Source organism: Gouania willdenowi, chromosome 17 (genome assembly GCF_900634775.1).
Source record: "Gouania willdenowi chromosome 17, fGouWil2.1, whole genome shotgun sequence".
NCBI classification, from domain to species: Eukaryota; Metazoa; Chordata; class Actinopteri; order Blenniiformes; family Gobiesocidae; genus Gouania; species Gouania willdenowi.
This window is the reverse complement of record NC_041060.1, coordinates 14,328,860-14,400,948: the sequence shown is the minus strand read 5'-3', so window position 1 is coordinate 14,400,948 and position 72,089 is coordinate 14,328,860. Positions and strand designations below refer to the sequence as shown.

Sequence of the window (72,089 nt, the reverse complement as noted above, 5' to 3'; positions counted from 1 at the left end):
CACTGAACAAAGCCACATAAATCCAAGCTATTTTTTCACCTGTAAAGATGTAGTGAGATTGCTGTATACAGCCAGTAGCTTATAGAACTAAAAATAAATAGTTTAAAATTTTATCACAGCGACTCAACGCAAAAAACAAAAACAAAAAAAAATTCAACTCAATTCAATTCAAAAGGTTTTGTTGGAGACAGACTCCGAAGGACATTATTTTTTGTTAAAGACTAACATTAAAGTTGAATTACTTCAAAGTTTTGCCTGGTACATTGTAATCTTTCATCCAATCTATGTTCAAAATAATGCAAATGTGATTTGACAGACAGGTACTGTATATAACGTTTTATTATTTAGCTACGACACCTAGACGTGAAACTGAGAAAAATCACTAAATGCTCAACCCTAACAATTTAGATTTAACATTTAGATTTACATTTAACATTTTACTTTTATTATTTATTTTTAACGATGATATAGAACATTCTGTTTGAAATAAATGGGTCTCAAATGAAAGAAAACTTTGCTAAATGTGAGAAAAGTGAGCTAAATGTTCAAAATGTGTCAGCTATGACACAGTGACCGAGTTTTTACATTTGGCACCCTCTACACAGCTGGTTCAGTATAGTTAATATGGGGTGGCGTGATGCATTGTGTTCACAATAGGATACAATCGCCGATTATAAGCTCAATATGATACAATATTTTTGGAAAGGAAAATAGTACAAAAATAACTGCAGTAAAAAATAAAAACAGTATAAAAATAACTATATATTTACATACACTTTGGATAAATCAATAAGAATATATATTAAATAAATAATAAAAAATAAATAAATATCTGGTCTGTAATGGCGATCTCATGATACCCTCAATGATCCATCTTGTGATGTTTTAATATCACAATATTTTATCCCACCTTTAATAGTTCAAACTGAGAAAATAACTGAATGATCAACAATAATGGTGACAATAAATAGTTTTTGTTATTTTGCTTTATTTAGGGTATACTGTGACTACAGAAGTAATAATTGGGCCATTTAAGTGGGTGATGAAACACAAACCCCAAGAAATCTACCCTACTAAAGTTCTATGAAGACAAAAACAAACGAGGCACAAAAAGACATTCATCAATGACACATCAAACACTCAGTTTCTAAATACTGCTTTAAATAGTGAGGGATGGTAATAAGGAGATGGAAAACACCTGAGTCTATATACACACACTGACAAGACAGAGTGGCAAAAAACATGCAGGAGTAAAGCCTAAACACATGTCACAAAAACACTGATAATAAGAACAAAACAAAACCAAAACAACTGAAAGAGTACCCCATCATGCGTGAAGTCATACTTTCACTGATAAAACAAAAGAAAAAAACTACCCAAACCAGTGAAGGCTTTGCCACAGATATAATTGGTCTGGTGCTGATCATTTCACACTGTAATGCAGATAAAAACATAACATCTAGTACATAAATTTTTTATTTCTTTGTTTACATATTGTTTGTACCTGCCCTGTCTCTGTGTTTTAGCTTCACTTTTACTGTTGTTTTTATACTGTTTTAGCTTAAGTTTTATTGTGATTTTATACTATGCACTGTTGTGGTTTTCTTATGCACTGTAAAGTGACCTTGGGTGACCTGAAAGGTGCTGATTTTCAAATAAAATGTATTATTATTATTATTATTATTATTATCATTACAACAGCTTGGTATGTTTTGAGCGTTGACCTTATCTTTCTCATGAGTTTTCTTCAATAACTTTTTAGTCTATCCTTAAATTGGTTTCCTGCCAGTCAAACCACTACAATATGTTACTGTCCTGTCTCTGAGAAATGATTTATCTTTTCTCCATTCAACATAAGTGCATCGTCAGCACTTCCTAGGTATGGGTACGGTGGTGTGAAATATAAGGGACAGGATCATTGGGTTTATAAAGACTTCTATGTTGAACCCCGTTTAGATGTTTCGTCTTCAAAACAATAGCTTTTTCACAGAATGAAGTGAAGACTACGGCAGAAGACGCATCACAGTCTGAGACGATGTTTTTCCGTGAAAAGCAAAACGTAGAGTTCCCCTCTCAGGAGTTGCTAAGCAGACTGCACTCAGTGATGTGACTGCTCAGATACTTTCAACAGGTCTGTCGCAGAATCTCATTCTTCTGACCTCCAAAGTGTGCGGCACAGCTGAAAAGTGGACAAATATTTGCCAACTGTAGTAATGGAAGCAATGGAAAAGTTAATGTTGGTTTTACCCTCCATACTGATGTTATTGATAAATCTTATACAGTATCATAATCATACTGTATTTTTCACAGTCCACTATATATATCATTATAATCTTAAAGCCACGTTTCTACAGTATGTGGGTCCCACTGAATATATATCTTATGGTTAGATCTCATTATTTGCGTGTGCAGCTGTCATTAAACGTCATTTGCTAAATGATGAGACCTTTCGCTAAATTATGACACCTTTAGAGCTATGTTGGCATTTTTTTGGGTTAGGTGGAGGGATCTACCCTTAGCAAAAAGTAGTTTATTCAAGTGTACTACAAGTATACTTATTTTCTATTAAAACTGAGGCAGTATACTTGAAGTGTACTTTTTTATATACTATGTTTTATATACTGAAGAAAAGTATAGTGAAGTATACTTAGCTTATACTGATAGTATAAAGAATAGTCTAAGACAAAGTGCATTAATACTTAGACTTACACTTGTACTTTAATACTAAAGCTTATACTTGTACATTAGTATACCTTTTTACTTCTTTCTGCCACAAAGTACTAATATTTAGTATATCTTTATCCAAATACAGAATGAGGTCAAGTCATTGACTTGTGCTTACATTACATTTAGCAGAATAAAAAAGTTTTTCACTACACACATTTGCTTTGAGGTGTTACCCCTGTTATAAACATACATGTTCAAGATCATGGGCGACCGTGGCTCAGGTGGTAGAGGGTCGTCTTCTGATCGAGAGGTTGGGGGTTCGATCCCAGTACCTGACTATGTGTCGAAGTGTCCTTGGGCAAGACACTGAACCCAAAGTTGCTCCCAGTGGTCGACTAGCGCCTTGCATGGCAGTCCTGTCCCACTGGTGTGTGAATGTGACAGTGATTGGGTGAATGCGCTGATATGTAAAGCGCTTTGAGACTGCTTCAGTGTGGTGATAAAGCGCTATATAAATCAAGTCCATTTACCATATAGTGCTGGCGTTTAATATTTTACAGTAAATAGTTTGTGTGCTCAACTGCATTAACTTGGTTAAGGACAGCGGGCTTGTAATGGAAGGGTCACCGGTTCAAGTGACGTCTCACCCGGGCCAACACTGTTCAACCCCCAACTGCTCCCTGGGCACCATGGGTTAAATGCAGAGAATATATACTTTCTAGTACGCTACAAGTACATACTTATACTCAAGCATACTTAATAAAATGAACTTCAAGTATACTACTTTTTGCTAAGGGTAGTGGGGTTAGGAAGGGTTAGGGGTTAAGGTTAAGGGTTAGGGTAACGTAGAGTTAGGGGTTAGGGTTACAAAAGACATTTAATGACAGCCTTCATGACACCTTGTTCATGCTAATGACAGGTGTCATGTTATAATAATGACAGCGTAATGTCAGTCTTATGTATAAAACTTCAAGTAAATTGTGACTAAAACGTCAATAGGAAACCAGGCAAATTGCGATCTGGTAAATTTGGAAACACTTTTACTTATATCATCATATTGTGAACCAACCTGCTGATATATTAAAGAAAAGTTACATAAAATCAAGATCAAAGTCTTTATTGATATTTAATGATTATTTACTGTTCTGTAAACCTTGAGTTTCTGTTATTGTTTTAATTTCTAGGAGGCAATGTTCCTCATCATTTCAATGATTAAGAGATTTCAAGAAGGCATGTATGAGATTTTTGAAGGTCAGATTGTAAAAATGCATAATAAAGGTGATTGACTCATATTTATATTGTATTTTGCAAGGTACAATGAAGAAAACTTCGAGTACCTTGAGTATGTCGAGGTCGGCCGAAATGTCTTATTTTTTGGAAATCAAAATATTGTCAAATTACACTAAAATCTTAAAGTGATTTAGTAGGTTAAAACTAGACAAAAACTGAAATAGTCCTGATGACAAAATTTGTATTAAAATTAAGTTTTATAGTCAAACAAAACTGAATTATATTTTGCTAAATATTTATACAAAAAGTACACAAAACGACAACAGAAATGCACAAAAAAATACAAAAAGGCTAAAAAAAAAACACAAAATGACTCCAAAAAACTATATATTACAAAAAAATACACCAAACGACAACATAACAATGAAAATGACTCAAAATACACAAAACTAAATATTTATACAAAAAATACACAAAATTACAACATAAATGCACAAAACTACACCTACAAAAAAACAAACAAACACATTTATCATGTGCATGTCCCATAGAATTAAACCAGGGAAATTGCACACAATATTTGATTTCGCACCCACAAATAAACCCCTTTATAACACTAAAATACAGAGCATGTAGACCACTTTGTACATCCAACCTTAAAAACACACACATTTGGCCATAATTGGCAACTCTACTTAAACCCCGACTATATGAATGTATACTTCCGAGGGGCACTGTACTAGTTTTTATTAAAATTAAGTTTTAAAACTCAGTTGCATTATAGTCGAACAAAACTGAATCAAATTTTGCTGTCAAAATGAATACTACATTTCTGTCTTGCTTCCAAGCATCCCATTAACCTCCTGTTCCCAGACAGAACATCAGCTTTCCTAATAGAAGTCGGAACATCAGTGGGGTATAATGTTGCCGACCATTTCCTATAAAACTAATTTTAAATGCCTGCCGCTGAATATCTGCAATGTACCCAATTAGCTGAGTGTCTGCCAAAGGCCTGCTGGTGGACCGTTAGCGCTGCTGCTGCTGTGCTGTTTGTTTTAGTGACAGTGAGGGCAAACTTATTAGCCTCCTGTGGAGAATTATTCAGAAAACCCAAACTGTTAGTACTTCTTTATTCTCTCAGCTTGTTCTCTTTGATTATTCACAGAAAAGAGAAAGAAAGAGAGAGTACAACATTTAAATAACGTGGCTTTTTATAAGTAGTGTACCACCTTGAAAAAGGACATATACCCTAAACTGATTTAAGCATGAAACAACAAGCTACGTAATTTGATAAGTAGTGTGTTTACTCTCTGATTAAAAATATGCTGTTTTGATTGCAGGAGGCTGAAAAACTCTCCATGCATGTGTTAATACCTGGCAGTGTGTTAGAATTAAACATACATTCAGCTTTTTTATCTGCCAGGTACAGAAACCTAATGAGACAGATGGATGTATCCTGGAGGACTGCATATACTGTGGATCTGTTCCATGTGCTGTCGATATTAATATTCCGTCAAGGCTCAGGCTACTTAACATTGATTTGTCACTGCTGCTGCTTCTCCAGATGTTCGATGGCCAGCTGACATTTGATATTGCACAGATACGGCCATGTGCTTCACCGGTGGCCAGTAGCCATCGTAGTTGGGATGCATTAAATGAGTCTCCACCTGCTCTGTCCGATAGAAACCCATGCTGAATATGCAGATGATGGATTCTCTGTCCACTGCCAGATGGTGCCACTCGAACTTACCTTCAGTCTGCATAGACGTGATCCAATGAATAAAACTTTCTCTGGCGCTCTATTTTGACTATCATTTATGTGGCCTGCAAGATCAAAACATAACCACCAAACATGCGAGTTTTAGTGGAGGGAGAACAGGAAGACGATAAACGGAGGGAAAAAAACGATTTTTTTGGGAATTTGCCAGATAACGGCTCACATCGGCTGGGAAAAGTATGACTCTGGGAATTCCACTGTGTCGGCCTCCTTCCTGCATGTAAAAGATGAAGACGCTTGAAACCAGACTTTAGCATTGGTTAGACGTCATTATCCTCTGTGTCATAATTACAGAGAGTAAACTCACATTGGTAATACCATAGATCTTTATATAAAGCATATTATAGTATAACCTGCAATCATTTTTTAAAGTAAATGTTTTTTTATCAAAAAATATATAATTTTTAAAAAACCTGTATTTGTTGTTGATGTAAAATAGTATAAATTCCATCAACAAGTAAAAACTCAATTAAAATATACTTATATACGATAGTTTTAATTTACTACATTCCCTTAAGTGACAATAACAAAACTGTGAGTAATTTTTAAAAAATCATGTGAACAAAAACTAAAACTATATCAAAATATGTTGATATTTTTGTTCACAAAGGTAACCAACAGAAAATGGTGTAAACCAGCTTCAAAGAGCTGAACATAGAGAATCGTTGATTTTGGAAATTGATCCAGAAATAATATTTTGAATAAATGGATAAACAAACGTATGTAAAAAAATAAAATAAACGAAAAAAGATGATTCTCTATGTTCAGATTTGTGAGCTGGTTCTACAGCACCTCCTGCTGGTGACTGGTACCATGATCAGGAACACTGATTCAGATAACTGAATATCTGACAAAGGGAATGTTTGACATGTTTTGCTTTTGTTTTCCTTTATGTTATTCTGTAAGTGCCTCCTATGGGTACATAAGGCTGCAGTTTATAAAAAAGAAGTTCATGGGCTCTTCAAAAATATTGTGCCTTTTCTAGGTAAAGTTTCCTTCCCTTATTCGAAGACAAGTCTTCAAATTAACTGCAACCTTTTTAATGAATGCATTGCAAACTGTGGAGCCATGTGGTTCTTTCTAGTGCTTGGTAGCCGAAAATCATATTGTTTTAATTAAACAGGGACAAAATGATCCATTCATTTGTACATAAAGAAAGAGCAAAAAGGCTTTGATTATGCACTTGATTATTTTTCCTCATTATTTTTATGATTCACAAACACGTGACGACTTTTGAAAAGCAAGGCAGTGTTTGACACAATTTTGTTTCATTTAGGACCCAGTTATCCATTCATGGCAAGGCAAGGCCATTTTTTTTGTATAGTGCATTTCATACACAAGGCAACTCAATGTGCTTTACAGGATCAAAAAGTGCAACGGAAAACATTCAACAGCTTAAAATCAATAAAAACATTAAAATCAGCAGCAAAAAACATTTAAAATCATCAGTAACAAATTCTGATGAACTACGGCCTGGCTCGCAAAACATCTATGCACCAAATAGCACGTACCAAGTTCCCGAGAATTCAGTCAAATTACTCGGTTCCACCGGGTAAAACAAATCAAATTTTGCGACTTAAAATCATAATCTACGTTGAATTGCCTTTGAAACGATATATCACACGACTACGTACTGTATGTTCCGATAAATTTTGAAATTTTCAAAAAGGTCTCTGAGAGGCTCCTGACATCCGCTCATAGAATATCCATGTAAAATTACAGCCCGATTCAACGAGCATTAACGGAGGAGAAGTCATTTGAAATTGGGGCCCCCGTAGCACATACGAAATAATGGGCCCCATTCATATATTGGATTGTGTCAATGATTCAGCACCAACTGTCACAATATTTGACTCACATATAAATGATAAAACGACTTTCATGGAAATTGGCGAAAAAAGGGGGTGGGTCCACGGGCCACTAATCAAATTGTGTGAGGTATAATCATTATCTACGTTGAATTACCTTTGAAATTATAAATCACAAGACTATGTTCCCATAAATTTGGAAATTACCAGAAATGGATGGTGGGCCCCCGGGCCCCATTTTAAAAAACGGGTGTCTCATCATTCATAGAGTATTCACACCAAACTGCCTTCCGATCTAACGAGAATCAACGGAGGAGTATTCATTGGAAAAATTAGGCCAACAGGGGCCCCCATGACACGTACCCGGTAATGGGCCCCATTTATATATTGGTATGTGCCAATGAATCGGTACCACCAACCGTCATAATATTTGACTTGCAAATAAATGAGGCCTCTCGTGGGCCCCAAATCAAAAATCGGGCTCGAGTGTCACATCCATAGATTATACCTATCAAATTTCAGCCCGATCCGTTCATGAATAACAGAGGAATTAGTGATTTTAACTAATGTACACAACAACAAGAAAAAAAAGAAGAACAAAGTGAGTGGCGTTTTGTGTGCGGTAGGCCGACCTAGAAACATTTAAAATCATCAACAAACACATTACATCAAAAACAACACGAACAAAAAGTGCCTTTAACTTTGATTTAAAAATGTTCACATTGGATGCTGTCTTCAGCTCTGCTGGCAGTTTGTTCCACTTCTTTTGCAGCATAACAACTAAAAGCAGCATCCACGTGTTACTCAGACCTTGGCCTGATTTTCAGAACAATATTGTACCACAAAGACCTCTTATATCACATCTTTGCTCATTTTTGTATTAATTATGTGTTTGCAGAGACAGCCTTCATCCATTTGGACTATTGTCCCTAACCCAGATAGTTAATAATAACCTACACTGTGGCCTTACAGAGGTTGCACTAAAGAACTATTACTTAAAGTAGAGCTGATTTTGTTGCTCTACTCCCTTTCATTTCCTATGTAACACTGATCATTATTACAGTTTAAATGGGCGACAGTGGCACTTTTTAATCAGAGGGTCACCGGTTCAAATCCTGAGCTGTCATCAGCCAGACGGGGCTTTTTGAAGAGGACCAAGCATTGTTTGAGTCTGACTGCAGAGGAAGTCGCCTCAGATTACGTTCAATGAACTTTTAGCTTTTCCTTAAAGCTGGCTGACTTTCCTTTTCCTGCACAAGTCATTGAGACATTCCACATTAGTGGGGTTTACAGTTAGCCATTTGTCTCTGTGGTCTAAATATAGATTGTAACAAACAATTGAATTTTTAATGCTGAAGCTATAAATAGGGTTGACTGTTTAATTTCAGCACCTGCCCTGTAGTTGACCCTGCATGGACCACCTATGAGAAAACAACAAATCAACAATAGATGACAACGACTGGGGTTTATTATTATCTATATTATTTAGAAAAGAGAAAACTAAACTAAAAGCAATTAGATATTATTATTATACATAATGTTTGAGTGGCATTTCCAAGATTGAAAAATATTGTCTCTAATTTCTGATAAGTAGGGGGGTGTGGGGGGGTTTGGATATGATAACAGTAATGTATTCTATACATTTAATCAGGATGTTTCATAATATCACACACACACACGCACACGCGCACACACACACACACACACACACACACACACACACACACACACGCACTGCTGCAGCCAATTAAACAAATATGAATAATTACAGGACTTAAATAATCAAGGATATTATGTTGTCATTTATCTTCATCAGTAAATAGACGTACAGAAGAAAATTTCATACTGGATCCCCTGTTAAGCCCTTATATACAGTAAATATTAATAATATAATAAATAAAATATACCACGTCCCTGAAAACAGGAACAAGTAGGTCAGAGAATAGATGGATGGATACAATTATTTTAAATAATTCTAATGAATGTAAAAACCGAACAATAAAAATACCAACATAAAGCCAAGTAGGAGTAAATCTGTGTTTTGTTTTAGAGACTCCAATTAGCCCAACAGCGTGGGATGAATAAACAATTCGGTGAGTGGAGAGTATTCAGATCCTTTTAATATCACATAGACAATACCTTAAAAACATTTTTTTTTAAAAAGCGGTACTGCTGTTGAAATTATGTAAGCTTTGCTAATGTAAAAATCGGAATGATTTAGAAGAACTACAAAGTTTGAATACTACTGAATACAAAGATTTTGTATTGCATTATCTTTGTAGTCTCTGATACACTGACTACATGTTGTGTGTTAAACTCTGAGTTTGAGAGTGACTATCTTGGTTACAAGTTTTTACTCAAACTCTACGGATGATGATTTACAGTTCTCCAATTTAGGTTTTTTACGTATTTTTGTTTTAATGTGTTAAAGTTGTTTCAGGTTTTGACACAAAAATGAGTTCCTTCAAAATGGGGATTTTCTTTGTTCAGTTGAAGCCCACAGGGATTCAATACAACAACTGTAACCACATTGACTCACACTGTACGTGTCACTAATGCTGGTCAGCACTGAGGAAGTAGTCTGGAGGAAAATCAGTGTAGAGGAGTCTCCTCATCCTCCCACACGTCTCCTCTCATTGGCTCGTGGGTGTGATGTCATGGTGGACCACGCTATAAAAAAAACTCATGCTTCCACAGAGAAGGCAGACAGAGCTTACGTCTCATACATGCTCCATCACTGCAAGAATTGGAGTTCTGTAAGAAACTTGTCTACAAACTTGTAGACAGTTGTCAAACCCCTTTGGATTGGATTTATTAAGCAGAAGAAGAGAAAGGTCTCACCATGTGCAGAGCACTGGAATCTCTGCCTATCACCTGCCTGGAAAGGTGAGCCTTCTTGCGTTTCTCTAACATCTTGTTTGGTGCTTGTACTTGTTGAATCTGCAGAGATAGCTGCTTTTATTTGAATTCTTTTAAAAGAATGTATTTTATGTTTTGCACAGGGCAAAGGAGCTGAAGGCTTTGTTTGGAAGCCTCCTACAGAAGTCTGATCACAACATCGCGGCTCATTCAAAAAAAAGTGATGGACTGAGGTAAGACATTCATTCAAAAACCTCTTCGGTGACATATAAAGTCAAAATCTGAGAAGTGCTGTTGATTCGCCCAAAGTTTTACTCATTGGCATCTTTCTTTAAAGGGTGAATGTCAACGAGCCTCTGCAATGGAAGGAGTCGTTTGAGAAACTTTTGTCCAGCCAAAGTAAGAAATGTCTTTCAGTGTCTCGTAGTCCACTTTGAAAGATGACGTGCAGGTAGTAACCGTCTTCTCTCTCTTTCCTTCAGATGGGCTTTGCCTGTTCCGAGCATTCCTGGTGTCAGAGTTCAGTGAGGAAAACATTGCTTTCTACTTGGCATGTGAAGACTACAGAACCACAAAGACTTCAAAAATGCCTGCCAAAGCGAAGAAAATCTACAACGAGTTCATTGGCGCCGACGCTCCGCGTGAGGTAGATATTTACTATAATGGTTCTCATTACTTAACTTGTTTCTACTGTGTAGCTGATGAGATTTAAACAACGTTTGTTTCCTCAGGTCAATCTGGACCATCTGACGAAAGCCATCACCAAAGACAACATGGAACAACTTGACGGGACCTGTTTCGACCTGGCCCAAGCCAAAATCTACACCCTGATGGAAAAAGACTGCTATCCTCGCTTCCTTAAATCCACAACGTACCTGGAAATGACAAGAAAGGCAAAGAGAGGCTAAGAGCACTTAACAGGCATATAGTCGGATCTTCAAGAAAAGCGATACTGTTGCACAACAGAGACTGGAGAAGTTCAGATGGAAAAAAATGCCTCAAGCAGAGGAGATTCACGCCAAGGTTTTGGAGTTACCACCAAAGACTGTGAATCCCAGCTGAAGTGAAAGGACATGTTGATTACAGCACATACCTGACAGACTTATAGCTAAAGGCAGAGTCTTGGCTTGAAACATGCACTGTGTGTACAAGACTGTACAAACGACAACCACAGAGCTGTGAGCTTTAAAAAAAGCAAAGAGGCACGGATGAGTTGATATCAAACAATGAGAAATGCTTCTGCAAAGCATTATTTTTTAATTTATTCATTATTTATCTTTGTTTTAAAAAAAAAATTGCCAGTGATAACTGTTTTATATGTTTGTCTGAATCTGAAGTACTGTATTTAAATAAACCCATGATCTAAATAAATGTTTTGCAAAAGTTTGTTGTTTGTTAAGTGAAAAATGAGTTTTTGATGAAGGTGGATTTTGCAATTTATGAAAGAAAAAATAAGTTACAATTTCTGTCTACTTATTTAAAGGCATTAGAACGTATCCACCATATTCCTGGGGTCGTGACTTCTTGATGATGGGTGCAACCTTTTGTGTGATGGATTGATTAAACACGGCACTAACACAAATAAAGAAATTATTAAAGTCAACAGATGGCTCAAGTGTCTTAATCACAGTACTCATCATAAAGTGCTTCACACACAGAACGCCAACCTCAAATTTCAGCCTTTCACAATAACTATACACTGGTATACAACAGACAACCTTGACATCTTTCAAAACCTAAAATAGCTTACGTTTGTGTAAGAGTGTAACCACTAAACAAATTATTTCAGGAAGAACTAGAAGTGTTATTGATTTGCTGCTCTCTGACTGCTCTATCTCACAGAGGGTTATGTCCACAAATACATCTATAGTAGGCAGAAATTTAAATATTATTGCTTTTGTGTGTATATTCCTTGCAAATCTGTTAGAATGAAAGCGTGTATTTAAAAAAAAAAAAAAAAAAAAAAAGGTCTTTGTTTAAAACGTACAGAAAATACTTGTTGTTGTGATACATGAGCACATTATGAACTGAAGAGGTATTTATATTGTTTTTATAAAGCTGCCTCTTAAACCCGACATTTTTTCCAATATAAGAATTAAAGATTATCATCATATCATTTTTGGCGTGAGCTCCAAACTCACTGAAAAAGGCCAATCTTAGGTACACAACACAATCGCCAGTGTTGTAATAACTGATGAGGGGCAAAATGTTCTTTATATATACTAAATGAAGTGTGTGTATGTGACCACTCATTTACATGTAGCCAGGGACATAAAAAAGCTCCTAATATGTATGATACAGTACTAACTATAGTAAATTAAATTGATTTATATAGCGCTTAATCCCTACTGAGGTAGTCTAAAAGCGCTTTACAATATCAGCTCATCCACTTATTCACACCCCAATGGGAAACAGTGCTTTACAACAAGTGTACGCTGAGGGGCGGATTCGCTAAGAGCTAGAAATAAAGGGCGGTAAACCATGTGTGTCCCTATATACTTTGGTGGTGCCGTTTCCTCACCTGCTGTGGGGAATTCACTAACATTGCGACACTAATAGCTGCGCGTATAGACGTGGTTGAGACCGCCCTATTTAATTGAACATTTTGCTCGTTCATGGTGGAGAGGTGAGTGCACAGAAGCACAAAATGACATTTAAAGAAGTTCAATTGGTGGCAGGTGGACTTTTCTGTCTGCTGCACAAACATTTAATAATGTAGAAAACAAAATAAACAAAGAAAAAAGTTTATTTTCATTTTTTTTTCAAACAACAACTTTAAAACCTAATGATATTTCTTCCCCCTAATTTCATGTGGCTATTCTGTCAGGTCCTGTAAGTTTGCTCTGATCAGTCCATGAAAAACAGACAGATTTGGACAAAAACATATTGATCTGTTGATGCCATTGATCTGAGTTAATGCAGCAACACAGTCTGTCAATCACTTGATCAGCACCATTTGAAGATGATCTACTGAGCATCATACAGCAGGTGTGAGCAGCGCTATGTGACGCAAACTCTCATACTGTATGTGACCATTGCCCCATGCGTAAATTACGCATCTGATCAGCTGATTCTGGCCTTCCATCAAAGCGACGCAAGAGTTTATTGACGGTCAAAACATGGAGAGAAAGACTCACATGCTCATTGGAGCTGTGCGTCCAAAGCCACATCCTCTGGCACAACATCCTCTGGCTATGCACCGCAGCGGACACACACGTACTAAAATCAACACGTGTCGTACTATTTTCCTGTGCTATAATAATCACCGCAAACAGTTCCAGATTTGATGAATCCCATTACACTTACTGCATTACTTCATTTATATGTCCTCCTCCCATTTTTTTGCTCGCCTTGTGAGCTCCTCCTACTATACATATTCATCAGAGGAAAATACGCTAAATGGATTGAGGGCACGCCCTGATGCACAGTCCTGATTCCTTAGGGTTTGTAGGGATTATTAGTGTGGAGTGACATTTGCACACGTTTTGGACACCTTTAGTGAGTCCACCCCTCAGTGTCTAATAGAGTTGAGGAGATTCCTCATCAAAAGCAGGAAGTCCAAACCTCTGGACGTGGATTTTATTCTGTGTGTGTGTGTGTGTGAGGCTGAAAGTTGGTCACTGTGTGGACTGAGCAGCAGCCGCCCACTGAGCACCTCCACAGCTTTGTTTATGAACACACACTTCATGTGGCTGCTTGAGTCACCTCTCCTTGGGTTAATATGCTCCTTTATTCCTTTCATTCTGAGAATGATTCATCTTCACTGCTACACTTCTCACTGCTGGCATCAGCCTAAAGCTCTCCTGTTTCAACAAACATGATCTGTGCAAACACTGAGCCATTAAGGATTCAAAGGTAAAGTCATTAGCACCGCTCTGACACTGGTGGAAAAAAGGTAGAGTCTTTGCCCTCCATTCCTCTTTGTTACTGTCATTTTAACCTGGGGTGATGAAAAGCACACAGTCAAGTTCGATCAGTGTTTCCCAATATTTTCTGTTGTGTGCACCCCAGAGACTCTCTTCAACTGACAAGTATCCCCCATAACTCAATTATTACCACCTTGTTTTCATTACATGTTGGCTTCTGAACTCTTTTCTGTAGCTCGAGCAACAGATGTCCACAGTTTAGTCTGATTTAGAACAGATATTTGGCCCTTAAGTCCCGTCGTGCTTTCCCCCTGACTGACATTCCACAACTAAATACCATCTTCAGAAATGCAACTATAGTAAAGTTAAAAGTAACATTCACCAAGTGAACATTTACACATATTTTGGATTTTGTATTATAATCACTTAAATATTTGGTAGCAGGGGTGGACTAGGACCAAAATTAAGCTTTTATCACATTTTTGTCCATTGCCACTTTTCATAAGCTAACTTTGGCCCAATAATAGCACTTGTTTCCTTTTTCCCCACAATTTGTCTGTTTTTGTTCCACATTTTCTCCCTTTGCCATTATATACTACCTATTTCCTCTTTATTTGCCCATTTTTTGGCAACTCTTGACTGCTTTTGGCCCATTTTAGTCACTTTTCACTCTTTTTTTTGCCACTTTTTAGCCATTTTTCGACCATTTTTGGCCACCTGTTAACATGTCTTCCTGCATTCGCTCGTCAAAAAAAACCAAAAAAAACGTAGGAGACCGGACCAGCCCGCCTTGGGTCGACGGCCCACTTTGGAAATAAATTCATAAATGTTTCCACGTACCCCTGGTTGGAAAGCACTTAGATTATCAACATGTTTTTTGTATTTCTCAGCAAGCTGAAGCAAACCCAGACTACATAAATGAGCAATTACAGAATCACTTTGAATTCATTGCTCAGTTGAGGCAAATTCTCATAAATCATCTCTAAATTAAGCCAGCATCTTGTATTTATACTCAAAGCATGTGAAGACCTGATAAGGTGTGGCTCCATGTGGGTGGGCAAAACATGCTTGGACGTTTTTAGTGTGTTTGATGATTGCAAAGTGCTTTACAGGAAGTCTGCTGATTTTGATTTCACATGCTTTTAATGTTCTGAGTCAACAGGATGGTGGACAAAGTCCCAGGGGTGGAAAGACTGGATATGACCAACACACAAACAAACACACATATTTACCTATTTTATAAAAGAGCAGAGATGCTAATTTTTCTGACATCACAAATTTGAAAACAAATCAGTGCCAAATTATCAAGTGATTCTTAGCCCAAAGGTCAGAGACTCCTACTTAACCCATGATCACCAAACATGCATATATTTGATTCCTACACTGAGTCCCTAAGGATGGCCCAAACCATACAGTGGATTCTCCCCCATGAGCCTTTCCTTTGGCGCCGTGTAGGTCCTCTTTTATTTACTTTCCACTTTTTCCAGTATCTGGGAGACCAAAATAGATTAAATAGAACTTCCAACTAATTCAATTTAAAAGTCAAGGCTGTCATGTTTTTATCTGCTCTATGTGCTTTCTCCTCTCTCTTTCATTTTCAGATTTCCTGGCGTTGGAGCGACTGTTAATCTGTTGTTCTCTGCATTATGTTCTGTTCTCTTTCTGTCCACTAACTCCAGCCAACCATTGTTGCTGATATTAGCAAATGCAGAAAAGTGGGGCTTATTTGGAGCCTGGTCAATGGTGCAATAGTAACAATCCTGCCATACACCAAAGCCATCCTTCTGACTTTGTTGATATATTCAGCAACTTTTCAGACCCCCAACAACTTTTTTTCTTTTTCTTTTCAAAAAAAACCCCCGGGACAATTCTAGCGAAGTTCGGGCCCGTGCACCTCACCCTGAGGTTTTAGCTGACACGTATCTATGTTGGAAAATTATCAGTTCAATTCACTTCAGAAACTTCATGATTTTACCAATTTTTGTGTAATTTAGAGGGATTTTGTGAAATTGTTTGTGAGAAATTACAAGAAAAGTTCTTTTCACAATTTGCAATTAAAAATGACTGCATTCATGTGATATAAGCCTCTAAAAATATGGTAGAGTTTCATCAAATTGGTGAATTTGAGATATCTACAACTGGATTATTTGGTCATTTACACAATAAATAATGTTTTCTCTGTCATTTTTATTTTCTCCTGCGGGCCAAATCGGATGCTCTAAAGGGCCGGATTTGGCCCCTGCGCTTTGAGTTTGACACGTGTGCTATAAAGAATCAGAATCAGCATCAGCTATATTTGTCATTGCACACGTTACAGAACAACACAATTTCAGTTTCAGTTGTAAAGTCGCCTAAGAACAATCTATGCTTTGCTAACTACCTAATCAGTTCTCTCTATACCTCACTATTCACAATTCTCTCAATCCAATTTAATTATGTCGGACTGGTTCCTCGATTACCCCACCGAGTTTCATCCGGATCGGATCCAGATTGCGTATTTCACCGCGACTTTATTGAAAAAAATGTGGGTGCCCATACATTTGGACCTACAGTATCGTTATCATTGAGGATATAGCGGTTAAAGTGTAAATGATCAAGGTACCTAAACTGCCAATACCTGGCAAAGAGGACATTTGGTACTTGGCGGAGCTCTGTTGTCTCTCATTGATCGTAAATACAATTTCGAGACACTCATCTTTCAATTTACGTAATATCATTGTTGATTCAATCTCAACCTTCAAATCCAAATAGTCTCGCCATATTTGTAATAACTAATAACTGCACATACAGGAATAGAAGATGAGAAATACAACAAGATGAATAGGTCTTAATAGAGTTGGTAAATTTTTGTATTCTTAAGAAATCAAACAGACAGTGCACACCTGGATGAGCCAACACTTTGGCGGCTCCAGCAGTAGTAGTCTGAGCGTCTGAGAGCCCAATAGGTGGGGCTCAGTCCACCTCTTCAGGACACCCACTCTAATGGTGTAACTGAGTCAGCAAACTCATTTTAAAAACATATTTCTAATGCGAGTGGGTGATTAATAGCTTCGCCAGAGGAGCTTTAACCAAGTGGTGTAGTGCACAAACAAAGAGCTGTAGTCAAGGCAATGGAGTTACCAAGGCAACCAACCCAGCAAATTCTACACAGCCTCAACTGGGTGGCGTGTGCTTGATAAACAATAATTCCAGTGGGAGAGATGAGTCTTTTTTATTTAGTTTGGTTGGATGTCACATTTACTGCACTGCAGGTGCAATTATCATTAACTCAAACATGTGTGACATTGAGAGGTTAAAATGTTTTAGAAATAGTTAATCCACAAGTTATACGCCTCATAATACATTCTAATTCTTCAGAAAATACTGAAAAGACGAGGCTATTAGAAGCAACGTAATTCTAAAAATTGGTTGGATGAACCAAAATCCTTGAAACTATCATTTAGATCAAGTACAAAACCAGACGTTTTAAACAGAAGCGGGTGTCCAACAAAATTCCTTCTCCTGTGACCTGCACAGTAATCACACAGTAGACTTTACTGTAAAACAACAAGAATCTCAGATGTTCTCACATATATTGTGGTACTTTCACAACAAATGATTCAATAACTTCACAATTTAAACATTCCCATGGAAGTGGTCCAGTAATCTGCTTGTCCTATTATGTTCGGTAGACTAGAAACTCTGGACTTTTAACTCATAAACACATGATGACAGAAATGGCCTGAACGTGATTTAACTACGACTTCAAAGATGAGTAAATCTTCCCTAAAAGTAAACTACAGCTCTGCGTTGTCTGTTTTAGTGTATTCAGGATGAGTTAAAGGCATTTATCTCTTCTTAGTTTACTTACTGCTGCTTTAATGTGATATATATATATATATATATATATATATATATATATATATGTGTATAACGTTTAGAATGAGCTCTACGCTCACATATTACTTTGCTGAACCGGTCCAGACTGGAGCCAAGCTGAGAGATACAACATGGGTCAAAGTGCTTCTATGAGGCTGATATTTTACAGCGACTACCAGCCTCTGAGTAAATATGTTCAAAACAATCAAACTGAGACACAATATGGTCAGCAAAGGTTACTTTTATCCATCTATCCAGGGATGGAGCAGTGATTTTAAAAGTGAGGGTGTTCTAAGGGTAGGGCAACCGTCGACTCCCAATTTAGTTTATTAAATTAATTTACTAAAACCATGATAAAGCTTTTATTAAGTCAGTGATACTCGACATGTGGCTCTTTATGTCTTAATTTAAATTATTATTACCCTAGAAATCCTCAAAAGGGGGAAACTTTAATCTGTGCACTTTTTAATCCTTTTTTACCTTTTTCTTTGGCCATTTTGCAACTTTTTTGTTACATTTTTGCCCCTTTTCCAAAAGATTTAACACTTTTGTTTTCTTCAGATTTTAGCTTCCTTTTGCCAAAAAATATCCTTTTTTCCTCATTTTTCCATTTTTGCAAGTAGTTTTTGACATTCATCGAATTCTTGTCCATTTTTGAAACAGTTTTTGCCACTTTTCATCCCAAAAAGCTTCCTTTTGCCCAATAATAACACTCGTTTCATTTCTTCCCTACATTTTGCCTCTTTTTGTTCCACATTTTAGCCATTTTTCACAATTGTTTGCCACATTTTGCTCATTCAAGCTACCATATGCCATTACATACCAGTTTCCTCTTTGTTGTCAATTATTTTGCCACTCTTAACTGCTTTTGGCCCATTTTATCATAGACACTCAAAGCGCTTTACAGAATTCAGGCATTATTCTTTCACTCCACACTTATAAGGTGGTAAGCTACTATTGTAGCCACAGCTGCCCTGGGGCAGACTCCTCACTCTTTCTTGCAACGTGTTGGCCACTTTTGGACCATTTTTTGCCAACTGTTACATATTTTTGTCACTTTAGTTGTCATTGTTAACTCTTTGTTTATCATGTCAGAAAGGGGGCTTTGTCAAATGGCCGGCTGTGATTGGCTTGATCACAATTCAATCAATCTAACTGGACCAATATGTTTTCAACAACGAATCCTCCACAGGTGAGATGCACCTGCATCCATCCATTTTCTGATCTGCTTGTGGCTTTTTTCAGTTTCACAGGGGTCTGCTGGTGCCTTGGTTACTTTTATTGATACCATTAAATATGAACCACCAACAGTTTGTTAGCCTCGCTCAATGCTGCCGAATAAAACCATGCACTTGATAGTGAGGTGTTGATCTTGGGGAGTGATAAGAACAGTGATAAGGTAACCTATAACACCTGATGTGAGTGTCTGTTTTACTGAGTAAACTAAGCTAATGAATGTATGTATATACATCTTTTGAATATATTTGGGATTTTGGATTTATAGACCAAATGTAAATTGTAAATGTGTTTGAAAAGAAGTTCAATTTTAAATGTGTTTTAAAGGAAATAAGGAGAAGGATGTGAGTGTTTGTGTGTTTCTTCCTCTGAGACTCTGCCTTTATTTTACAGATTTCATCTTTTTGTTATTGTGGTCGCCACGCCTGGGACCGGTAACTACAACAAACTTCATCTTTAAAGTGATCGACCAATGTCCGGGGCAAAAATTAAGTTCACCAGCGATCAGAAAGCGGGTTATTGGAACAGCTGGATACAGCTGTTGGACAATGGCTAAAAGGGCTAAACATTTATCTTTGAGCAACTTTTTCAAAAAAAACCCTCATCAGACTGTAAAATTTAACAGTACAGAGGTCCAGTTGTGGAGTAGCGGCCTCTGCTGTATATCCACTCATAGGTACAGTATATTATTCGTACCATAGGCTAATTTACAGTGGCCAAGCTGATTTTATTATAGCGTATCATAAATCGTTAACAAACATCTCATATCATCTTTAAAAATAATCAGGCTTATTCTGATTTTTCCAGGCTCACCCATTAGCTACAATCTGGCTCCACCACAGAGAGCACAAGCCTCCGCTGTCCTAATAAATGAATAAATTAAATTCAATGAACATTTTGATCCGATCTGCATGAAACTCAGTGGGATAATTGAAGATCCAACCAGGCATATTTGGGTCAAATTTCATATGAACCCATATATTAATTTTTTAGTATATATAGTTCTGGATCCCCTCCAATTACTTTCATGGAATCTTCCATGACTTAAGGTTTCTCTTTGGTTAAAAAATAAATAAAAATGTTGAAATCTGTTAAGTACTTATGATGTAATCCTGCTAACAGTGAAACAAATAAACAAATAAATGCTACTGTTCATGACTTCATAGAATATATGCACCAAAGTAGTATATAAGGATTATGGTTTCTAACTTTTTTAGGTATCTGTGCTGTGGTAGTTTCATAAACTTCTCCTGAGCCACGGTTCTGTTTTGAATGACTTCCTGCTTCAGAAAATATGATTGGACTATTATCAGGCTCCCTCGTCCTAAAACGCTGTGTTGGAGCACAGGATGCAGGATGAGGTTTAAGGAGAATTGCACCCCAGCAGTTTTCATCTAACCTTGTCTATTTGTCGAGGCAAAGGGAAAACATGCAATTTCCACACTAACAGGTTCCATAAATGGTAGAGATTTTTGTTATTTTTATGCACCATATTAATCTTGTTAAGATCAACTCAGGTGGCTTTAGAGTCAGTCCAGGCGTTCTTAAATTTGGGAATATATGCAATCATTTGTGAGTCATCACGTTCCTGTTCTGATGAAAGCGTGGCAGCAGACAAAAGACAGTGTGAAATGTGTGAAATATTATTAGTTTTTGTTTGTTTGTTTTTTCTATTAATTGGCATTAAGGCAACAATACGGTTTTAAGCCATTGGGTGTGAAAATTCAAAAGCCTTGTCTGTTTTAATTAAAAGGCATGTTACGTGGGAATGTGATTGTTTCTTCTTCATTTGAGACTGAAGTTTTAAACAAAACCCTGTAAAGCGCTTTAAATGTCTATGATAAAGAGCTATATAAAATCCAGTGCATTATTATTATTATTATTATTATTATTATTATTATTAATAAGATAAGAGAGATATTGATATATTTATACTGAATGGTATTTGTGTATTCATATTTTTTTCTCATGTCTTCTGAAAACCTGAAAGATGGGCTTTTTTGAAGAAGAAGAAGAAAGAAGAAAAAAAAGAGGCTGCTTTAAATTAATCTTTGATGTGCTTAGAGTGCATCTCTGCTGCCCCCTTGTGGTAAAATATTCTCTGTAAAAAATGCACCCTAAACTGCCCATTGTTATCCTTCACTGACCATCACTGCTGCTTTTTTAGCTTTTGCAACTTAATAACAATCTGGTGTATTTTGTGTGTAACATCAAGCTTCTGTCTTATTTGGTTTTTTTTATTTCATTTTTATGCTTTTCTCTAATTCTAATGCACCATCTTATTATTTTTAATTATTTGTTTCCCGACTGTTTTCTAAATTGAGGTCACAGCTTACATTTAAGGAGTAGGGATGTCACACCAGTTGAGAAACAGACTTTCATACTAATAATTCCTCTGATGAGTCAGATTTATTCATTCAACTATATATACATTTTTCCTTTGACATTTTTGGGTTCTAAACGACTTACTTTGGGAGTATCTTTGCAAATCACTATAAAGCTAAATAGAGTAACACAAATAAAGGGAACAAGTGCCATTCTATAGCACAATTCCTCCGCAATCTCACACACTCTGAAACAGCAACTAATGAAACCCTGGGTCGTGTCACAGCAGCAGGAATGGAGACAAAAGCAGGGTGAACAAAGAACAAAGAAGCATATCAGGAGAACAGAGGCTGCTTCTTAATGTTTAATTATAATTTCCTGTGTGACAAAATGTTGTGAAAATGTAAAAAATGGTCCAAGAGCCAACTCCACAATTTCACAACAAGAACCTAATGTTTACTATGCAATGTTTGTCAGTTTCAACTCCAGCTACAGTTATAGCATTATACTGTATTTTAGCCTACTCCTGCTATCCCACAGGAATAACTATATATCTGTATCATCTGAAATAAGTTGGTTGTAATGAACTAATATAGTGTATTCTTAATAATGTATTATTATCATCATCATTTATTAATATTATTTGTATTTCTACTACCACTACTATACTTAGCTAAATAGTTTGATCGCGTTTCTCAAAACAAATCACGGGAAACGATTTTGCAGAGGTCTGTATACATATATCTGTATCTTTTTTATTCAGTTATTATTATTATTATTATTATGTTTCTAGTTTGTTTTTGTCCTTTTTTTGCACCATGCACCAAATGAAATTCTTTGTGTGGTTTAAAAACTACTTGGGAATAAAACTGATTCTGATTGTGGATATTTATTTACATTTATAGTTGGTTAGACAAGGCAAGGCAAATGTATTTGTATAGTGCATTTCATACACAAGGCAACAGAAAACATTCAACAGCTTAAAATCTATAAGAACATTAAAGTCAGCAAAAAATAAATAAATAAATAAATCATCAGTGAAATCATTTAAAATTATCAACATGCCATGTCCAATGCACTATAGCACTTTATTTATTTATTTAATTTTAAAGAGAGAAAAGCATCATAGGGCCATGTGCAATGCACTATGGCATTTTAAGTGATTTTCTTTTCTTTTCTTTTTTTTTTAAGGCAACTTAGGGCTATTTGCAATACACAGCAGCACTTTAAATAAGTTGGTTTATTTATTTATTTTTAAGATAATGAAACTCAATAATGTACATCTATAATAACATAATAATATAAACAATGAATTCCATTCATGTCCATTCAATATATATATATATATATATATATATATATATATTTTGTTTTTGATTGGTCAGTAGAAATAATTGAAAACATAGTAAATATAGTGAGATTTTACTTTATCAATATGAAATCATTTTAGCTCAAAATAGATTTTTAAAAAATGCAATGATATAGTACAATGAAGTATCTGTAAGAATTTCTATAAAATCAATAACAAAGTATTATGAAGAAGGATTGTTGTAGAAGACACTCGCTCCTATTACTGTGATGATTGTCATGAAAGTTTACGTTGCAATTTGAAATAATAAAAAATACATCGATACCGGCTGTAAATGGAACTATATTCAAAAATATATTTAAAATAATAACATAAAAAGTGTGGGTTATATACTGCATATATATATAAATAAATAAATAAATAAGTGTTCTGAGGACCCAGGCACTAACACATGTGTTGTAGTGGACCCTCTCTATCCCTGTGGTAATATCATGAAATATCACTGAGCAAATACAAACATTCTCAGAAGAAAAAGATAAAAAAATTAAATGTCAGAGTTAAATGGCATATTTTCAAAAATGTATATAAAAATATTTTAATGACATGTTTTGAGGAACCACTAAAACAGTGTTGTAGAGCAGTGGTTCCTAACTAGTGGTACATGTACCCGTACTTTGACACATTTCAGGGGGTACACAAAAAAAAAAAAAAGTCAATCAAATTTCTAACAAATGGGACAGTTTTTTCCATGTACACCGATTTTCCACATCAATTTATAAAAAAAAAAACTCATTAAACTACTTCAAAAGGTGAAGTTCAAAATCTAAACTGGCTAAAACATCAGAAATAAATGAATAAATGGCTAAAATCAAAGATTAATGTTGGAACAGACACAGCAAGCCTGCTGACACAAATAGTCAATGCACAACATACGCGATATGACAATAAGGAGAAGATTTATATGCAAGAAAATTAAATAATAAATAACTAAGGTTAAAATACCATATGATAGTCTACTGACATGATGTATAAGTTATTATTATTATTATGCTATAACCTGTTTTGGGGAAAAGACCCCTTGAAATGACATGAGCTGTTGTTTTTTAGCTCTTAATATACTGTAAGTTTGACAGCGTGGCATTTAGAAGTTCTGCTGCACAGTCACAGCTTTTCATCACATTTCAATTTGTCGTTGACGACACTGAGTCCTGAGGCCTTTCAAGTAACATGAAAGCTCATTTTTAATATGTCTTTTTTTCTAACATCAATTATGTTTATTTTGGAGGATTTTTGTCAAATAGGTTTTGTCTTTTTACTCTGTTGTTTTTTTTCCTTCTTAGACTAGAGGAGATAAACAGCTCTTATAAGTGATATGATAGTGTTTGTGATTGTTATCGTAGAACAAAACTGATCAGTGAAAACAAGGTGCAGTTAAACACCAGCAACAGGAACGGAAGAAACAGATGGTATTTAACAAACACTGTACAGACACTGAGACAGACAGGGATAGAAATTAACAAATGAAAGCATTAAAAATATGGGTATTTATAGTATTTTTTTAGTTAAAATATATAATCATACTAAATATTACCAGCAACTCACAAATGGCAACAAAAACACAAAAAATAAAAACAAAATATACTGAATAATCAAAAGAGACAAACAACAACAAAAAAAAACACAAAATGACCCCAAAAACACACACACTAAAAGAGAAATATGCTTACTATTACCAGCAACACACAAAACGACAATAAAGACACAATAAATGAGAGAAACTTGCACAAGATCATTACAAAGTACACAAAGATAACAGAGAAACATACAAAACGACATAAGAAACAACCAAATGACACAAAAAACACACAGTGAGAGAGAATAATTTAAATAATACCAACAAAACACCAATTTGAGAACAAAAATAGACAAAATAAGAAAAAAAAAATACTGAATAATAAAAAGAACAAACAACAAAATACACGAAATGACACACAAAATGATGATCGTGATGATCTTGATTAGAACATGAACTGAAAATATAAGGGTCAGTCTTGGTCCCACATCAGGAGGGAGATGACTATAAATGCTAAAAATAAAAAACTACAGAAATAAATCTTTATTCAGGAGGCACTAAATACTGTTTCATTCACTTATTTACAAAATGAGATTAATAAAAAATGTATGCTATCACTCATTCATTCCATCATTATGCTCTTTAGTTGTTTTTTCACAGAACTTTGAGTAAAATATTGTAGTCCGACAATGGGGGTACTAGGATTCAGAAATAAGAGAAACGGGGTGCTTGAGCCAAAAAAGTTTGAGAACCACTGATCTAAAGCATGCTAAAGTAATCAAAACTTCCCTCTGCTTATACATCCACACATGTCAACACATGCACATATAGTAGCTTCTCCCTGTGTTTTTCTCTCATGAATGGGAGGGAGTGTTTCCACTGATCTTGGTTGATTCCTTTAACTCTGTAAGCCGACAACAAAAGCAAAGCCTGTTGGGAAGCAGGTCAGACAAGCTCCTGATTAGAAAACTGTGCTGTGGAAACAACTGGCCCAGGCAGGGAGGGAGCTGTTATCTGAAGGAAGGCGACCCTTTAGGACCAGCAAAGGGGAAAAGCTGAGGGAGAAACAGGAAGCACAGCCAGGGCACAGTGGCACTATGGAAAGTCCTCACACAGGTGTTCAATGAAAAAGGCTTTGAGGCTGATTCTTTATTGGAATATAAGAGGGAAAAATAAGACAGAAGAACTGTTTAAGATCCACAGAGACAATCTGACATCACAAAAAGTGTTGACCCCTGCGTCACTGGTGTTCATAAGCTGTCTGTGGCTGTTAACTTATTTATAGTTGACTTTAGGAAAGCATGTTAAATAATACAGTGACTGATTGTATGTGGTGCCGAATGTAAAAACACTTTCATAGCTGACATATTTTGAACATTTGGCTAATTTTTTTCTCATTTGAGACAGAAATTCATGTATTCATGCATGTTCTATATCGCTGTTAAAAATGTGCACACAAGAAACATAAATCTAAATGTAAATGTTCAATCTAAATGTTAAATTGGTTACCAAGTGTAAAGCTCAATATAGAAATGATGCAAAGTGGGCATTTCGATATAACATTTAGATTTAGATTTATTTTCCATGTTTACACATTTTAAACAACGATACAGCCCATGTGTTAAAGCGGAACGTTTGCGGCCAGATACACGATGGATTCCTGGAATAAGTGGAAGGTTGTGTGTCTGTCCATGCTTTCCGTGGAGGACGTCTACACGATTGGATTATGGTAGCAGGGATGTTGCTGATTGGAGCTGGCTGCTTTCTAATCTATCGCAAAGGCTGGATTACGTCGGCAGCTGTTTTGGGAAGGCTGCCAGTCATTTTTGAAGGATGGGGCAGAGTGCTCAACACTCAGACTAATGTGATGAACGAACTCAAAAGTAAGCAAAGGCTATTTTGGAGCGTTTACGTGAGATTGAAACCAGCTTGGAGCAGCCGAGTGCTCGGCTTGCAGTTTGACGCCACATTATTGGATTTACTGCTGGAGACCAAAGACTCAAGGTTACCGAAACTATGCTCGCCTGAATCAAAAACAAATCATTTATCATCACCATTGGCCTCCCCCACAAGCCGGTTCAAGGTTGTGTCTCCCATTTCACCACTGATGTGTGCAGATTTGAAGCTCCGTCCCCCTCCTCGCCCCCCATCGCCAGCTGGACTTTCTGTCTTCTGAACCAGATCTACCAAGGTCGTCACACATTATCTGACTGTATCAGAGGAAAAGAAAAGGGTTTATTTTGTCAACCCCCCCCTCTCAGTCCTACCTCTACAGTGATGATGTCATCAGTTAGAACATTAGAACATTGATCCTACCTAGCCAATCACATCCAAGCCAATCACTGCACACCGTAGCCATGTGTGCGCCAAAGCCAATGACTGGAGAACCCACCCCCATGCCCCACCCATTTTAGAACATTGCTCCTACCTCTACAGTGATGATGTCATCAGTCCTACCTCAACAGTGACTGTTGCTTGCGGAACGTGCGTATGGCTGCTGCTCGGTTCAAGAGTGTGCAATGTTGGATTTGTTTGGTCTGCAATGATACCGTTGATAAATTATCTCTCTATAAAAGCAAGGAATTTCAAAAATGCTCTACAAATTTTGTGTGCATCTCAACTGACTGTTGTGGATTATTGACACTAAATGAGTCCGGACCCAGTCTGTTTCGGTGTGAGGAGATCTGAATCCGCGAGGACAACAAACTGGAATCGGTATCGGTTTAACTCCCTACAGTGTTCTTGCTAAAAGCCAAAAAATATGAAAACACAATCGTCATCACTCCACACATTTTACAACAAACCTAAATATCCCTGACGTCCCACCTTCAAACACAACCTCATTTGACCATCCATGAAAAAGCTACTTACCCTCCCACTTTTCTATAATACATACTTCCTACGGGCACCGCACTAGTACTATATAGAAAATATAGAAATATTGTGAAATGTTAAGTTTGAAACTCATCTTTGCTTTTGATTAAATGTAATCAGAGTTTAGCAAAATAAAGTCAGTGCTACAGCATTTCATTTCAAAATAAATCTAAAAACAAGGTAAAAACCATGACACTGACTGTTATTTATGGCTGCTTCACAATGTAATCAAGCAGCAGGTACCAAACCTTTATCAGGAGGTTCCCTGACAACTAGGCAGTTATGTTGCAAAAAGACAATGTAAACAATAACAATGCAATGACACCCCCGGGGGGGAAAATTGGTGTGCATTCAAGAACTAATCAATTGGTTTGCTCCGTCTGTCTTTACATGCTATCAGAGCTCCATAAATACATTGCTAAAATGGTTTAATTTAGGTATTGAATTGATTGGGTGTAAATATGCAACATCAGCCGTTCGATAGTGACTAATCCCCCAATATATTCACATTTTCTGATAAAGCAGTCAATCAATAATACAAATATAGCAGGGGAATAGTTTAGGCTAAAAATTGAAACTCTTTCTCATTCAGAGGCCACAAAATGTGCAACTAGAACCCATGTGAAAACAATAATATTAATATTACTAACATTACTATAAATAAAATAAAAGAAAATATTACTATTAAACATGGAAAACACATTTTTGTGGATTTTTTTTTTTTTTTTTAATTTTGAATTAAAAAAAAATATGTTAACCTGATCTGATCAACAATAACAAAAGAGTCACTCAGTCCTGCACCTCAGTGGGAAAATCAACTGGCTAAAACCATCCTTGGCTCATTGTGGAGATGGTGAGAAAAATTGTCTCGTAAAGCACAGATTGTTTTCCTTTTCCATTCATTTGTTTACCATCTCAACAATGTCCGACAGACCCTCCACATGTTGTGCTTTCATGACAAGTTAGTTGATCCTACACAGGAAAAACATCCTGCTATGACTCTTCCTGCAAATGCCATCCTATCCTGTACCGTGTTGTTCCCGAGTTGGTTTATTATTGGTCTGAAAGTACGTGAAAGTATGTGAGTTCCTGTAAATGCTTCTTGGATTTTTGCTTCTTTATTTTTTTTTAAAGGAACTCCCCCAGGTGCAGTTGTAGAGAAACAGTGACTGAAACATCGAGCCTTTCACAATTAACCAGTGTAAAACTCCTTGGAAGATAGTCCATGGTTGCTATTACTGCTCTTTAACTTGTCTATTGTACCAATTTCTGTTTCATGTGTGCTATTTTTTGGTATAATTTAAAGAAAGTTGCAGGATTTGAGAGTACTTTCAAAAATGTGAAACAAAAAATGAGTCAGGACAGCAGAATCTTTTTTTTTTTTTTTAAACAGATGTCAAGCCTGCTGCTTGACAGTGTTTGCCCATCATAGGTTTCTTAGATACTGTAAGAACCCTATTTCATATAATCTGACAATTGTATTTTTTTTTTTTTTGTTTTGTTAGTAAGCTTTGTTAGAGATGTTTCCACCATTTGACACATGTAGGTATGTGCAGTATATAAAACTGTGCTCTAATAAGAGTTGATAAAAACAAATGCAAAAATATGTCCTATTTAGTCTTTATTTAAACATTTAACTGTTTTATTATTATTATTTGTCTATTAAAGTTAAACTATTTGGACAAACAGTTCAAGCAATAGCTCTTGCTCTTAACCTAAAAATGAGCGGGTAACTTAATATTCAAAAACACTACGTAATCCCACAATTCATTGCACTGATTCCTATTTGGCCTGGAAATGCAGAATCTTTTTTGACCCGACAATTGTCAAAACTGCTGCCTGACATTATTTTCCCATCATTGGTATCCTATTTTAGACAATACTATAATCACTTTTTCTGAAGAAAAAAAGCTTTGCTAGATATTTTGACACCTAACATCTCTGCTAAATTTTACATATTGAAGGTTATATGTGGGCATTTGCATTAATTATGCACATTCTGCTCTGTATAGGAGAGTCGATAAAACAATTGCAAAAAAAATGCTGCCTATTTAATCTTTATTCATTGAGCTGTTTTATTTATTATTATTTGTCTATTAAAGTTAAACTTAATAGTTAAAGTAATAACTCATACTAATAATCTAAAAATGAGCGGGTAACTAAATATTCAAAAACACTACGTAATCCCAGAATTCATTGCGCCACTCTGTGCATTACCTAATCCCAGAAAGCAACGCGGGAAGGCGGACATGTCAGTACACAAACCCCGCCCATCGTCTCATTCCAGCCAATCACAGGCTGAAGAAATGACATCATTGTTATTTTCAGGGGAGACACAGCTTAGAGGTGGATAAAGTTCGTCTCCACGTTGGAAGTAATAGAAAGTATTATTCAAATTTCTTGTTTTTCGGAGGGTGGATACGTTGAAGGTTTACGAGGATTGGAGCTCAGCGACGGGACGGTGTTTGTTGAAGTTTAGTCTGTGGAAAGTTGTCAAGCGAGTTGAAGTTCAACAATAGAAAGAACCCGGAGTGCCTGTCCCGGGACACATGTAAACAGGACACTTTGGACTGTTTTATTCTCAGAGGAAAAACACCTGGAATCAGGATTTAACTGAATTTTTATGTCAAAGAAAATGGAAGCGACGTTTTACGAAGAAGCCTCCAACTCTCAGCATGACGGGACGGCGATGTATGGGTTCAATCCTAAAACCCTGAAACAAACCATGACTCTGAATCTCAACGACCCGAAAACCTTCAAACCGCAGCTGGGCGCAAAGCAGGCTCTGGATATCCTCACGTCCCCGGACGTGGGTTTACTAAAGCTGGCCTCGCCTGAGCTGGAGAGGCTGATCATTCAGTCGTGCACCGGGCTGACGACTCCCACCCCGAGCATGTGTCACAGGAACATCACGGACGAACAGGAAGGCTTTGCTGAGGGCTTTGCTAAAGCTCTGGCTGAGCTGCACTACGGCACCGCGGGGATCCCGTTCAGCTGCACCACGGCCCGCACTGAGCCTCCGGAGTACACGGACCTGGGCTCCTTCAACCGAGCAGCTGGAACCGTGTCCCAGTCTGCCACCGACAGACACCCAGGACCAGCACCGAGCTACACAGCCGGCCCACAGGCGTCCCACCACGGCCACATGGAGCAGCAGCAGCAGCACCCGCGACTACACGCCCTGAAAGAGGAGCCACAGACGGTGCCGGAGATGTCCGGAGAGACCCCCCCTCTGTCCCCCATCAACATGGAGAACCAGGAGCGTATCAAAGCGGAGAGGAAGCGCATGAGGAACCGGGTGGCGGCGTCCAAGTGCCGGAAAAGGAAGCTGGAGAGGGTCTCCCGGCTGGAGGACAGGGTAAAAGCTCTGAAGAACCAGAACACAGAGTTGGTTTCCTCTGCGAACGTCCTGAGGGACGAGCTGGCTCTGCTCAAGCAGAAAGTCATGGACCACGTTAACAGTGGCTGTCAGCTCATTCTGACACAGCAGCTCCAGGCTTTCTAGACTCAACAGGAACCAACCAAGGGGCTTTGCTTTGGGACCAAAATGCAGCTCGTGTAGTTCATACTTTTAAAGGGAAATAAATAACAAACTGTGACTGTAAACACACGGATGGTGACTGACAGGTGACTTAGTGCTTTATTGCACAGGTCCAACAATGAGTGGAAACAGCTGCTCACATTTTAGCTAGATGCATATTTCTGATAAATGTATCTGCATTCGTCTCACTTTAAACTCCAGTTTAACCAGGGTATTAATTACAGCACCTGCCAAACACCCTTTTCTGGTGGTTTCCCATGTGGTTCTGCTTGTTTAGGATCCAACTGCAAACAAAAAGACAATGTGAAAGTTCCCACTATCATGTAGCTTTTTTTTATGTCTGTAGACATTGAGTCCAGCACTGAGTATGACACGAACCAGAGACTATAATATACAGAAAGACACGAACAGAGAATTCCTACTTTAACTCAGAGATATTCTGTTTGTAGCGTTTACTGACTAGAAACTGCCTTACTTCCTTAACACTTATATTCATATTGCTTTGATACAGGCAGAGTTTTTATTCAGTAATAACACTTTTTGATAACATTTGTACGCAGTATTTTGAGCACTTACTTGTAAATAGGTTGAAATAAACATGTTGGACACGCTGTGTGAATATTTTGTATGTTTGTGTTAAAAGCTAAAAGCAGGCAGGTTTGTACCTGCAGCACATTAGAGGGAGCTGATGGGTTTGTTGTTGATAAACTGGGGCAGACGGAGTTTGAGTCATCGATGATGCGTGTGGCGCTAGTAATGGCTGGCGAGGCGACGAGCTAGCTCATTGGTCCGTTTGGTACCGGAAGTGAGCCACACAAGTCCATATAAGGTAAAGAGATCCCGGGGGTGCAGTGGGAGGGGCGTAAGTCCCTGTGGCGTGAAGCAAGGACACGCTTCCAATGCAGCCTATGAGACCGTTTGATTTGGATAAACTCCACACACAGGGAGACATATGTATCATTAAATATAACCCAACAAGATTCAGTTTTATTTCACTAAAGCAGTGTTGTTTTTCAAGCTTGTGGTCGGGACCCCATGTGGGGTCGCCTGAAATGTTTAGTACCGGTAATTGATCAAAAAAAAAAAAAAATTTAATTATTTTTTAAAATTAAAACAATCTTAAACCACTGTATTTTATACTTTCACTTTGCCAAATAGAAATCTAATTAACATAAGATAAGTTAAAAAAAACAAAAAACAAAACAACAACAGTACAGTATGACAAACTGAATCACCGCAGGACCTTCCAATGCAGCCTATGGGACCGTTTTATTTGACTAAAACCCACAGTGAAATATTTATAACCCAACGATTCAGTTTTATCTAAAGACTTATAAACCTCAGAATATTCTCAGAGATTTAAAAGTAGTAAATTACATATTTTATGTATAATATGTGTGTGGGGGGGGGGTCAATGACACCTAAATATTCTGTCCAAAAAAAAAAAAGTTTAATTGCATAAAAAGATGTAGTAACTTAGTATGCACTCACTTTGATTGTGAAAAAAAAAAAAAAAAAATGTTACCTTACTAAATAATTCTGTAACTTATTCTGTTATTCAAAGTGACAAGATATAATGTGGTGCAATTGTCTGGCCATGATGGCTGTTCTGAAAAAATAAAAAAATCTAAATATATATATATATATATATATAAATTTATTCAAATTTATTTCCTGCCCGATTTTAGTTATATTATAGTCCCATATAAGATTACAAAGTATTGCTGTTTATATTTACAAAGTATTTCTGTTTATATTTACATAATATTCATGCAAACTTTGCCCGATGATGCCTATTTTATAAAATATGATGCAAAATCCTTGTACACCATACCCATATACTAGTGTTAAATATTATATTAAATATATTTCTGTGTAATAATTCCAGCAAGTTCATTTTGTCTTCTTTTTTGAATAATATGTTAGGGTTTAGTTAAGGTCGCGATCAACAGATGCCTCTGAGGAAGACTGGCATTTGGCAGTCGAAGCAGGTCAGGAGATCAAAGTAAATTTGTCTGAATAAATGAAACCTTGACATATTATGGAATTTACTTATTTTTAAAATTAAACATCTGATCCAACAAACTTGACATTTATATTAAATATTGTAGGCTAAAGGATAATGTAGCATTGAACAGAGGACTTACGTTGTCAAGTAAATTCATGATGAAGACTAGCAAGCAAACAGAGGATAAAACATGTCAAATTCAATTTAAAACATGATTAATGGTTTATATAGGCTATGTACAGAAATACTCTGCATTAGAGTAAACATTGGTAACATCCCATTGATTTTTTTTCTCTCACCATTTATGAAAAAAATTATATTTTTTGTTGCATTGTTTAAAACAAACAAAATTTAATTTTCAGCATCCTGTTTTCTAACCATTACTGCTGTTAATAAATACATTTTGTCTCATCTTTATATGATTTTGATTATAATACACACAAAAAACCTATTACACACTTTGAAAGTTGTCTTACAACATAACGATATTGTCTTTTAAATTCCTTGATATTTGTACACTCTTTAATTTCCATTGGCAAACTGTTGACTAACCTGGTAAGTCCATTTACTCAAAGATACTATGACAAAATGTCATATTCACATGATCTGACCTGTAAAGCCTCGAAGAGATTAAACATGTTGAGTGGAGGGAGGGAAGCAAGACAAGCCAGTAAATGAACAGCCTGTTGCTCAGCCTAACCAGGGGACAGCTGGGGTGGGGGACCAGCTGGAAGTGGAGGGGGACTGAAAAAGAAAGCAGAGCACAGAATCACTGCACAGCCAGGAAGAAATGTGCTCGTTCACTTTTATAATGGAATCCCACCAATCAGGTTAGAAAACAAGCGCATATTCTGATGCAGTTTGACTCTTATTTCCTAGCTCAATAAGAAGAGTGAAAAGTGACGAAAATGGGCCTATAAAGAGAAACCAGATGGTTTGTAATGCAAAGGGGTAGCTTAATGAGCAAAATGTGGCGAACAATAGTGAAAAAGGACAAAATGTGGCAAACAATAGTGAAAAATTGGGGAAAATGTGGCAAACCATAGTGAAAAAGGGCAAAAACTAAAGAAAAGGGGCAAACATTTGGCAAACATTGGTGAAAAAGGACAAAAATGTGGTAAAAAAAAAAAAAAGAGGAAAAGGGCAAAATGTGGCAAACAAGAGAGAAAAAGGGAAAAATGTAGCAAACAATAGTGAAAAAGGGCCAAAAACAATGAAAAGGGGCAAACTTGTAGCAAACAATAGTGAAAAAGGGCAAACGTGTCAAAAATAGTTAAAAAACAGAAGGCAAAAATGTGGCAAACAAAAGTGAAAAATGGCAAACAATAGTGACAAGGGGCAAAAGTGGAACAAAAAGAGGCAAAATGTGGCAAACAATAGAGAAAAAGGGCAAAAAACAATGAAAAGGGGCAAAAATGTGGCAAACAAAAGTGAAAAAGGGCAAACAATAGTGAAAAGGGGCAAGCGTGGAACAAAAAGAGGCAAAATGTAAGGAAAAATTTGGTAAAAGTTAGCTTATTGGGAGGAAAAGTGGCCAAAATAAATACATAAATAAATTTAAAAAAGGGCAAAAGGTGGACAAAAAACACGGGGGTAAAAAAAAAAAAAAAAAAAGATATTTATTGGCAAACGGTAGCTAAAATCTGAAAAAAAAGTTTTGAAAAGGGGCAAAAGTGAAACAAAGGTCTGGACAGAAATGTTTTCTCCTAGTGAGTCCACCCTTTATAGAAACAGATCATAAGCAGGAACGTTTGGAATATTTAAAAACATTATTGATAGTAACAGTCAAGTTTTATCACAATTGTGACACAAATGACACCACAGGTCACTTTTATTACACACCTAAATAGCCTGAATCATGGTGTTGTCTGAGATGTTGTGTAAATAAGCCCAGTTTAAAAGCGGAGGGAATACTTACATCAGACTTCTGTTAAGAGGAGTGTTTACCTTCGGGTTTACAAACACAGCCACCTTTCCACTGCAACAGACTAGTGCCCTCTAGTGACCAATAATAAAAAGACACCGAGTGTATTGAAGTCTTAGGAAAAAAAAAATGTTCCAGAAAGAAGAATAAAACATAGCAACGACAAAAAATCAGCAAATCAAAATGATATTTGTTGACATTGTCCCCCAATCAAATCCGTTAAACTCTTTCAACCACAAATTTTGCTTAAATCCCAAATGGATGTTGTGTCTTTAAAGTAATAATGCAACAAAATCCTGTTTTGTAGTTTGAACTACTACTGATATCTGTTGGATGACCTCCTCTGATGGACAGTACAGTTTGTCCAAATTTGTTCTTCTTCTGTGTGGGATCTTGGGAACTTGTGAAGGTCTAAAGACAGGATGGCTTTAAATGAATAGGCAGTTATACAGTCACGGTGCATCTAGGAAGTATTCACAGCGCTTCACTTTTTCCACATTTTGTTATGTTACAGACTTATTAAATCCATCTCATTCCTCAACATTCTACACAAACTATCCCACGAATGACAATGTGAAAAGGTTTTGGGTTTTTTTTTTTTTTTATTTAATTTTTTTAGATTTTTTCACTTTATGAAAAACAAAAACTAAGAAATCACATTATTAGGTATTCACAGCCTTGCTACAAATTGAACTGTGGTGCATCCTGTTTCCACTGATCATCCATGAGATTGGAGTCGCACCTGTGGTGAATATTTAGTTGATTGGACATGATTTGGAAAGGCAAACACCTTGGAACGTGACCTGTTATGTTGGTGAATGAATAGTGTCACTGTAAACCATGATTATACAACACACTTTGTGTTTCTCTGAGAAAGTATTGTTGAATTTCTAAAAAAAAAAAAAAAAAATGTCATAACTACTAACATATTTTAGTGATAATGACGATTCTTTGCAAAGATAACTGGATTGCAACAAAACACAGAACCTCAAGATAGTTCCTTGTTTTATTTAAGTTGAGGCTTTTTTTTCTTGAATGTCCTGTCTTCTGGCCTAAAGGGCAATTCTACTGAAAAGCATTATAAATGTCCATATGTCCTCCTGCAGCCAATAGATACCTGCCATTTACAAAAACATATACACATGTATTTGGATTGTAGGAAGAAGCCGAAATACCCGGAGAAAACCCACGCAAACCTGGGGATAACATGAAAAAGTGTCCACCCCAGGGCTTTTGTTATTTATTATTTATTTATTTTTTGCAGCTGCAGTTCTGTTCCTCCAGTCATGTGTTTTAGCAAAAACATCTGTTAAAAATGTTATCCAAATGTCTTCTGCAGTAATCCTGAGACGAGATATAACGCAAAAACTGTTTTCGCAATATAAAAATTTTCAATATCACGCACGTAAATCAGTGGTTTGCATTTTTGTCAACTCATGTGTTACCCCTCTTCATTATTTCTTTTAGTAATAGTACTGTTCATTTGTGGTGAATGTGTCCAAAAAAAATCGGGTGAAAAGGAACTAGGAACATTTCCAGATTATTTTCAAATTATTAGTCAAATCTTTCTGAGTACCCCCTGCAATGTGTTTTTGTACCCCTAGTGGTATGCGTACCCCTGTTTGGGAACCACTGGCCGATATGGATGTCTTTTTTATTATTATTATTATTTAATAGCTTTTTTATTATTATTATTAAAATACAATTACATTTTTTTTTCAGTTTTTTCAACAAATAAAACTCTTAAAAAATGAAAAATAAATAAATACTCATTTTAGAACTCGCCGCTTCCGCTACATCTCAGAAAAGCATGAAAAGCACAGTGAGATAGATTTCTGAGTGTGTCAACCCACACGACAGAACACACTCACACATGCTGTCCTTTATAGGATAATAAGACAAATGTGGCACATCGGCAGTGGTGGCCTAGTGGTTAAGGAAGTGGGCTTGTAATCAGAGGGTCATTGGTTAGAATCTCACCCAGGCCATCACTGTGGGATGTTGAATAAGTTCCTTAACTGCTCACTACACTGTGGCAGCCCACCTCTCCTCAGAGATGGGTTAACAATAAAGTATATATATATATATATAGTGAAGCTGTTTAATCATAAATGTGTGTGTGGCAATTTTTCATCTGCCAATTCAACTCAAAACCCAAAAACTTTGAGTTAAAAATATCTAGATTTATATCGAATATCATCATTTTCAGAAGAAAAATATTGAGACATGAATTTAGGTCCATATTGCCCAGCCCTACTCTCCGTCTCCAGTTCATTGTTCTGATGGTTCGTCCACCTGCAACTTACTTTCTAGTTCTAAGAGTTCGAGTTGTATGTGGCAATATAAGCTAAGAAACAAAGGAAGAACTAACAAAAACAAACACGGAAAAACGGTATACAATGGATTAATGAACGGAATTAAAGTGAAAACAAATACGCCAACCAGCACCAAAACAACAACGATGGTGCGAAGCCATGAAAACACCCGTATCCTGTCTAACTGCTGATACCTGGTTCTGATGCCGTTCCAAAGGGTTTTAAAATAACTTTTCTTTGGCGAGATCAATGGCTTCCTCTGCGGGTTGTCATTTTTTATAAACATAATGATCTTCGAACCTACAGGCTTCCTATACATATTTTTTAGGAACCACGAACAAAGCGGGCGAACCATTAGCTTTCAGCTGGAGAGAGCTACCGCTGCTAGCTGTTGTTAATGATGGCGTGTTGCCACTGAATAGGTGACATCGCCACCTCACTGTACTGTAGCTAACTCGAACAGCTCGACGTTCGAATACTTCCGCTTGACATTGCGTCATCACGTCACGTTGAAGCTTGATGACGTCAACGCGTTGCTGCGAAGTTTTTTATTTTTTAACAATAATAATAATAATAATAATAATAATAATAATAATAATAATAATAAATGAAATCTATATAACATTTATAGTATTTCAAAATGTTAATTAATGTAGTTTACCAAAAAAACAACCTTAGAAAAATTTTATATTTACAGTATTCAAAGTGATTCAGGTCTCCTTATCCACTAGAACAATCGTTCTCAAACGTTTTTGGCTGAGGTACCCCCTTTCTCTTATTTCTGAATCCAAGTACCCCCTTTGTCCGACTGCAACGTTTTGCTCAGAATACTGTGAAAAACAGTTATAGAGCACAATGATAGAATTAATAAGCGATAACACACATTTTGAAGAATGTCATTTTATAAATAAGTGGAATGAAACAGTATTTAGTGCCTCATAAATAGAATAATTCCTAGAGTTTTTATCATTTGCAGTCATCTCACACCACACCCCTTGTACTTTCAGTTCATGATCTAAACAAGATCATTTCCATTATCATTATGACTATCATTTAACTAAAAATAAACATTACAAACCTCCATATTTTTTATGCTTTCATGTGTAAATTTTCCATAATAAAGGGGGGGCTTTACGCTATAATTAAGTAATGGAGGTATTTTATCTTATTCATCTGTTATTTTGTTTTGTTTTATTCCAGCATGTTTTCCTTTTATACTTTAAAAGTGTTTTCATACATTTTCTCAAACATCAGATTTTTTTCTTCACTTGTAGGAGACCCTTGTTGATGTTCAAAGGCAGTAAAAACACTTTCGCACATTTGGAATTTTTTTCACACTTTTATGACTCAAAAACAGACAATGGAAAAAATGGACCAAGGAACATTTCTTGAAATCCAGCCATTCTTCATCCTGCCCTCATCCTGCAGACCCCCTACCGACGACCTGCAGGCCTTTGTGCTGACACTCATCCTCCCCAAAGAACACACATTCCACAGAGATGTAGGGAACCAAACCACATCAAGCCTAAAGACCCTCTTTCTAACAGGAATTAACCAAGGAACCTGTTTCTTTATCACAAACTGTTTACAACATAACTGCCCCAGCAACTTTGAGGTGCATAGCTAACCCCACTATGCGGCCTTTTGAACCCAATAACGCAGCCGACAAGACTGGCCCAACACTTGGAAATGTACAAACTCTTTTTACGACTCCACACGGGGGAAGAACATCCATCTTCTCCCTCCTTTACAGATACTTTTGGGATGCTGTAAGATCACAGAACTGTCCCACTGACCCCTGACCCCCTGTGGTGAAATGTCACAGAAGGACACTTTCCAGGCCCCTTCTCTGAGATGTGTCCCAGTGAAGAAGGGAGAACAAAGAAATTGTATTATGTTTGAAAAGTCACAAATGAAAACATTATTGGAATGGTTTCTGAAGAAATTGAAATTGCAAATATTGTCTGTCCTAGTCCACTCTTTTCAGATAATTTAATACCCACAGAATGCTATTTTAAATGTTTCATCATTTAAAAAGTGCTTAAAATACCAGAAAACATCACAAAAGTTAGTTTAAGGTATCTACTGCAACCATATAGTAAAGAAGAGGCATAACATGGTTTTATGAGCTCTCTTTATGATTTTATTCTTTGATTTTATGATCTTATTATTCGAATATGTATCCTGCATTTTTATTCAATATTTAGTTGACTAGCATTCTCCTAGAATAGTGATTTCAACATGTAATCCTCACTTTTATTAGCCTAGAAATGCATTTTATCATGATTTAATTATCCCATTTCAATTGATACTTTGACTGTGTTAATTGTTGAATTTTGAATAAAAGGTTAAACGTAATCTTTGATTCCTCTGATTCATTAAAGCTGTGATGATGGTGTAGATGTTGCTGTTATAATTCACTTTTCCCTGGTTTCACATTGATGGGTTTAGTCTAAAAACTTAGACATAATTCTCCTGTTAACAGGAGTGGCACCCCGCAAAATTTGAAGTAATATTAATAATCATAATTAATATTCTTATTTATATAACCCATTATTAATAACTCATCCTCCTACAGAGATAACAGGAATGTAACCTGACACCCTTCACCAGAGACATCTTTTTCAACATGAAGATTGAAAAGGAAGAAATAAAAATAAAACCTATAACACTATCCAACGCTTTAAAGACAGAACTGCGATTTAAACGAATTTCAGACATGTGACCTCGATTTTAACCATTATTCTACAGGAAAGGGACTCATCTGACATGTTTAATCACTAATGTAATCATCTTTCAAGGGAAACTCTTCATATTCCATGATCATTGATCAAAGTGTTTTTGTCCTCTTTTGTTATGCTTAAAGCTAGAAATAATTCAAATCACTCATTTAAGGTATAATCAATTGAAAGTTATTTTTCAAGGGGTGATACAATCGGCACACACCCATCCTACATTTTAGACCTAACATGGTAACACCCTACCTAGTTTTATGACTCTTTGTTTTAAAGGCACATGTGGGAATAGCCCCACCATCTTATCTTCTTTAAAGGAAAGTTGAGACTCCTGCTTCTTCCTGCCAACCAATCAAGTCTCACTCATTTCTGTACTGCAGATGTGTTTTAACCAATCAGATAACCTCCTGACATGTTTATAAAAGGCCTCACTCCCTCTTATCAGCCTAGTTCCAGCTCTCTTACCTCTCTTACTCAGTTCCAATACTCTCACTCTTGCTCTTACCTCTGTCTAGTCCTCCTGATTTAAACAGTCTGAAGTTTTTCAGTTTGACGATGCAGTCAGGATGTGGCTGTAAGCCACTTCCACAATGACTAACTTTCAGTTTTATCTCCATTTTTGAAATTAACTAAGCAGTTTTTCATTTTTGGAGCCAGTCAATTTTTATATTCTCCCATGAATAACCTTTAACGAACTCCAGCATCATTGATTTGAGAACTTGTTGGTTAAATGTCGAGGAGTGGTGCCATGTAGGAGAACCAGAACCCCAGCAAGGCCGACAGTATCCCGCGGGTCCGTACAGTGAATGAGCAGAAAATGTCCTCGGAAAACGCAGGAAAAGCTTTTTCCCACACACTGCTGGTTACGCAGAAGGAGCTGTCATCATCACGCCTGTTCGAAGGAGGGTAAAACTGCACGCACACACAATTCTGGCAGAAAGGTGGTTTATAACTTAACAAATTCTCTCAATCAAAAATTCTAGATTCATAGTCCATAATTATCATTTTGGTAAAGTTTTATTAATTTCATTACTTTATCTTTCCATTTTCCTTTTTCCTCCTCATCCTCCTCCTAAGAGCGTTAGAAAATCCCTATAAAACTGCCTAATTTATCATCATGTTAATAGCCTGTAAAATAAACATGTACATATTGTAAACGCGGTGTTTTTATTGACATTTAAACTTTTATTAAACCTCTATTCTGACGTCAAGAACCCACTACAAAAACAGGGAACTGTAACAATTAATTAAAATGAAGTGATCTAGGACACTAAATTCTAGATGGCACCTCTGGCAACGAACATATACAAAATTAATAATTAATATTTTTGAATATTAATCACCCTTTGTTCCCCTACACACTTAAAATCGGCCTTGGTCACGAGACTGGTCTCAAAGCAACATTAGGATCTATGTTTTTGCAAGAATTTAGTTAAACAAATTTCGTCAAGATTTGAGAATTTTATATATCAAGATTTGAGATTTTTATATATCATACATAAACATAGATTTTTCAGAAACTGGATATCAGCTTTAATGTGTCTCTTGTTGGACTAGTCTTTTCTTTTGAAAGACACTTATTTTGACAGGCATGCTATGAAATGTATGTTGATATATACTGTATATCACATGAAAATATATAAATTTATGTTTTTTTAAAAAACAGATATATGATTGGTTGATTTCTAAAAAAGTGGGTTACAATTTAATGATCTTTGAAAAAATGCGGGTCCCAAGTTGGGACCAGTTGAGAACCCCTGAGCTAGACTGTTTCACATTGCAAAATTTATTTTTATGCAGGAGCCACATTTTTTTCAAATGTAAACAACAGCTAAGAAATGTTTTTGCCTCACAACAATACTTCTTGAACATTGTTTCAATAGAAGACAACAAAAAAAAAAGCCTTTGCTATGCAATAATAAGCCTTTTCACACTCTCGGAAATCTCACTCATCTTCGGTTCTAGCGCATGAGGTCAAAGGTCAAGAGAGATAAACTCACCATAGCTGACAGTGAGTCTGACAGAGATTTAGATTATTTTCACAGTTGTAGCGTTGATTCCTTGAAAGATTGTTTGGCGTAAATGTGGTATCGTTCTTCAAGGCAGAAAGACAGAGTTAGCTGCTAAAGCTAACGCTGCACACGAGCTGAAAATGTGTAAATGTTTTTAGAATAATAGCTCAATAAAAAATAATCATGAACCTGGTTAGTGAATGTTGTACTTCTTTTCAAAGTGAGAACTCATACTATCCTTTGCACACTCTGAAAAATCACTTGTCCCATCAATAATAATAATTATTGATTTTAATTATTAGCATTTTTCAAAGACTCAAAGACACTCCTACAGCTGATTTAACAAGTGTAAGAGTGAATGGGTGCGATAATGCGATCATTGGCTTCATGTAAGATGTTAGCATCTCTAACTAGATTTATAGGAAACTGAACCAATAGCCGCTGCAATATGTGTTTCAGTGTTGGTGAAGTTGAAACAAAACAATCAAGAAGGGCTGTGCTAGTTTTTCTTGCTACCGTGCAGGGCATTTGTGGCTGCTTGTTGAGGAATACGCTATATGCTAAGGTAAATGCTAATGGAAATGTTTGGTTTGTATAATAAGTCAAATTACACGCAGTAAATTTATCAACCACAAGTACTTATTTTGAAAATCCTAAACTAAATTAGGCAAAATAATTCAAGGTCATGTTTAAGTGCTCAAAGGCACATGAAGATTCAAAGAAAAATATTATAAATGTGATAAATTTAAAGATACTATTTTAAATCTATGTTATTTGAGCATAAAACAGTAATAAAAGTGATAAACCTTGCATATACAGTAATTATTCTAATGTTTTCTACGTATAGCATTGGAGTTTACAGGGTTCAGATGGGAGTAAAATATTTATAATTTCAACTTTAAAAAGTGGCTTCAATAGAGATGATGCTTCTAGTTTCCTTAAAGTCTCCTGTTAGCCCTAGTTTATAGGAAAATAAGGTCCAAAAATATAAATAAATATTTCTTTAATTTTGACTCTATTGTAAACCTGTCAACGTAAATCTAAAGGTTTTTACAATGTCAAAATATTTAAGCTCTCCATGTCAATCTATGACATGTAGATCATCTTAAAAAGCACTGCAAGGATTAAGTGTTTAGAAATGTTTTTTTTTTTTTCTTTTTTAAAAGCAAAGAATGAAAAGAAATAATTTTGAAGAGTTTTAGCGCAAACAATCAACATTCAACAAAAACCATTGACAATACAAAGATATCAAAATATTTGAAGTCTTAAGACTTTCTGGTTTTCGCTATATTACTGTTTACAGTACCATTGTCCCAAATGTTTCCATATCTAAATTGTGGATCAAGGTCTGTTTTGTGTGTCGGTTTTGTGTGAGATCTGAGAAGACAACTATGTTCATTAAGAGAGAAAAACCCCTGCTGCACATTATCTACATTTAGTTTAAAGACCTTGTCTTTCATGTATTCTATGAATACAGAGAATTGTTCAAAGCGCTCCCACCAGTTTAAGGTTCTCATCTCCCCTCTCTTCTGATATTGTTTTGCTTTAATAAAGCTACTTTCTATCTACACCAGTGATTACAGAGAGCAGAGACACATGACTTTGTCAATGAAAGACGTCTTTTTAAAAAAATAAAAAAAACATACAGTTCAAGCACTTTTGTGTGGAAAGAATTTACATTTCTGTGTATTCAACAGGAAGATTGTGGGGTAGGGGCAACGTGGAAAGAACAACTTGGAAATTTGGACTGAGTCCATTTCCAGTTTATCCCCTCCTCCCTTTCCTACTCTCCCAGTCTCTTTTTCTTACTCCATGCTGTCTGGCTTTTTAAAAATGTGTTTCTCGTTGTCTGTCTCCAATGACTTTAACTCCCAACATAGTCAGCAAATTTCTGTGCATCTGAAAACCAGCAAAAACAAAATGTATTTCCATCTTTTTTTTTTTTTTCTCAAGTCAACACGTTGTGTTCCTGAAGCTGTGCTAAAATGTAACAAACAGCCAAATGAGAAAAACACATCACACACACATTACCACATGTTAATGCACACTTGAAGAATGATTGTCATACATAAAGTAAAGGAAATTGCTGCCATTTCTGGTGTGATCATATACTGTTCCCTCAGGACACCAGGCCCTTCTCACTGTTATGATAACTTAATTATACACATAAATTATACCTTATGGTGCCGGTCTGTATAGAGTTCATTTTACATATAAAATCATGTTTTTGTGCAATGAAATGTACCAGATCCAACCTTGTAATGATGTTAGTCTTTCACGTGGTGGATTTGGATTTTTACAATAAAGAGAATTAAGTGGATTTTTTATCTTGCTGCATACAATAGAATAGTTTTTTGAGGGGAGTAATTCATATTTACGAGGTAGGAGAAAGGACGGATCTTATGACTCTAAGACATGCTAATCAGATCACTATGTTGTTTTTAGGGTGTAATAATGAGAACAACATGACATCTCTAAATATGCCATACTGACTCAAAAAAGTTAAGAAGTAAGTTTCTCCATTAATCAAGAAACATAGCCTATTAGCTGGTCAAAGCCTCACGCTTAGTAGTTATGCCCTTTAATCCTTCAATGTATGTAGCTGTTCTGAAATTTTAAAAACAGAATTTAAACAAAGCCTATTAAAGGAGGCAGTTCCTAGTTGGGAACTTCTATGGCACATTGTACAAGGACCAATAGTTATTGCATTGATGTGATCTATTTTGTTCACAGTCTCTCCTCAGTCTATGGGTCTGATCATCATGCGAACAGACTTCATGGAATAGAAGCCCCCACCATAGTCAGCCCAGAAGATACCATCCTGGAATTTACTGCGGTAGACTCCTCCGGTGTACCAGACACCGTTCAGATTAGCTTGGCCACAAGAGTTGTACCACCAGCCTCCTTTATGGAAATGGGCACAGTTACCTATTAATGAAAAAACAAAACGTCATTATCAGCCGATAAAAGATATTTCACAAAGTTTTAATGAAGTAAGAGTTCATTGCTTTTCACAGAAAAGGGCAATTTAGACCTTTATGATAGTTTTTCTAATCTCAATCTGATATACTGTATACCCTGTTCCCTTACATAGAGTTAGTTATCTGCAAAATATACATTTGCATATTAACTACTTAGGCTCCTATTATTGTTTCTAATAGAAAAAATATGCATATACTACTTAGATTATGTTTTATATATATATATATATATATATATATATATATATAAATCAAGTATAACATCTTCATTTTACAAACCGTACTCTTCTTAAATTGTTGGAGGTAAAGGATTGCTCCTGCAACACATCATCATTAGGATAACACTAACACGTCTCACAAAGGCCTAAACCCAGCTCACATTGCCTAACGACCCCAAGACAAACTTTAAAAACCCTCAAACTGCAGAATGTGTTGGCTACGGGTAATGTTTAATATTCACTTCTGAGAGTAAACATTCAAAATTCACTTTGAATGTGTTACTGTTTGTACATCCACCTGAGAAAGCGTCCTTGTCTCGGTCCAAAGTGGTGAACTGTTTGCCGTTGTGGCTGGCGAGAGAGTCCCCAGCATTGCCTTGGTAGACGCCCACTCGTAGTCGGTAGCCCTCGCTCTCTGGCTCCAGATGGAAGCTGTCGTACTGAGCGTAGACTTTCTTGTCCATCCAGTCCAGCAGCTCCACCAGCAACTTATAGTCCCCTTGCCTCCCCAGTCTATATATTCCCTCCAGACCAAGCCAGTACTCCCCATCTATGTTGCCAAAGCCACTCTGAAACAAAGGATGGTTAACATCAAAATTCTAATTAATTCAAGTTTGAGACTTCACCATTTGTAAAGGTTCTTTGTAAATTCCTGAGACATACATGGGGTTCTGGTAAATGAGAATTGTTCTTCAGATTTCGGCTTCAATGCTCAAACTGAGCAGATCTCTGACCTAACAGTGAAACAGTCTTGTTTTGAATATCCAAACACCTACATTTGGCTTTGTGCCTCCAACGCTTCACTTGGAGGAGAAGGCTGAGGTTTGTGATTGTGAGCCAGCAGATGATGAATGATGTGAGGTTTGAGTGTTGCTACCTCCATGTGCGTGCGTGCGTGTGTGCTACATGTGGTGGCTTTCTGGAACAGCGGAGCGGCAAATAATTGCTTCCAGTTCCTTATTTACAAGCCTGAATGGGCTGAATACATTGTGGATTGTAGAGATTGCCAGCAGCAATATTCTACAACTAATCCCAGTTTTAAAAGAGACAATTGAAATAGCCGACCCTAACAGACTGACAGGACAATGGGAGGGCTAGCTAAAATCACCTTGTAGTTTTCCCAGTTTCTAAAGAAGTTCACTGAGCCATCTTTTCTGCTCTGGATGATGGTCCAGCCTCCATTGTCTATATCCTGTTCACACCAGACCTGCAATGGCCTCTCTGCTTCATCTGGTTTGATGAGATACATGCCACTGGTGATGTGCCCAGCATCCTGCGCCTCCAGACAATCTCTGAAAGGGCCTGGAGAAGAAACCACATGCAATCAAATAAAAGCAGACAACAGAAAGTAGCGCATAAACTTGCAGCTTCTGGATAATTACAGGGAAAGCAAATTCTGTAAACAACAACAATTGGCAAACACAAGTGATTAATTGGAAACAATCTAACAAAACAATCTTTTAACTTTCTGCAAAAATGTTTTTTTAAATGAGGTCAATGTCTCGCTAAAGTTGTTTAACAATTTTGAAATAGATTTTAAGAGCTAGGGAAGAATGTTTTTTGCAGATAACATAAGTATCTGTCTAAGACATGATATAGTCAAGTGATACTCTGGTACTTTCTCTCTATCCTGTTCTTCAAACAAGTTGTCTTTAAATACCACAACCTTTGGGTCTGCAAAGTCCTGGAAGAAAATTCAGGAACGAAATGTTCTTGTTCAAGATCCCTGGAGAGTATGAGGCACCATCTTCCCCCATAGTATCAACAACCATTGTGGGGAAAGGAGGAATTTCTCCCCATGCAGACACAAAGTCATGACTACCTCATGTACAATATGTGTATGTAAATATATAAATCAGAGACTTTTGTCCTGACATGTGACTACATTCTTAGAGAAACAGATTTACTCCACTGAAACCCAAACATGGTTTAGATTAGCGGGACCCAAGTTTTTTGTATGAGAAAACAGAAAGCAGTGGACACAATCCATAAACAAGAATGAAGTCACATAAATAGAAAACACATATACAGTATCTGTAACTGCATGTCAGCAATAAAACAATGTTTACTGTTATAGCATGAAGAATTTAGAATCTGTCACTGTGAAAGAATCTTTTCTGATCAATTGTAATCCATATTCAATAATTACCCTTTTTTTGTTAAAGGTGGGACCATTAATCCATGACCACTGTTTCCATTAGAAGCACACAATATCATGAGTTTATTTAATGATGGAGTGCCCCTAAAGTCATTATATAATGGTGATAATATAAGTAGCTACAGTAGTTCCTTCACCAAAGGATGTTCACTTTGTGGTTAGCTGACCTGATTTCTGTCTACAATTAAAGGTGCATTGCACTATCATGTTCAGAAGCACTGGGTAAAATGGTCCTTTCATTCTGAGAGTAGTCAATAGATGTACTCAGAAAAAGCAACAAAAACAATCTAGACCTTTCTAGCAACTGTAAAACCTCTGACCAAACCCTGCCATTTGGTCCAAATGGAAAGAACCAATCAGATGCCTTCTTACGCTACTCTGCCCTTCCCTTCTTCGGTTTCATTTGGGTTTGGACATGTTCAGGCTGTATTTTGGCGGGCCCGGGCTAGATCAGGTCTACTTTCTTAGGCCTTAAAAGTTAGACACAATAAGGTTTAAGACTGACAAGTGGGTACAAAATATTGTTGGATAGATGAATGGATCTCTTTTTTCCTCACTGACCTTCTGCGCTGAAGTTTCTCTGAGGAGGTTGCTTGACTTCCAGGGTTTCGCTTGTTGGTGACGGCCCTGAACGGGAACCCCTTTCACGGGCAAGCCTTTGGGTGTTGTCTGACTGAATCTCGTTGGTAAAGGGTGCGACCTTAACTGGAATGTTCTCAGGAACCACTTGCACTAGTGGAGGACCCAGCGGTGGATGATCGTGTCGTCCACTGTAGACCTGCATACAACGCTCCTCCAGTGCTCCGATCACCACTGACTGGTTATTCACCACAGCGGACATGGCTGCAAACTTGGCCTCCAGGTCCCTGTATCTGGATGCTAGACGCATTGAATCAGCGGTTGCATTGAGGATCCGTGTCTCCAGTTGTGCCAGCTCTAGTGAGTTGTCTCTTTTGCGGATGATCTCGTGTAGCAGCTGCATGTAGAGCTGGGTCACTCTGGAGTTCATGTTTCGGCTTTCTTTTCTCAACAGCTTCATCTCATTCACCAAGTTACCATCCACGTCCACCACCAGCTTTAACGTCTCCATCTCACGACGCTGCTTTGATAGAAGGTCACGCACTGCTGCCACATCCAGGCGTGTCACTCGGTCCTTGTCCGTGGAGTAACCCCGAGCAGCACAAATGGGGCCTGTGATCTTCTGCTCAGGGACTAGGAAGGTGTAGGAGCACTTTTTGCTTTCCTCTTTGGATTCTGGAGCCCTTCGTAATCTGGAGAGGATGGGGTTCTTTAAGGAAGACGAGGCTTGACCTTTTCTAAAGAGAAATAAACTAATCAGAATAAACAGGCTCCATATCTCAGGTGCCATGGTTCCTCTTCTTTTCACTTCAGATAAGATGGAGGTCTTCAAAAGAAAATAATGAAACATAATTAAAAAACAATAAGATTTATATCATACTTCATCTTTCAAGTACCGTAAACATCAAAACTCGCTTTGTTTTTCTCTAACATTCTGCATGCATGCCCAGTCCTCTTCCCTGATCACAAAGAGACCCATATAACAAAATAAATATTCATAAGAATTTACAGAAACAACGCTTTATCTCTTTATTTCAGGTTATAAAACCAAAAACATACTTACATGGTTAGTAGATTCTAGAGTAATAAATGTAATATTTATTTATGAATTATCGTGTACAAATTTTATCATATTCATTTTTCATCATTATTGTGTATTTATTTTGAATATTGTGTTATTTTCTTGTATTATTGTTATGATGGGGTCAAACAAACAAAAAGGTTTTTCTCTAAAATACCTATAAAACATTTGGTCACTTATTTAAAAAAGGTTTTGTCTTTATTGTCATTTTTATTCTCACTGCACTTTAATCTAATGCAGAAGAAAAAAAAAAACGAGGAGTGAACACGAGAACCTCTCCCAATTATGAAGAAAAGAAGCAGTGAAACAGCTGACTTTTAGGCACTTAAGCAGCAGGTTTAGACAGTTCTGCTCTCTTCCTTCTGGTATGAAGGTGGAAAACTATCTGTAATTCCAACCTCTCACTCTCACCACAAATCTACTAACTTAACTTAGACATTAAATGCATTGCCTGGCAGGTGGATGAATGTTTAATACAGAATGTAATTGGGCATTGAGTAAAGCAGGGTGAGTGAATTACCCAACAATATTTCAAAATGAATGAATGGGATTAGTGGTGGTTGGAATGACTTTTACAACAAAGGAAAACTGTTACCCTATAGCTCCTTTATTGAAAATTATGTGACTATTTCCCATATTTATAGGTTATTAGGTCATTAATGGCAGAACGAGTAGGTTAGACTGTGTATTTTGATATTGGAAAGAGTGGTATAGAATGGAGTTCTATCTGATTTATGGTAATCCCCACATTTATATTTGGCAGAATAAAATTAGCAAAGTGGAAATTTTGCTGACAAGTAAAAGCCAGGAACAGGGAACTCTGGATTATTCAACAGTGCAATGTCTAAACAGGTGATGGTTATGTTGAATAGAAACTACATCTCTCTATATTTAATGGCTTTTCTTGGCTCTGAAAGTGGAACTCTCTACTTTCAGTCATTTAGAATCAAATGTAGGCATTGAGATCCAGTCAATCCAAAAGGTTCTAGTCTAGAATATGGCCAAGGGCGTTAGGTAGCTGTATTGTTCAACCTCAGAACTGTTACAGAGCATTACATTGTTTAAACTGCTGCTGTAGCAAAACAGTTAAATCATATCACTTTTTGTTACCCCATCAATAGAAATCTGTTTCTTTGGACTTACTGTGACCCCATTGATTGGAAGAAAGTCAATCAAACCAGTGTAAAGTTCCATACCTCTGTGACTCAGCAGCCAAATATCTGATCCTGGTTTGTTTAGACATGAAATAAAAGCCATATGAGGGGAAAGAAAACACACTTGGTGGAAATTCGTCCACGTGTGATGGTTCAACATCACCTTGGCACTGTCAGTTACTTGTAATCATAAGAGTAGATTTTTCTTGTCTTTCTCTAATCACTGGTCAGCCTCCTTCAATAGTTCAGTCTCAGTAACTGGGCCAGGTCTCCAATCTCACTATATGACTCTTACAGGCCTGACAGGAGCCACAGTGTTTACACAGAGGCTCCTTAGCCAGGGCCGTGAATCTGATTTCAGTGGGTTTCCCTCACTCATTCACGCCCTACTGTTCTTCATCAAGAAGACACTTTTTTTTCTTGGCTCATTAAAAGTGTATTTTCTCATTTATAGTCTTTGCTCAGACCCAGACCTGACCTAATTCAACCACTTATTTTATTTTAACAGTCTTCACTATAGCAGACTGGTCAAACATTAAGGTGGCTGGGTTTCCCAACCCTGGAAAATAAACGGGCTCTGCCAATTGGGCTCAAAGAGCGACCACCAATCTCCATCTGTCTGCTAATAAAGTCCTCCAATAAAACACTTTCATTTAAGCCTAAAAAAAACCTCCTCCGGGAACAGAACACATTTAATGAGTCTCTTTTTTTTTTACTTTTTTTCTCTTAGTCAGTGCATTTAAGACTATTATTTGCTGTTGTGTCATTCTGTTAGTGGCACATTCTGTTAGTGAATTTTCTACTGTGAAGAAAACCAAATATATAAACTTTTGTACTGTTGAATGAAGAGTTTAAAACTAGGCATTATTATGAAGTCGGAGGAAAGTAAAAGTCTCTTACAGCCATAAATGTCAGGGGGTGTAGCTCTCAAACCTTCACAAATTATTACAAAAAACATGTGACAGTGAAACAAAAAACATCCAAACATCTCACCTGTTTCCGTGTGTCCAGTCCTTGGTCCTAAAGGTGTCTCAGTGCTGTTTCCCCTGCAGGTTCATGCTCTTTCCTCTCATCTCTCCACTCAGTGTCTGCCTTTGCTCTCATTGAGAATGAGGGTCTGTACACTCTGCTGCAGCGCTACTGAACACAGTCCAGTAAAGACTCAACAGTAGAGGGTGGTCCATATAGCAGAGAGAGGGAGGATGGATGGTGTGACTTTCCAAACAGTTCCAGCTGAAACCAGGCTTTGTCCTGCCTCCCTTTGCTGATGCCACATGAATTTAGGAAGAAAAATCATGTTCCGTCAGATTTTAGGTTTTTACTGCATATGAAAATCTTGTTGCGTGTGCGTGTGTGTGTGGTGTGTGTGTGTGTGTGTGTGTGTGTGTGTGTGTGTGTGTGTGTGTGTGTGTGTGTGCGTGTGTGTGTGTGTGTGTGTGTGTGTGTGTGTGTGTGTGTGTGTGTGTGTGTGTGTGTGTGTGTGTGTACCTCTGAGCAATCCATGAGGTTTAGGCAGCTGTGTTTATTTGGTTTTCAGGGCAATATGCACAAAGGTTTGCAGACAGGGAGAATCCCTCCAGCTAAATGTTTTGGGTTGAAGAGGAAGTGCAGGCTTTGAAGCCCAGGGATTCTCAGCGTGGGGTGACAGTACTTCACCATGTGGGAGGACAGTTTATGAGCAGGGAGGAAGACACACTTACAATGTTGAAGTCAGTGTGCAGACATTTCTGCTTGTTAGGATGTGTGAGTGATTTGTTGTTATAAATAGTCATTATTTACTCATGTATTTTAATATTAAATAAATAGGACTGGTTTAAGTGCATTCACTTCATATCCAGCAGCCCTCGACACACCCACATTCTATCATGAATGGTTAATAAAAAGAACCTCAACAATGGTTTTTGTTGGGTGTTTTTTTTTTTTGTATATATAAAAGTTGAACAATGATATTTTAGTCTCAGTAATAGAAAAGTAAAGCCCTAACCTACAGCATTCAGTTCTACAATAGGTTTGGGATTTAAATGAGCATCTCTACAGCATCAAGGTTTCTTCTTCAACCATCAGGTCTTCTCTGTTGTCGTATTTCTAGAAAAATTTAATGTTTGAAAGTTTTGAAAAGCTTTTTTTTTTTTCTAGCAATTTCATTTGTAACATTTTTTTTTTATTATTTTGTATTTTTTTTTAAACGTGTTAATTTGATAATTTAATGGAAAAAGGTGAATGGAAACTTGTGTCCAATAACCTGAGCATCACAGCCCCTCCTTGTGGCTAAACCTCATCACAACCTGAACTCTTTCTCAAAAACTTAAAAACATTATTAGGTTTTACAACATAATGCAGAATTGCTGGTTACAGGCATTAAAAAAAAAATGTGACAAAAATGCATTGAAATGCAGTATTGACTGAAACAATAAATGGAAGAAAGGAAAAATTGTAAATTAAGTTGCCTTATTTGATGAATTTTTATGTGATCAATAATGTTTGTTTGTTTGTTTGTTTCATTACCTAAAAATAAATCTGACCATTTTACTCACTCAGGAAGCCTTTTTCTCTGTTGATGATTTGTAACAAAACCAACATTGCTTTATGAAATTAAAAATATTATTGAATACCATTTATATACTTTAACCAGGATTAGGGAGCTAGTTGTAATAGAAAAAGGTATGAGGTCAGTTAGGCAATAGTAGTTAATAATATAGAGTATCTCTAGGTTATTGCATATTTTTATGGTTTTAAGCACGTACTGTGTTAATATCTCAATTTTGAAATAGATTATAAAGTGATGTAAAATGTAAATTATAGATTCCAGATACGTGACATCTGTGACATCATCTGGTCGGACCAATTTTTTTCATTTTCTTGTCAACAAGGAAGTAGGCCTCAGTTTGTCACTTTAAACAATGAGGTTTTAAAGTGTTAAATGTCAGTGTGAGCACTGCACTACACGTTGACGTCATGGTGAGTTTGGACTCTTTCTATGAAACGATGCTGTGCTTGTAAAGCTCTTTATTTCTTTGGTAACGTTCAGGTTATTATTGGTGCTGCTGGAGCTGAAGGAGCCTTTGCTTTTGTCCTCTTTGCCCTGCAGAGAGCTGTACTGGGATTAGTTGGTTTTAAACAGGCTTTGCTTGTGTGTAGTGTCTCATCTGCTGAGGATAAAATTAGCTTTGTGTGGGGTTGCAGATCCTGTGACACTGTGGAGCCTTTGAGCCCTGAGCAGGACGACTGTCAGCCTCTTTGACTGCTATTCAAACACATTTAAATATGACACAAGCCTGTCCTGCAAAGATACAATCATCAAATGAATCCACTTATCATTTGTTTAGGCTATTAGTTATGGCGCGCCGATTGTAACGTTGCTAAAATTAACAGCAACTTTTTGCAACATTTAGAAACAAACCATGTTTAAAAAACGTATGTGAATTTTTTTAACGTTACTTTTTGACCAGATTTACAGCAATATGTGTGAAATTTCTGATGTTATTTTCTTGTATATGTCAATGTTAAATCTAAATGGTAAATATTAAATCAGAACGTCAGGCTAGCCTGATGCTAGACCTGGCTGCTATCTCCTCTGACCTCCTTGTGTCAGGAGAGGATGTTTTATTAGAAATAAGAAAGTGCGTTCCATTGTCGCACCCAGGTCAATGGCCAACAAATGAAAGCAAACTCTGCTACAATAAGCAGCACGGTGACAGCACCCCATGGAGCCCCTCATGGTGAGTGGACAAAGGCGTTTACCCACTCTTTCCCTCAGAATGATGCTAGAGATGGGCCGTGCTCGCAGCCCCGCCCTGGGCCAGCTGACGATATTGAGAGGATGCAGACTGCCCTCCTTGTTTTACCAGTATAATACATTCAGACTCTGGAAGAATTGTCCCGTGTTCTACAGAAGGAGATCCTCTCTCTGTTACACATACAGGATGAGCAATCTCTGGGTGTTTTCTTTTTACTTGTCCTGCCCCACCATCTCAGTGCGGTCTGTTCAACTGGTCCAGGAAGCAGCCGGGAGTTCCCTGTTCTCCGGCTCTACCTGTTTTGCTTTTCGAGTGTGCACCTTGGGGTCCCCCACGCCCTCATCTCCCCGCTGCTTCGGCACTATCCGGGGTCAGCCGGGAGAGGCAGACATGTCATGATGGAGTGTTCGGCTCCATCTTTTATAAGAGGTGGGATTGTCAGATTGAGAAAAATGCTTCTGAGGGCTGCAGATGAGAGTGCATCCCATAGTGAGACATCTCACTCATATTACTCATAGAACTGAGGTTATGTAAAGAATCTGAAGTTTTTCTTCATGTTGCTCTAAGATTTTCCCCTGAATTATTGTCATGTATGTTTTGTTCCTTGTTTCCATGGCTGCCACGTGGTTCAGATATTTAGCCACCGTGTTTGTGATTAACTAGCTGAGCAGGTGCGTGGACCCGACCCTGCAGGTTCATTCTAGTGGCCAAGGTCAAGACTCCATGCACTTACTTCAAGTTGCAGGACATATAGCAAATAGCATGGCACCTGTTCGTTCCACCTGTTGAAAGCTGCTGTAACACGTGTTTCTCTCCCTGGCTTTGTGCTTTCTTTTAATGCAGTTTAATGTGGCCATATTCACTATGAAGTAGACACTTTGACATTTATGAAGTGACGGCATTTTTAAGTGGCAATTCTTTCTTTGTTGTTTCGAGAGGAGACCACACAACTCAGCAAGGTACATTAACACTTGCACTGTATTTAGTGTCAGACATACACCATTTCTCCAGCTAAACACTAGACATGCATGAGTGTCGTTTTAGTCCTCTACCTCCTTCTCTTTATCTTTACCGTCTGTGCATCTTCCATTACTTGATGAACACACTTCTTTATTTGTCCTTTTCCACTTCCTGTTGGCTGCTCTCCTTTAACCTGTTTCCTTTCAGCTTCTGTTTTTTTTTTTTTTTTATCTGCATGTGTTCATAGGTTAACAATACTTTGCAAAACATAACATAATACATGATATTGACTAGTTGTGTCCATCACCAGCCCTCCCCAAGGAAGGGTAAGATCAACTTTATTAGAGTGGAAAATGTAAAAAGAGAGGGCAGTGTTACATTTTAGAAAGGGGGGAAAAACAAGGGAGAGGGAGTTAGGAGGGACATTAAAATGAAGTATCACTAAGCTTCTTTTTGAACCATGCATGTCACTGTATGTTAACAAACATTCCTCTTCAGACTGTATTCCCAACATCTCCTGTGTATCACTGTCTTTCTGTCATCTCTAACAGCAGCTGCTGGCGATAGTGCAGCAAAGAGCAATGGTCGGAGTTTCCGACTCCACTTTAAAATTCGCCCTGAGCGCTTTATGGAATCTGACCGATGAGGTGCCAGCAGCCGCACGCAATTTCATCCAGTGTCGGGGCTTGGAGCTGTACGAGGAGGTCCTGGAGGTAGAAAAGTGCAGAAAGTGACTGAAAGATTTAATAGAGCAGAAATGAATCCTTAGGATGAAACACTGGGCAACATGTTTTCCTCTTGTCTCTTGTAGTCGTACTATACAGAACCATCCATTCAGCAGAAAGTTCTTGGTCTTCTGGTAAGTCATTGGTTATGGTTTGTAAAATCTCCCATTTAAACCTCCTGGTGTGACTGAATCCCTTCACTGTATGTGCTGCAGAACAACATTGCAGAGGAGGAGGAGTTCCAAGCTGACCTGATGGAGGAGGATCTATTGGAGCATGTCCTCCACCTCCTGCAGGACTCTCATCTGGACGTGGGGGTTCGATACTTTGCAGGAGGAATATTGGCTCACATTGCATCCAGATCAGAGGCCTGGACCCTGGACCAGGAGCTCCTCAGAACTATAGAGAAGCAACTGGTGAGTGTTGGAAAAGATACGTTTAAATGTAGGAAAATGCTTTTTCTTTTTTTTTTCTCTCTCTGAACGTGTTTTTTTTTTTTGTTCTTTCTGTGCAGCACGACTCCATAGGAACATGGACCCAACCTGAAGGAGAAATGGTTTCCTACAGGTGAGAGAGTAGGAAATGGAGGGCAGTGTTTTTTATTTACATAATCCAACACATGAATGAAGATGATCGGTCTGAAGCTGAATAATAAACTTTATATTATTTATATTATAATTATATTTTTTCTTTATATTTTAATTTAAAGTGCTTAATAAAGTACAATATACAGTATGTTGGCATCACCATTTTGGAGATTTGTTGTCGTCACATCAGGAGTACTCCGCTCTTAATACAAAGTCTTTGGAAAAATATGATTTCAATCTAATGTTTTAGCTTAGTTACGTGTCATCCAGTTCCTTGACAGTTATTCCTAAAAAGGACCAGGAAGATTATGGTGGACTGAGTTTAATGTTCCACTTACCAGGTAAAGAGAAATTGGACATTTTCAAAATGCCGCTGGGTACTGCGTTATGATGCCACTATTATGCATCTCACTACAGATACATTTATTTCATCTGAACAGGGAAGACACCTTAACACGGGAAAGTCTACTATACCATGTGAACCTTATAAAACCAGTTGGAGTTACGTAAATGGCGCGCTTCCTTTTTGCGTAATCAATATGTCAGTTTGTCACACATGTCGACGCCCACAAACATGTGTTTAAACTTTAAAGTACTTTTTTTTTTTTTTGCATATGCAGCTTCTAAATCACCTCTCACTCCTAAGTAAATTTAACAAGTAATAGTCTGGCCTCTACAACATAAAAAAATAGAGGGCAGCACCAGAGTCGCTCAGGAGCTTCAGAGAACCAGAAGAAAAGTGAAAACTCTTAAAGATGGAGATGAAAGCAGAACTCAACTGATCCACATTAAAGTCTCTGAACATATGAGACAAAAAAAGCTAGGACGTGTGGTTGTTAGATATGTTATATCTGCCACATCAATGTTTTTCCACATTATTATTTTAATAAACTAAAAATCAGTTTAACAGATGACATGAGAAGTTTTTCCTAAAGCAACAAGAAGGCACTTAATTACCAAAACATTGCAACATTTCCCTGCAAATGTTTTTTGGTTGAATATTTAAAATTGAAATAGTCAAAAACATGAAACATATAGACTATATGACCTCAGATCCTCTTTACTTTGATTCAACACTGCTAGAAGACAGAAATACTCACTCCAGAGTCAAACTTGGACTGTAAATAATTCATTTTAAAAGAAAAGGAATTCACAAGCTGGCATAAATAATTAAGTCCTAGCACCACATTCACCACCAGTTTCATTTTATTTATTTTTTACTAATAATAAATGTAGAATCCCAAACCATATTTTGTCCCATGTTTGTAATTTAGCTTGGTTTGTCTTTTTATTGGATGTTATTGTACATACTTTTCAGCTGGTGTTAAAAAAAGCTGCAGCTCTTAAACACTACATACTGTGTGACAGTCTCGTGTTGTTAAAGGTCAAGTGAACATGGTGTGATGTTACCAAGATATGTTTGAGTCACAGGAAGTGTGGGAACGCAGCTCTGCTTTCCAGGGGCTGAATGTTCACCAACGGCACGTGTTTGTACTATTGTCAGCTGTTGAAAACATGGTGTATAGTACAATGTGAAGAGGTGCCTGAGATTTACAGTATGCTGGTGTTCACTGTGGAAAGCTTTACCAATATTAAATTCATATTTGAAAAAGATTCAAGGAGTAAAAAACTAGTGATTATAGCTACTGCGCAGCAATGTTCGGGGCCAGGGAACAATGATTCCAAAATGTTGTACTTTGTTTTCATAAACATTGAAAATGTATTTAGTAAGGATTTGCAGAGATATGTTGACAACATTTGCAGTCAAACGTTTAGTGTAGAGTCAATTTAAAAAAAAAAAAAAAAAATCTGCGTGGATCGTTTGTGTAGGACACTCTGAAGATGCGCAATTTCCAATAGGTTTTGTCAAAATTTGATGATTTTTTTTTGGGGGGGTGTTTTTATTTATTTTTTTTGCAATTAATTTTTTTTATTCAATTGTAGAAAACTGTAGATATTATATTGAACCAATTGGTTAATAATAAATCGGTCAGTTTTTCTCATACCTACCGTAGCTGACTATTGGTCTCTGTTTGAGTAACATCACTTGATCAAAGCCTTTTCTAACATTCCAGACTACAAAAAAAGTATGTATGATTCATGCTGATATTGAATCAATATTGGTAACGGCCGATACGTACTGTAAGGCTGCAATATTGGTATCATATTGGAAATGACAAAGTTGTATCGGGACATCCCTATTTATTTTTTTTGCACATGGGAAGTTTGAATCAGATGAAGAAGAAGAAGACGAACAGGATACACAGTGTACTTCATAAGTGGTTGCAATTGAAAAACAGGGAAAATTAACATTAAAGCTTGAATTATTGAGGCAATAAAGCTGCATTTTTGTTGTAAATAAAAAAAAAACATCTAAGTCTAGAAATATTTTGCTGAGGAACCACCAAGTGCAGAATAAGATGTAATTATTAAAATTGTGGCCATATCCATCTTAGCTCGCTGAAAATACTGCTTGGTTTTGCTTTGCACATAATGCAGAGATGTTTCTCTCTGTTGCACAACTTTTTCTAAATATTTATTATATTTTCTGTAACTCTGACTCTACAGGCCGGGCAGCTTTTTGCTAGAAATCATTCAAACTATTTAAATAAGTGTCAAAGAACAGAAAGATTATTCCTGACCAAAAAAAAACATAAATAGATGTGACTGTGGGGAAAACGACAGGTGCAAGAATAAAACTTCTGGTCGAAAATATCTTGAGAGGAGATGCATAAAGCTACAGGAATGAAGTGAGACGTGCAGGACATCAGAGGAAAAAATGGGGAAGTCTTTTTAATACTTGGCAATTATTTGTGCAAAAACAACCCAGTCTAATTTACAAACAAAGAAGAGGGGAATGCACTTCTTCAGGCAGAACTGTGACACAGTGAAGGACACACCACACGATGTCCTCTTAATGACCTTTTATAGCTGTAGTCAGGCTCCAGAGCCACAGACATGTACCAACATCAGGACCGTCCTCCTCTCTACCAAATCAACACAAGCTTTACTCTTCATCATCATCATCAATCCACTCTTCATCATCATCAATCATAAAGAGGACAGAGTTCAACTATCAGTGAAATATAATAGTCTGTGCAATCTGCCAAGGAAATCAGAAAACATGCTGAAGGAAGATAGAATCAACTTCTTGCTGATGTTTTACTGCAAATTGGTGAAAAAAAAAGATTTCTAATCACACTGTAAGGTTCCATCATTTAACATGAGTTGCAGTGTTTTTTCCACTGAAGAGTAGCTTAAAAGCTAGTATATTTCTGTCCCATCACTCAGTTGTCAGTGATTACTTATTAAACTCAAGCACTCAGTGAAAAAGCTTCTCATGTTTTTCTTTTTCTTGGTGAAACTCGTCTCACTCGCTCTATTGCAAAAGGATTTTCCTCCCAAATACATGGTTGTGAGTGTGTGTGTGTGTGTGTGTGTGTGTGTGTGTGATGTACACGTTTGTTAATGGATGTGTCAGGGAACTCTAATGCTGGCTTAGAGCCACTGTTACTTAATGTCACATCTGCAGACATCAGTGGCCAGTTTACCCTAAAGCTCAGCAGATGCACAAAGTGCTGCAAAAAAAAAGACGAGTTAAACAATCACAGACAGGAAACAAAGTGGAGGAGGAGGAGCTTTTGGATTCAATGGCTGTGTGAATTTCCTCGTCTATTCATTGTCATCATGGCATCACAGCCACAGCTGATGTGATCTAAGGCAGCTGAGTGCATATCCAACCTGGAGCACATTGTGACCGTGATGAAATACACTTTAAACCACAAACACTGACATTATTCAACACTTGTTTTTTACTATTTCAAAGCCCTGCTCTATATTTTTAACTGAGCTTGATTTCAGGAAATGTTTTATTCAATTTAATTGAATTTTTCAAATTGATTTCATTTTTTTTCTCCAAAGTAATTAATTCATTTTTTTCAAATTAATTTCATTTTTTTTCCAAAGTAATTTCATTTTTTCAAATTAATTTCATTTTTTCCCTCAAATTTATTTCATTTTCTTTTTTTTCAAATACATTTCATTTAATTGTTTCAAATTATCCACCAAGCCTTTTTCTTAATTAATTTCATTTCATTTAAATTTTTCACACATTTCGTTTAGTTTGTTCTTTAGATACATTTACTTTATCCATCCATCCATTTTCAGACCTGCTTTGTCCTATTTCAGGGACGCAGGGGAAAATTTCATTTATTCTTTTCAAATTAATTTCATTTACTTTTCTCAAATTAATTTCCTTGAATTTTTTCCAAATGAATGTGATTTCATTTCTTCATTTTTGGGCTTTCACACAGTATACTAGTATACACAATATACCCAGAGGTCATTTTTAACCTAGGAAGAACAGATGCGTTTGTTTTCATGCTTTACTGCACGTTCATATGAACCATGTGACCTATATATGGTCAAATGAGGATGCATAAAGAAGTTAAACACAGTGAAATCTGGGTAATGCATTCGCTAAAATACAACATATTAATCGCCTTATTTAGAGTAAGAATAGTTCAGGTCTAAGCTTTACAAACAGGACCTGTGTTAGTGAACATTATACACATGAATATCGTCTTATCATGCGTGTCACCTTGCTGACATGGTTTAGGTTAACCAGCTCTCCTTTATCCAGTGCCTGGGTGTAACATAGACGCTGCAGACATAGATAAGGTGTAAACAAACAGAAACCCGAGGATGGAATAGTCAATTAGTCACAGGCTTCTACAACATGTACAGTTGACACATGGATCACTATGTTAGCACACCATTATTTCAGCAGTCGTATAATGCTGTGAGTCAGTGAACTCTCTAATGCAACTGGTGAGAGAGAAAGTGTCTTGTAAGAGGGTTTAAACAAAAACATCCCCAGGTTCATCTGATGCTAGCGGCTTGTTCTGTTATCCTAAAAGGATGTCGAAGAAGAAAAGTCCCAGCATGCATTTTTCTTTCATTCAGAAGTTGTTTTAATGAGAATTTACCTTTCTGTGCAGGTTAGTGAAGTTCTTTACACAAAAAAACGTACTTATTTATATTTTGTTGATGGTTTTGGAAGCATGTTAGAACAGGAAAGAGGTCAATCCCACGCTGATACCGTGACTAGCTGAGTTACAGTCGACTACAGCGACCCATTGACTCACAATTCTTCATAAAGTCTAAAACCCTGTGCTGTTCATATTAAAAAGTTTCAAGGGATACCCTGGCAGTTTTAACAATAAAATGTACAGGTGAGCCAAATATTCACCAGCAACTTTTTATTTATGGGACTTTGTATCAAAAGGGGCCCATGCTGAAAATGTAAATCAGATTATTATATCTCTGAGGCAAAGCTGAACGTTTTACTCAGGGAAACCTCGCTTTAAATTTAATTTTTTTTTTCACTTTAAACAGTGAACGCCAACAATATCACACTTGCTTCTTATAGGAAGAATACTTCCAACGACAGCAAAGTGGAAATATACTGTGATTAAAAAAAAAAACACTTCAACACAATAAAAAATTCTATAAACCTCACATTATTGCATATTTTTCCACTACTGCTAATGGTGTTACACTTCATTGTGTATCAATAGAAAAATCACCTAAGCTTTAAAACATTTCAGTTTTTACACACTCTGAAAATGTCCTGTTGTCAAAGCAACCCCCAGATTATTTAAATAACAGCCACAGTTTAAAGAAAGGACAACATACACACATCATTCAAAAATGTGAATGTAATCATGCCAAATTGTGTCATTACATGACGTGGAGTTGCAGAACAGGTAAGGTGTTACTACAGCAGGTGTAACAGATTCTCACTCAAAAAGAAATGAAGCATATTCAGTATAAAATATTTGCATATAAGTGCTACATGTGTTAGAGACCTTTACTCTGGTGATACGGTGCATGTTACGTCGTCCATCAACAGAGCACCAAACAATACAAAGACATTCTTCATCTCTGCTGGAACTTCTTCTTCTCTGTCCTCGTGGAGACTCTTCATCCTCAGACAGTTGAGGAAGTTGACAGGAGGCACTTTGGGAATCTGTCAAAGAACAAGCTTTGATTTCAAACAGTATGTGAATATTTAAATCGATTAATTTCCCTGGAGGTACGGGCCTCTTCAAGGCCCTCCTCGTCCTCATCCACATCCAGAGGTTGGTCTTGTTTCTTGACGTAACGCTCGTAGAGCACCATGACCACGCCCATCATCCAGGCCGACACGGTGCCAGCAGCAAAGATCACAAAGCCGATAACTACAAAAAACAGGTAGTCCCAGGAACCCAAAGTGGGATGGCATAATGTCCGAAGCTGGAGGCCCACCTCTCCAAGACGACGGTCCTCCATGTCAGAAGGTGAGCCGCACACTGTCTGACCTTCATCTGTCACACCAAAACACATCAAACAGAAATAGTGAGGATTGAAAAGTAAAACACTAGTTTACTTACTGTAATTTTTTAAGATGAATACATAGTGTTGGTCTAATGGACCAATGAATAGAAACTACACCACTGATTGTTCGACTCTCTCTGCACACGTTTTCCTTCACTGTCAGAATCAACGTTTTAAAAAAAACCCTCTGAAGTTGGTGGGTGGTGTTTATGTGACAGCAGGAGAGTGGGATCCTGCTGTTGCTTCAATCACATCACATGACAGTTCAGTTTAATAGGATGACTAGTACTACAATGTGTCTGTCCCCTATGTTTTATTCATTCTGTGCTTCAATCTGAGCCTGCATCCTGCTCAAAGATATGAAAACACGTCTAGAAACAACAAGACGAGGAAAGGAAAGTCTGCTTCACTGAGCTCCAACTAGCAGAGAAAACTCTGATCCTCCCAAAAGCTGCTGTTGTTCTCTCCACTAAATATGCAGCCATAGACATAACTTCACCTCTGTTATCAACGCATATACAATCCTCTTTTCCATAAGATGAAACTTTTCCCTCGTCTGTGTGTCCTTGCAGAATCAGCTCATTTGTGTGTGTGCACATGTCTCTGAGTGTATGAGCCTATAGTAGCAAAATAAGGAAAACCTTCCAGCTTATAGCGTCACCCCCCATCCCACCCATCCCCCTCCTCTCTCTACCCAAAAGAGCTGGCATCAAAGCAGAGGGCTTTCCCTCTCTCCTTCCCTCGTGCACACTGCTCTATTTCTAGATGCTTTTGTTATATAACAGACAGAGTGCTAATCTAACCACGAGAATCTGTTGGTTCCTCCTATAAAAGCTTGATTTCTTCTGCTTCCGTTCTCACCCTGATTTGCTGGTATCTGGTGCAGTGTTCCCTGAGGAGAGAAGCGTGTCATGTTGCATGGACCAGGTGAGATGGAGATGGAAGAAAGCGAGGAAACAGCGAGAGACAGAGCTCGCAGCCAAAGAGCATCTGCACCTCTCCCTGCTCTCATACTTAGTCACTGAAAGAAGCTCAAACTCCAAATGCAACAAAGACAAAAGGCAACAAGAGGCAGGAAATGGGACAGCTCCTGCAGGACTTGATTTAGACTCAGTGTAAGGTGTGTGTAGTGGGGGAAGCCTCTTCAGTTATGGCTTTGGTGTTAGAATTATCACTGGCTTCATGCTCACTATTAATAGCTGCTGCCCTTTTCTACAGTGACACATCTGCATCGATGCATGAGTAGAATGACTCAAACATAAGAAATGTTACTAAATATCAGACACAGGGACTAAACAACAAAGAGAAATGGTGCGTTTTTTGCAGGAGTTCTCAACCTTGGGACCAGGACCCCATTTGGGGTCACAAGACACTGAGAGGGGGACACCAGATGCCTTAAAAAAACTTGGAATATATTTTTTTTTTTAAATAATTTGAGCCCATTTTTGCTTATTTTTACCATTTTCTGCCAGTACACAAAACTTTCCATATTTCAACCTATTTTCATAACTTTTTCTTGCCATATTTTTTCTCTTTTTAATGCATTTTTGCTCCATTACTTCCATTTCTGCCACTTCTCCGTCAAATTTCAATGCCTTTTCTGCACATTTTTTCCACTTTCAAGACATTTACAGCACTTATTGTCACGAGACGGAACTGAGGCTCAAGCGCAGACAGCACAACAGGAGGCACAGATACAATTAACTGATTTATTTCACAAAAACTGAATACAACAGAAAACCTACCAGCGCCCTAAGTGGGGTGGTGGAGAAATTAAGTGCTGAGCTAACTGAGGGAGACCTAATACTAAGATTAACTAAAAACGATCAGGAAACTACTGATGAAAAAACAGAACCCTAGGTCTAAAGGCATAAACTCAGAATGACTAAACTAACAAAGGAAACCTCTGAACCCCAAATGGGCAGGAACACAGAGACGCTCGAGCTGCAGCCAACGCGGCCGAAACGAAGGAGCCTGGCACAGGAGTGGGGAAGAACCAGCTGAAGGGTGGAGTGAGCTGAGGGATTCCAGCGGTGATGATGGTTCCAGGAGGGAAGGAAGCAGGAGAGCTCCCATCGGCTGAGAGGGTCAGAGTCTGCAATGCTTACAGTTTGGCGTCGGTTTGTGGTCTGCCGGTGTCTTAAGTAGTGGTGTGACCACTCCCCGCCGCAGCTGGAAGCAATCCTGATGATTAGAGTTGAGTAGTCTGGATAGTGAGGCATGGAGACCACCAGATGGTGCCAACGGACCAGTTCAGGAGATGCCAGAGGTAGAGGGCATGACAGTACCCCCCCTCCTACGTGCGCCTCCAGGCGCACGACCAAAACGTTCAGGACGCCGCCGCTTGAGATCCCTGATTAGGTCAGGGCAAAGGATCTGACTGCGGGGAACCCAGCTCCTCTCCTCAGGCCCGTAACCCTCCCAGTCCACGAGAAACTGGAGGCCGCGACCCCTGCGGCGGACATCCAGCAAGCGCCGAACCGAGTAGGCGGGCGAGTCATCCACCATCCTGGGAGGAGGGGGGGGGGGAACAGGAGGAGCCAGGGGGGAGTCCCTGGCGGGCCTGACCTGCGAGACATGGAACGTGGGGTGAATTTTCAAAGTTCTGGGAAGGGTGAGACGTACCGCTGTCGGACTGATGATCTTCTCCACGGGGAAGGGACCGATGAACCGGGGTGCCAGCTTTCTGGATTCGACCTTCAGAGGGAGGTCCTTGGCCCTCAACCAGACTCGTTGGCCCACAGAGTAGGTTGGTGCCGGGCAGCGACGGCGGTTGGCCTGCCGCTCCATCCTCTCAGTTGATTGAATAAGTCTGGCCCTGGCCCTGTCCCAGACCCTTTTGATCTGGCTGACGAAGGTCTGTACAGAGGGAACGGAGAGTTCCTGTTCCTGGGAGGGGAACAACGGAGGTTGATAGCCGAGGGAGCACTGAAAAGGAGACATCCCCAGAGAAGAGTTTATCTGTGAATTGTGTGCATACTCCACCCAGGCCAGATGCTCAACCCAGGCAGTGGGGTTGGAGGAGACCAGACACCGGAGGTACGTCTCCAGAGACTGATTGGCCCGCTCCGCTTGGCCATTAGACTGGGGGTGAAAGCCAGAGGTGAGACTGGGGGTGGCCCCTAGGGCAGCGCAGAAGGCCTTCCAGACTCCGGAGATGAACTGTGGACCCCGGTCCGAGACAATGTCTGCTGGTATCCCATGCAACCGGAAGACGTGGTCAACTAGGAGGGATGCCGTCTCCCTGGCTGAGGGGAGTTTGGGAAGGGCGACGAAGTGTGCTGCTTTGGAAAAACGATCAACAATGGTGAGGATGACCGTGTTACCTCCAGAGGGGGGTAGCCCCGTGACGAAATCCACAGCGATGTGTGACCAAGGCCGAGTGGGCACCGGGAGTGGTTGAAGGAGACCCGAGCTGGGTCTGTAAGGGGTCTTGCCCCGGGAGCAGGTGGGGCAAGCGGCGACAAAGTCCCGAGTGTCCCTTTCGAGAGAGGGCCACCAAAACCTCTGCCGAAGGATGGCTGTGGTCCGGAAGCCCCCAGGATGGCAGGCGAAGCGAGAGGTATGAGCCCACTGGAGCACCTGGGTACGCACAGACTCAGGAACATAGAGAACATTAGGCGGGCAGTTACCTGGGATTGGCTGTTGGGACTGTGCTTGACGGACCTGATCCTCCACTTGCCAGGTTAGAGAGGCGACAAGACGAGCAGGGGGAAGGATAGATTCAGGGTCACCAGAGGGTTCGTCGCAGGAGAACTGACGAGACAGGGCATCCGGCTTGATGTTACGGGACCCCGGGCGATACGTGAGGGAAAACTGGAAGCGACCAAAAAACAGCGCCCAGCGGGCCTGCCGAGAGTTCAATCTCCTGGCTGAACGAATGTACTCCAAGTTCTTATGGTCTGTCCAGACAATGAATGGGTGCTCTGCCCCCTCCAGCCAGTGCCGCCACTCCTCTAGAGCGAGCTTGACCGCCAACAGCTCCCGGTTCCCCACATCGTAGTTCCGTTCTGCTGGGGTCAGGCGGCGAGAGAAGAAGGCACAGGGATGCAGCTTTTGGTCAGATGGGGTCCTCTGGGAGAGTACGGCCCCAACCCCGGAGTCGGAGGCATCCACCTCGACCACAAACTGAAGGTGGGGATCTGGCTGAACAAGGATAGGCGCAGAGGTAAAGCGTACCTTGAGGGACTGAAATGCTTGCTCGGCCTTGGGGGTCCACTGGAAGGGAATTGAGGTGGAGGTCAGGGCTGTGAGAGGGGCTGCCACCCTACTATAGTCACGGATGAAGCGGCGGTAAAAGTTAGCGAAGCCCAAAAAACGCTGTAACTGTTTCCGGGTCTCTGGCTGGGGCCACTCGGAGACAGCCGATAGCTTGGCCGGGTCCATCATAACACGTCCTGGGGAGATGACAAAACCCAAAAATGATACTGTAGTAATGTGAAACTCACACTTCTCCGCTTTAGCAAAAAGGCGGTTCTTCCACAGGCGCTCCAAAACCAGGCGGACATGGCAGACGTGTTCCTCTTGGTCTCTGGAATAAATCAGGATATCGTCTATGTAAACAAACACAAAGTGGTTGATCATATCCCGGAGCACATCGTTAACCAGGTTCTGGAAGACGGCGGGGGCATTCGTGAGGCCAAAGGGCATTACTAAGTACTCAAAGTGTCCCAGGGGGGTATTAAAACCCGTCTTCCACTCATCTCCCTCTCTTATTCTCACTAAATGATAAGCATTTCTCAGGTCTAGTTTGGAGAACACTTTGGCCCCATGGAGGAGGGTGAAGGCAGAGTTTATCAGAGGTAGAGGGTACTTGTTCTTCACGGTTATATTATTTAGGCCCCGAAAGTCAATACAGGGTCGCAGGGACCCGTCCTTCTTATTTACGAAAAAGAATCCCGCACCTACCGGAGAAGTGGAGGGCCGAATGATACCTGCTGCCAGGGAGTCCCTTATGTAAGTTTCCATGGCGGCCTGCTCGGGTTTAGAGAGGTTGTACAGACGGCCAGAGGGCAAAGTGGCTCCAGGCAGGAGCTCGATGGCACAGTCGTAGGGCCGGTGAGGAGGCAAGGATAGGGCATCCTCTTTACTGAAGACTGGACCTAGGTCATGGTAAACCTCAGGAACGCCGGACAGGTCCGGAGGCCGAGGATCTGGCTTGGGATTTACTGGAGCAGGGGATGGGGCTGAACGGAGACAGTTAGCATGACACCCAGTACTCCAGGACTTAACCTGGCTGCCGCACCAGTCAATGGAGGGGTTATGTTTAATCAGCCAGGGGTGCCCCAGCACCAACTGTGGGCGAGAATGTTCCAACAAGTGAAAGGTTAGTGTTTCATGATGGTTACCTGCTAACCGGAGGGTGACAGGAACTGTTCTCCGGTGGATCGTGGCCAGGGGGAGGCCGTTGAGAGCACGGGCCTCCACGGGAGAATCCAGTGGCACCGACGGGATGTAGAGCTGCCTGGCGAGGTCCGAGTCAAGGAAGTTCTCCTCGGCCCCAGAATCCACCAGCACGGTCACAGAAAGTGAGTGGTTCTGATAGCTGAGTGTAGCGGGTAGCTGTAACAGATGAGGGGAGGTGGAAGCAGTCCGGCTCACTCGTAGACTCCCTGTCACGAGTGAGCCCTCTTTTTTGCTGGTCTCTTGGGGCAGGAAGCAATGAAGTGCCTCCATGGCCTCGGAGGCAGCCTCAGGGAACGGTGTGGGCGTAGCAGGCTGGAGAGTGGGACTCAGTCGGCGGGAGGGTGCTGAGTCCCTCCAGTGTGCGCGCTCTCTGCGCCTCTCCCTCAAGCGATTGTCAAGCCGGATGGCGAGGGAGATTAGGGCCTCCAGGCTGCCCACCTCCTCCTTGGTGGCGAGTTCATCCTTCAGAGCCTCGGACAGTCCCCTATAGAATGACCTCTGGAGGGCCGGATCGTTGAACCCACTGGTAGCTGCAAGGGCCTGGAATTCCACGGAGTACTCTGCAACACTGCGGGCCCCCTGCCTCAGGGCCATGAGGCGATCTCCAGCGTCTCGCCCCCGAACTGGGTGATCGAAGACGCGCCTCATGTCTGCAGAGAAGCGGGAGTAGGAGGTGCAGATCTCCCCCTGTTTCTCCCACACAGCTGTTCCCCAGTCCCGTGCAGGCCCCCGTAGAAGGCCAATTAGATATGCGATTTTAGCCCTATCGGACGCGTAGGAGGTCGGTTGTAACTCAAAGACGAGTGAAACCTGAGTCAAGAAGGCCTGGCAAGAGCCGAGATCTCCAGCATAGCGCTCAGGAACCGGAACCGTGGGTTCACGGCCTACTGTGGCCAGGGCAGAGGGAGAGCCTACAACCGTCGTCTCGGGGGCATTAATGGGGGTAGGCTGGCAACCTGACGCAGCTAGTGAAGATGCTAACACGGACTGCTGACCAGTAAGGTGAGACATTTGGCTGATTAGAGCTTTAACGCTAGACACGAGAGTCTTGAGTAGCTCATCATGCCGGCCTAGAATTGCGTCATGACTAACTACAGCATGATGAGCGGCTGAGGCCTCATCTGTAGTGCGGTCTGCTGAGCTCATTATGGCCAAACTGTACTGTCACGAGACGGAACTGAGGCTCAAGCGCAGACAGCACAACAGGAGGCACAGATACAATTAACTGATTTATTTCACAAAAACTGAATACAACAGAAAACCTACCAGCGCCCTAAGTGGGGTGGTGGAGAAATTAAGTGCTGAGCTAACTGAGGGAGACCTAATACTAAGATTAACTAAAAACGATCAGGAAACTACTGATGAAAAAACAGAACCCTAGGTCTAAAGGCATAAACTCAGAATGACTAAACTAACAAAGGAAACCTCTGAACCCCAAATGGGCAGGAACACAGAGACGCTCGAGCTGCAGCCAACGCGGCCGAAACGAAGGAGCCTGGCACAGGAGTGGGGAAGAACCAGCTGAAGGGTGGAGTGAGCTGAGGGATTCCAGCGGTGATGATGGTTCCAGGAGGGAAGGAAGCAGGAGAGCTCCCATCGGCTGAGAGGGTCAGAGTCTGCAATGCTTACAGTTTGGCGTCGGTTTGTGGTCTGCCGGTGTCTTAAGTAGTGGTGTGACCACTCCCCGCCGCAGCTGGAAGCAATCCTGATGATTAGAGTTGAGTAGTCTGGATAGTGAGGCATGGAGACCACCAGATGGTGCCAACGGACCAGTTCAGGAGATGCCAGAGGTAGAGGGCATGACACTTATAAACCCTTTCCATCACTTTTCCCACCTAATGTCACATATGTTGAACCATTATTGTCATTTTTAAATTTCATGCTTTTTCCATGTGTTTACATACAGTAAGTGTTCCTTAAACACATCACAGCAGTGCTCATATGGACAGGTGATGTCTATGTCCACACAGATGGTGCCATTACATAAAGTAGATGAGGTAACAGACAGACTGGACCTTGGAACTTGAAGCTCTCCAGGTGGACCCACAGGCAGAGGTCCTCGTTGTGGCACTCGCATCTCCAGGGGTTCCCACTGAGCCCCAGGGAGCGCAGGGAGGGCAGCCCGAACAGGGAGCTGATGTTGAGGCTCGTCAGGTTGTTTCTGCTCACGTCCAGCACCTGAAGGGCCGCGTTCTCCACAAAAGCGTCCGGGTGGATGTCAGACAGCCCCGGGTTATCCGTCATCCTCAGCATCACCAAACTGCTCAGGGGCCCGAACGTCCTGTCCTCGATCCGGGTCATGGTGTTGAAGGACAGGTCCAGGTAGGCCAGCTTGCGGAGGTTCCCAAACGTGGACTCTGAGATGTGTGTGAGAGAGTTGTTGCTGCAGTCCAGGTAGACCAGGTCAGAGAGGTAGTTCAGAGCCAGAGGAGGAAGCTCCACGATCCTGTTGTTGGAGATGATGAGCTGACGCGTGGCCAGCGGTAAGTTGGAGGGGAAAGTGTTGAGGTGCTGCCCTGCGCACTGGACCACCAGCTGATCATCGCACACACACCTGTCCGGGCAGCCTGTGGACATCACCGGGGACGTGAACACCCCCGTGGAGAAGAGAAGAAGCACAGCAATCCGCAGAGGTTGCGCGCTCTGCTGCGGAGCGAGACGCATGACACCGCCGAGGGCTTCATCCACTCCGATCCTACCGAGTCACAGTTCACAGCCTTCATTGATACATCCTCACTAGGTTCACCCCAACAATGAACCAAAAACAAAGCCAAACCATGTGAGTTCCAGGGGAACCCTCCCGTGCGTAATGGATCAGTTCATTTTCCCTTTTCTGAATCCAGCGCGTGGATCCTGATGAACAGATACCTTCATAGTGGTTCAAAATTCACCAAACTATGGATTTATCCTGATGGCAGAAAGAAATCCTCTGAGAGAGAAACGTCCGCTCATGATCACGGTCAGTAGATCCACTGCTACGGACACAGCTGGTCCTGGACCTTACATGGGGAGGGGGAGGGGGGAGTTGGAGCTAGGGGGGAGCTTAGAATATTAAATATTCAAGACAGCAAATGTGACTTTTAATGTTACCACAGCCTCAGGTACATTTATAATAATAATAATAATAATAATAATGCGAAATGCAAACAAGAATACACAAAATGACTCCAAAAACATGTAAAATGAGAGAAAGTTCAACAAAATGACAACAAAAATTCACATAACAAATACAAATCTATATACGACAACAAAAACACCCAAATGACTAATATAAAAAAAACAAATAAAAAAAAACTGTTGGGTTCCAGATGAGTTTGATGCCACTGATCAAAATTTCCACTCTAAGAAAAACTCAACAACTAACTTGTTAAGTCAAACCTTGGGGTTACAAGAGACTGGGAGAGGGTCACCAAATGCCTTCAAGAAACAGAATTTTTTTTTTAACAATATGAGCCTGTTTTTGCTCATTTTTACCCTATTTCTGCAACAACACTAAACATTATATTTGAACCTATTTTCATCCCTTTTCTTGCCATATATTTGCTCCTTTTAATGCATTTTTGCTACATTACTCCCGTTTCTGTCACTTCTCCATGAAATTTCAATGCCTTTTCTGCACATTTTTCAACTTTCAAGACATTTCCAGCACTTATAAACCCTTTCCACCACTCTTCCCACCTAATGTTGCACATGTTGACCCATTATTGTCACTTTTAACATCTTTTCGCATATTTCATGCTCATTTTGGCCAAATTAACAACATTCACGTTCTGTCATGCCCATTATTTGCCTGTTCAAAACAATTGTTCCTACTTTTTAAATGACATTACCCCTAATTTGCAACTTTTAACCAATTTCTATGGTTTTTAAAATCACATTTCAGGTTGAGAATCACTGTGCTGAGTAACAATGAAAAATCACATGTTAAGGTTTTGTTTATTCAGACAAGATTTTCAGGAAATGTTATCTCCTGATATGTTTCGACTGTCAACTACCAGTCTTCCTCAAATGAAATGATACAAATCATTGTTTCAATGGCTCTTGATGACTTTATGGCGACATCTAGTGACACTTTCATGGTAATGTTTTGTTCCATCAGCCATCATACTATATTATGTCTATTTTTCAGCATTTGTCTGAGTGTATTTACTCCTCTGATGCAGCTCAGTGAGAACTTAATGCCATATGTCAGACTTTGTTCAAACACA

The 72,089-nt window shown here is 38.7% G+C and overlaps 5 protein-coding genes across 5 annotated transcripts; 3 read left to right on the top strand and 2 right to left on the bottom strand.

Moving 5' to 3' along the window:
- The first annotated feature begins 10,200 nt into the window (after window positions 1–10,200).
- On the top strand, window positions 10,201–11,773 carry rgs5b (regulator of G protein signaling 5b). The gene is made up of 5 exons (XM_028472901.1): window positions 10,201–10,368; window positions 10,485–10,574; window positions 10,679–10,740; window positions 10,824–10,987; window positions 11,073–11,773. The coding sequence occupies exons 1-5, from the start codon at window positions 10,325–10,327 to the stop codon at window positions 11,247–11,249; spliced, it is 537 nt and encodes a 178-aa protein (XP_028328702.1). The 5' UTR covers window positions 10,201–10,324; the 3' UTR covers window positions 11,250–11,773.
- A 17,926-nt stretch (window positions 11,774–29,699) lies between these two features.
- On the top strand, window positions 29,700–31,534 carry LOC114479149 (transcription factor AP-1-like). Its single transcript, XM_028472666.1, has one exon. The coding sequence runs from the start codon at window positions 30,006–30,008 to the stop codon at window positions 30,885–30,887; it is 882 nt and encodes a 293-aa protein (XP_028328467.1). The 5' UTR covers window positions 29,700–30,005; the 3' UTR covers window positions 30,888–31,534.
- Window positions 31,535–43,518: 11,984 nt separating this feature from the next.
- LOC114479056 (angiopoietin-related protein 1-like) lies at window positions 43,519–51,231 on the bottom strand. Its single transcript, XM_028472497.1, has 5 exons — window positions 51,082–51,231; window positions 47,836–48,679; window positions 46,225–46,418; window positions 45,415–45,685; window positions 43,519–44,845 (listed from the first exon to the last, which is right to left on the bottom strand). Exons 2-5 carry the CDS (start codon window positions 48,641–48,643, stop codon window positions 44,658–44,660), a joined length of 1,461 nt encoding a protein of 486 aa, XP_028328298.1. The 5' UTR covers window positions 48,644–48,679; window positions 51,082–51,231; the 3' UTR covers window positions 43,519–44,657.
- Window positions 51,232–55,341: 4,110 nt separating this feature from the next.
- Window positions 55,342–56,099, top strand: LOC114479059 (protein zyg-11 homolog). Its single transcript, XM_028472499.1, has 4 exons — window positions 55,342–55,498; window positions 55,597–55,644; window positions 55,726–55,926; window positions 56,025–56,099. The coding sequence occupies exons 1-4, from the start codon at window positions 55,367–55,369 to the stop codon at window positions 56,079–56,081; spliced, it is 438 nt and encodes a 145-aa protein (XP_028328300.1). The 5' UTR covers window positions 55,342–55,366; the 3' UTR covers window positions 56,082–56,099.
- Window positions 56,100–58,938: 2,839 nt separating this feature from the next.
- On the bottom strand, window positions 58,939–70,862 carry LOC114479057 (leucine-rich repeat-containing protein 52-like). The gene is made up of 2 exons (XM_028472498.1): window positions 69,897–70,862; window positions 58,939–62,465 (listed from the first exon to the last, which is right to left on the bottom strand). Exons 1-2 carry the CDS (start codon window positions 70,543–70,545, stop codon window positions 62,152–62,154), a joined length of 963 nt encoding a protein of 320 aa, XP_028328299.1. The 5' UTR covers window positions 70,546–70,862; the 3' UTR covers window positions 58,939–62,151.
- Window positions 70,863–72,089: the final 1,227 nt, after the last annotated feature.

Bases quoted from the DNA above. Each gene is read 5' to 3' on its own strand.
- rgs5b (XM_028472901.1), top strand. From the start codon at position 10,325: ATGTGCAGAGCACTGGAATCTCTGCCTATCACCTGCCTGGAAAG. The intron at 10,741-10,823 runs GTAAGAAATGTC...TCTTTCCTTCAG, and splicing joins GAAACTTTTGTCCAGCCAAA to ATGGGCTTTGCCTGTTCCGA. The intron at 10,988-11,072 runs GTAGATATTTAC...TTGTTTCCTCAG, and splicing joins GCGCCGACGCTCCGCGTGAG to GTCAATCTGGACCATCTGAC.
- LOC114479149 (XM_028472666.1), top strand. From the start codon at position 30,006: ATGTCAAAGAAAATGGAAGCGACGTTTTACGAAGAAGCCTCCAACTCT.
- LOC114479056 (XM_028472497.1), bottom strand. From the start codon at position 48,643: ATGGCACCTGAGATATGGAGCCTGTTTATTCTGATTAGTTTATTTCTC. The intron at 46,419-47,835 runs GTCAGTGAGGAA...TTTCTTCTCCAG, and splicing joins GAGAAACTTCAGCGCAGAAG to GCCCTTTCAGAGATTGTCTG. The intron at 45,686-46,224 runs GTGATTTTAGCT...CCTTTGTTTCAG, and splicing joins GAAACTGGGAAAACTACAAG to AGTGGCTTTGGCAACATAGA.
- LOC114479059 (XM_028472499.1), top strand. From the start codon at position 55,367: ATGGTCGGAGTTTCCGACTCCACTTTAAAATTCGCCCTGAGCGCTTTA. The intron at 55,499-55,596 runs GTAGAAAAGTGC...TGTCTCTTGTAG, and splicing joins TGTACGAGGAGGTCCTGGAG to TCGTACTATACAGAACCATC. The intron at 55,927-56,024 runs GTGAGTGTTGGA...CTTTCTGTGCAG, and splicing joins GAACTATAGAGAAGCAACTG to CACGACTCCATAGGAACATG.
- LOC114479057 (XM_028472498.1), bottom strand. From the start codon at position 70,545: ATGCGTCTCGCTCCGCAGCAGAGCGCGCAACCTCTGCGGATTGCTGTG. The intron at 62,466-69,896 runs GTCCAGTCTGTC...TTGGTGTGACAG, and splicing joins GGAGAGCTTCAAGTTCCAAG to ATGAAGGTCAGACAGTGTGC.